At 41.8% G+C, this 72,089-nt stretch overlaps 1 protein-coding gene across 1 annotated transcript; it reads right to left on the minus strand.

Annotated features, from left to right (window-relative positions):
• Nucleotides 1–7,199: 7,199 nt before the first annotated feature.
• Nucleotides 7,200–51,531, minus strand: LOC130681807 (short transient receptor potential channel 5). Its single transcript, XM_057495381.1, has 7 exons — nt 51,403–51,531; nt 46,416–46,738; nt 35,822–36,017; nt 11,486–11,689; nt 11,216–11,257; nt 10,330–10,419; nt 7,200–8,585 (listed from the first exon to the last, which is right to left on the minus strand). The coding sequence occupies exons 1-7, from the start codon at nt 51,514–51,516 to the stop codon at nt 7,896–7,898; spliced, it is 1,659 nt and encodes a 552-aa protein (XP_057351364.1). The 5' UTR covers nt 51,517–51,531; the 3' UTR covers nt 7,200–7,895.
• Between the last annotated feature and the right edge of the window lie 20,558 nt (nt 51,532–72,089).

The raw sequence follows: 72,089 nt of genomic DNA on the forward strand, positions 1-72,089 counted from the left end.
TCCCAAATGAATAGTCTAAAGTCACAATTATTGAAACTGGAAAAAGAACAAATCAGGCCCAAAGTCAGCAGAAGGAGGGACAACAATAAAGATCAGAGAAGAAATAAATAAAACTGAGAAGAATAAAACAATAGGAAAAATCAATAAAACCAAGAGCTGGTTCTTTGAGGAAATAAACAAAATAGATAAACCCCTAGCCAGACTTATTAAGAGAAAAAGGGAATCTACACACATCAACAGAATGAGAAATGAGAAAGGAAAGATCATGACAGACCCCCACAGAAATAACAAAGAATTATTAGAGACTACTATGAAAGTCTATATGCTAACAAGCTGGAAAACCTAGAAGAAATGGACAACTTCCTAGAAAAATACAACCTGCCAAGACTGTCCAAGGAAGAAACAGAAAATCTAAACAGACTAATTACCAGCAATGAAATTGAAGCGGTAATCAAAAAACTACCCAAGAACAAAACCCCTGGTCCAGATGGATTCACCGCTGAATTTTATCAGACTTATAGAGAAGACATAATACCCATTCTCCTTAAAGTCTCCAAAAAATGGAAGGGGAGGGAATACTTCCAAACTCATTCTATGAAGCCAGCATCACTCTAATACCAAAACCAGGCAAAGACACCCCCAAAAAACAAAATTACAGACCAATATCCCTGATCAACATAGATGCAAAAATACTTAACAAAATATTAGCAAACCGAATTCAAAAATACATCAAGAGGATCATACACCATGATCAAGTGGGATTCATCTCAGGGATGCAAGGATGGTAGAACATTTGAAAATCCATCAACATCATCCACCACATCAACAAAAAGAAGGGCAAAAAACACATGATCATCCATGACCATCTCCATAGACGGTGAAAAGCATTCGACAAAGTTCAACATCCATTTGTAATAAAAACTCTCAACAAAATGGGTATAGAGGGCAAGAACCTCAACATAATAAAGGCCATATATGATAAACCCACAGCCATCATCATACTTAATGAGAAGCTGAAAGCTTTTCCTCTATGATTGGAAACAAGACAGGGATGCCCACTCTCCCCACTGTTGTTCAACATAGTACTGGAGGTCCTAGCCATGGCAATCAGACAAAACAAAGAAACACAAGGCAGCCAAATTGGTAAAGAAAACGTCAAACTGACATTATTTGCAGAAGACATGATATTTTACATAAAAAACCCTAAAGACTCCACTCCAAAACTACTAGAACTAATATCTGAATTCCGCAAAGTTGCAGGATACAAAATTAATACACAGAAATCTGTGGCATTCCTATACACTAACGATGAACTAGCAGAAAGAGAAACCAGGAAAACAATTCCATTCACAATTGCATCAAAAGGAATAAAATACCTAGGAATAAACCTAACCAAGGAAGTGAAAGACCTATACCCTGAAAACTACATAACATTCTTAAGATATATTAAAGAGGACACTAACAAAGGGAAACTCATCCCATGCTCTTGGCTAGGAAGAATTAATATTGTCAAAATGGCCATCCTGCCTAAGGCAATCTACAGATTCAATGCAATGCCTATCAGATACCAACAGCATTCTTCAATGAACTGCATTCTTCAATGAACTGGAACAAATAGTTTTAAAATTCATATGGAACCACAAAAGACCCCCAAATAGCCAAAGCCATCCTGAGAAGGAAGAATAAAGCAGGGGCGATCTCGCTTCCCAACTTCAAGCTCTACTATAAAGCCACAGTAATTAAGACAATTTGGTACTGGCACCAGAACAGACCCACAGATCAGTGGAACAGAATAGAAAGTACCAGTATTAACCCAAGCATATATGGTCAATTAATATACGATAAAGGACCCATGGACATACAATGGGGAAATGACAGTCTCTTCAACAGATGGTGTTGGCAAAACTGGACAGCTACATGTAAGAGAATGAAACTGGGTCATTGTCTAACTCCATACACAAAAGTAAATTCGAAATGGATTAAAGACCTGAATGTAAGTCATGAGACCATAAAACTCTTAGAAAAAAACATAGGCAAAAATCTCTTGGACATAAATATGAGCAACTTCTTCATGAACATACCTCGCCATGCAAGGAAAACAAAAGCATAAATGAACAAGTGAGACTATATCAAGCTGAAAAGCATCTGTACAGCAAAGGACACCACCAATAGAACAAAAAGGCACCTACAGTATGGAAGAATATATTCATAAATGATAGATCCAATAAAGGGTTGACATCCAAAATATATAAAGAGCTCACCCACGTCAACAAACAAAGCGCAAATAATCCAATTTAAAGATGGTCAAAGGATCTGAACAGACACTTCTCCAAAGAAGAAATTCAGATGGCCAACAGGCACATGAAAAGGTGCTCCACATTGCTAGTCATCAGAGAAATGCAAATTAAAACCACAATGAGATATCACCTCACACCAGTTAGGATGGCTGCCATCCAAAAGACAAACAGCAGCAAATGTTGGTGAGGATGTGGAGAAAGGGGCACTCTCCTACTCTGCTGGTGGTAATGTAAATTCAACCATTGTGGAAAGCAGTATGGAGGTTCCTCAAAAAACTCAAAATAGAAATACCATTTGACCCAGGAATTCCACTTCTAGGAATTTACCCTCAGAATGCAGCAGCCCAGTTTGAGAAAGAAATATGCACCCCTATGTTTATCGCAGCACTATTTACAATAGCCAAGAAATGGAAGCAACCTAAGTGTCCATCAGCATATAAATGGATAAAGAAGATGTGGTACATATTCACAATGGAATATTATTCAGCCATAAGAAGAAACAAATCCTACCATTTGCAACAACATGGATGGAGCTAGAGGGTAATATGTTCAGTGAAATAAGCCAGGCGGAGAAAGACAAGTATCAAACGATTTCACTCATCTGTGGAGTATAAGAACAAAGAAAAAAACTGAAGGAACAAAACGGCAGCAGACTCACAGATCCCAAGAATGGACTAACAGTTACCAAAGGGAAAGGGACTGGGGAGGATGGGTGGGAAGGGAGGGATAAGGGGGTGGGGAAGAAGGGGGGCACTATTATTAGCATGTGTAATGTGGCAGGGGAACACAGGGAGGACTGTACAATACAGAGAAGACAAGTAGTGATTCTACAGCATCTTACTACACTGATGGATGGTGACTGTAATGGGATATGTGGAGGGGACTTGGTAATGGGGGGAGCCTAGTAAGCAATGTTCCTCATGTAATTGTAGATTAATAATACAAAAAAAAGAAATCCTAGAGCATTCTGGTCTGCTGCTTGAATCATTCCAGCAATTAACTCCTTTACTTCTTGAACATTCCATTTTTAAAAATCATTCTAGCAATTAACTCCTTTTCTTCTTGAACATTCCATTTTCAAAATCTCCTACAAGCTCCTTTTTCTCTGGACCACCATGCAGCATACAGATAGAAATCCTAGGCCATATGTCAGCATACATACCGTAATATCTCAAGTATGCAGTAAGCCTAAAGTATGCAGACTTAATTCTCCAAAAATATTTTTATTTTTACAGGTAGGTTCTTCTGACCTAAATGGTCATTTTATCTTCAAACCAGGAACCCCAAGTCCTGTGAGCTCTCAATATTAGCAGTTGTACCACAGGGGATGCTGTAATGGCAATTCATTTTAGCAAATCCTCACATCTCGTGAGGTTTCTTTCCATTGAAGTTATTCCTGCTCCTGCTCCCTTCAAAATGATCTAGTAATTACCAAAAGTTATGAAGGGCTATGGCCAGAGCAACCAAATGCTATCAAGTTTCATTGAGTGAGTGTGTATATAAATGTGTATGTACACAGACAAGGTTCTCACTTTTACAAATATCCTCCAAAAATCAGTGCAAACAAAATCCCACAACTGTTGGAAAAGTTGATGGAAAAGATCACCAGAAATACCGTGAAGATAGCATTTATCTGTACTAAAGTATGTCCACATTGAATTGGGGTATTGGGTATTTGGTTCCCAATGGCTGGTTCTATACCAACAAAATGGATTTTTAGAACAATTTTTTAGATAAAGCAAGCCAAAGAAACCATCTAAAATACCCATAAATTTGAGGCCCAGCCACAGCGCATGGATTGGAGGGGCTGACAAGTAGGTATAATGAGTTTATTTAAATGATGTGAACAATCACATCAACTTATATTGGCTATGTCTATACAAGCAATGTTTATTAGCACTGTTTTGAAAACTTTGTCACCAAAATAATATCAATTTTTATGTCCTTTTTAACAGGAAAAATACATCTGCTCTTAAGTACTTTTTACCAGATGAGCTAACAATCTAAGGTCTGGGCCACTTAATACCATTTGAGTTAGTCAAACCATTTGAGTCTCACCCACAAGGTAATATGAACATCAAATGGTTATATTTTTCTTACTAATGTATCAACTCTTATTTTTCACTGAAATTCTCAGCTTTGCAGGAGAGGTTTTGCACTGTAATAAGAATTATAAAGTCCTTGTTGAAAAAGTATTTGATTATTATTTAAGTCATTCAAAAGGCAGAGGGTCTAGTTTTTTGTAAGTTGTTTTACTAAATTGTGGAGATACTTAGATGTTTAGGACTTCATTGAAATAGCATAAATTAGGTCAGAGTGGAATGAAAAATGAGTATGGGAGGCAGAAAATTTCCAAGATTCCCATATAAGCAGACAGAAGTATAACCTGGGGCGTTTATATCCCTGTAAAGTTTGGCATCTTCCAAAAATGATTTTGAGTTTGCAGTCTTTCCTTTGTGCTCCACAGGACTTAAAAGTAGAGGAGATATTTTAACAATGGCCATTTCTAATATAATTCAGACATTTTCTTTGTAGCATTTTTACCTTTACTAATTATCAGGGAGACTTTGATGAAGCAAATGAATACAGGTGTCTAGAAGTGATAAAGCCAACAGTAATGGAGGTGAACCATGTTATAGATATTTAGACAAGTAGTAAATAATTTTTGTGCCACTTACCATTATATTTGGTGGAGTACATTTTTAATTTTGCATTTAAATGCATATGTCAGTTTGAAATTTGTGCATTTAACAGCATTTTGGGCAAATGAACAAAAATATATGTGTTGGCCATCCCATTTCCACATCTACTATGTATAACATATATATGCTTACTAATGTATAAGTTTATGATATAGAAGATTTGGGTTTATTGGCTAGCTGTGTGACTTTTGAGCAAGTCATTATCCTTTTCTGGGTGTTTTTTTTTTCCTATTTGTAAAAGAAGAGGTTAAATAGAGTAGATCCTCTCTAAGGTTCTCTTTTAGCTCTAATTTTTTGTTTATAAATTTACTCTCAAGTTGGCTTATACTCTTTCTGGGGTCAGAGGACATACTTAAGCATTGGATTTGAAATACCTTTCTTGATAGTAGCTGATCCAGAGGGTGGAGAGTGGAACAGAAATCTCTTTCCCTTCCTACGTTTTACTGAGTTAGAGTTAATAAAAATGTTGGTGTCACCAACATAGAAGTTAGGACAATAGCTGTTCAGCTTTAACAACTAACTGGCCCCAGTCCCCAACATAGCTAGACCTCCACACAGCTAGTGAAGTTTTAAGCCCAAGTTACAAAGATAACCCTGAGAAGATCTGAAAAGGAGTGTACTGCCCATGAAATATGGCACTGATTTCTTTCAGTAGTAGAGACTGGCTGCTGTGATTTGTACATATTCTCTGTTTAGAACATAACTGGGAGACGACTATTTTGGAGCATGACTGTATGTCTAGCTACCCTTCTTTTCTGACAAGTTGATAAGCTGTCAGAACAATTATACCTAGGTTATCATAAGTATATTGCGTTTGGGAGAAAGACTCATCTTTCTCTTTTGATGAAATAGGGTCATGTATTAGGTTTTGGTGCCATCAATATTAGAAATGTAATCCAGATTCTATTTATTATTCAGAGTGAATTTGCCAATTGGAAAAGTTGGATCTGTTACTTTAGAAAACTTCCTTCTGGAAAGTAATCTGTTTTTTATGTCAGGGCAATTTATGATAGCCCCACTTAGCAAAACAAGAGAAAAGTTGTATTTTTTAGTAAATGATCACTTCAGATATGAGCAAGAAATTATTTTGTGACCATCTTTTGCCAAATGGGTCTTGATTCAGCTTGTTCTCTTAATCACTTTTTCCTGGATGGATCTGAGCTTTATTTTTCAACTCCCTCTCTTCCCCGACCCCTGCCCAATTTGTCTCTTCTTCATGTGGACTATTTTGACCATCAGTCATTGAAGCTTGGGCTGAAAATGAGAATCAATTCAAATAACAGAAACTACACTGTCAAAAGCTGTTTCGGAGGCATATTTACATTGTTTTAAAATGATTCATTTCACTCTCTTACTAGAAAGTAAACATGAATTTAGATGGATTTCTATAGCTATTGACATTTACAAGAACAGAGTGACATCTAGCTTTCCTACTCTTCTCAGCTTTACACTATTAATTTAATCTCCAGAACTCAGACCTAGGACTGTTTCAGGTCAAATGTTAGAGTGTAAGTTGGGGATACTTTTGTGCTAACGTTGGAAAAGCCACCCCTGTTCAGTAGGTTATCAAACAGTTGTTATTGGGTCTAATGTGATCACCATACACATTATGGACTTTATTTCTAACCTGCATTTTTATATACTGATGAGGTACTCTTAAGCTGTGGAAAATAATTTGTTTGGATGTATAAATGCAGAATCCTTTGAAGACTGAATTTGGATCATTTTTATAGTTCTATGAATTCAATAGGGTTCTTTGTTGTCATATATGTAACATAAGTTTACACACGCAATTCCACTGTCTCCAATGAATATTAAAAGTGCAACCTGAATCAGGTTATCTAGATGTAAAATTATTTTGTTGTTTTTATCAGAAAGCAATTAATTAAAATGAAGATGCTTGTTTTAGATTTCAATACCTCAACAGGATGTTATTTTTCTGATAAAAAAGTTTTCAAATCCAGGCTTTTATCTTAGAAATGCTTTTGATAGCAATAACGATTAAAACTATCAACAGTAGATAGGACCCTATAAATATACCAGCTAGTTATTTTTTCTTGCCAAAATATGAAATGTAGTGACTATTGGTTAGAGTGCAGAAGTTTTTAAAAACAGTACACATCCTAAATACTAATCCCAATTCTATCAAAATTTAAAATGTAAGTTAACTGAAATACAGAAACACAGGAGAGGAATTCACTAATTAGATATGACATATGCTATGGGTAAATATTCATTGGCACACATTTGGAAACTAACATATCTTTAAGAAACAAAAACTCAACAGCCACAGCCCCCACAATAAGGAGAAGTTGTATTGTTTAAGAACAAAAACTCAAGAAGGCCAGTTATACCTAGAAACCACAAGCTGACAATTCTTTGGAGTCTGTTGAGTGAACCAGAATGGGCAGCATGGAGCACTGGAGAGCAACAGAGATAGGCAGGTTAGTTTGCTTTATCTGATAGCTGGTGGGGACTGCCGACCACATCCCTCAGCCCTATGGGGAAATGGTGTGAGATCCTGAGGAAGATCAGGAATCTGTGTGGCAGCAACCATAGCAAAGTGGCACCTGGCGCTTCAAGGAAGCAAGGGTAAAAAGCAAAGCCAAAGGGTTAAGCACCCGACTGCACCTCTGCTGATTAGGGGCAAACACCCTTTCAGTTGGTTGTGAAATGGACTTAGTGTTTATAGGTATAAAAGGCAAATAATAGCAATAATAGTATAAGAACAAAAATTAAGAATGTAGCTATAAAAGACAGTGAAAATAACAGGAGTTTCACTCTCCTTTCTTGGTGGGGGGGCACAGTAAGGGAATCATATATTCTATGTCACCTCCAAGAGCAAGGCAATTACAAATTTCTTCTTGAGTTCCAGAACAGATGATAGGGGCTTGACTTAGAGCCGAGTTGTAACTTGTTCTTCCTGTACATCACCCCATTTATGCATGAGCAGGTCACAAGCCTCTCCCCAAGTTTCAAATACATCCTCTGAAGAGTCTAAAAGTTTAGAATTCGAGGAGCAGATGCTGGATACGCAGTGCAGAGAGCTGGAACAGGCTAGAGGGCATTCATTGCTCTGAGCAGTGCCCTGGGCTTCACCTAATTCTACCTCACTGAGGTTCATTTCACTTTGAGAACAGGCCTCTGCTTTCCCTGTCTCCATCTGAGAATATCTGATGTCCTGCCACATACAGTGCTGCTGAACAATTCCATCAGAAATTGTGTACATTGGTTCTGAACTGGGTTCAGACATATGACCATTAAACTTGGAGAACAGGAGACCCAGTTTCTTGAGAGGAGGACCCATGAAGGAGCGTTTGCTTGATGACTCAGCTTTTGACTTCCCTTGAGTACCACTGGCTCTTGGCATGGTTCTGATGAGAGGTGGCCCGTGGCAGGCCTTTTTCTTGCAGCCTAAGTTGAAAGAGACACTCTTGGATTTGGCCCGTGCCCCACCACTATCATTGGTATCATCCCTCTGAGAGAGTTCAGTGTTGCTAGTGGAAAAGCTTCTCCGTGAGTGTTTCCTATTTCCTAAGAGGTCAAGCACTTCATATCGAAAGCTGGAGATGTCCTGCTTTAATTCCTAGGGCAGGAGAGAAGACACATTATATTAAGAAACTTGGTCTTTTGTTCAAAATAGGCACATTGAGTATCCTTTGGAATGTTCCAGAGTTTGCCTAATACCAAACCATAAAGTACAGAAGTTACCAGAAAATCTCACATTATTCCAGCACACACAAAAATACCAATAACTGTAGGCAGGGCTGGCCATTGAAAGAATTGTGCAATTGGTAAAGTTGATTTCAGATGCTCCCCATCAGGAGCACTAGTCCCTGTTGAAGTACTAAGAATTAAGGTATTGAATTAGTGCACTGGCTCTGGTGGGCATCTGCGTATAAAGGAACTACTGAAGAGGAAAAAGCTTTTAGGACTTTAGAAACATAACTAGGGAATGGAATGCATCAGGTGATGAGACTTGTTTTGGGACAGGAGGCCCTGTTCATTCAACTCCCTATGAAATGTCTTCTATCTCTTAACTCGCTGCTTAGATAATTGCTCCTTTAAAAACCACCTTTTAAAAGTTGAAGTTGGATCACGTCCTTCCCTTGCTTAAAACTCTCTAGTAGCTTGCCACTGACCTTAGGTTAAAGTAGAAATGCCATTCCATGGACTACAAGGCTTTTCAAGGCCTGGTACTTGTCAGTCTCTCCTGTTTCATCTCTTCCTACTCTTTCCTCAGGCTCTCAACTGTCAACCTGTATGGGCATATTCTTTCTTGCCTCTGGGTCTTTGCCTATGTTGTTCTCTCTGTCTAGAACATTCTTCTCCCCAACGCTCCTTTATCTGGCTCCTCCTTTGAGCCGCAGCTTAAACATCACTTCTGGGAAGCCTGCCCTGACTCCCCAAGCCCCAGTGAGAGCCCCCCATATGTATGCTCTGTGTCTCCACAGCACCCTGTGTTTATCATGTTAGAATAGTCAGTCATTCGTCATCCTCTAGTATTATTGTTCATGTGTCAGTCCACCAGAGTAGGGGCTGTTTAGAGCCTGCTCACCAGTGTGCCCCAATACCCAGCAGAGTAGCTGGCATATAGCAGGCCCTCCATAGAAGAGTCATGTCTATGCATTAGGATAACAGCCTTCCTATGTTCCTTAGAATATGTGCATGTGTTCTAGGATAGCATTTCTCAATCTATTGACATGTCAAGCTGGATCATTCTCTGTTGTGGGGAGCTGTCCTGTACATTCCAGGATGGTTAGTAGCAATGCTGCTCTCTACCCATCAGAGCCCAATAGCACATACATTGCAGTGTGAAAACAAAAAATGTCTCCAGACATTGCCAAATGTGCCCTGGAGAAAAAATGCCCTGGTTGAGAACCACTGTTTTAGGCTAATGCTAGCATTAGGAGAATTTTAATGTTTAATGGTAGGGTTTCTTAAATCTTGGGTTTAATAATAGATTTTTTTGGTCTTTATCTTATACTTTTTAACTAAAAAGGGCTTTCAAATCTCCAAGCATCTTCCCTTTGCTATCTTGCCCCTTGCCACACCTTTTAAAGCACTCAATTCCCACACTGAGAAGCACCGAGAATATTAAAAGAATGCATAGGGCAGATTTCTTTTGCTCATAAAGCTGATTGTGGTGATAGACATTGGTAACATCACTCCATCTACTGGATGACAGACTACTCTGAGAGAGAGAACAGGAATTGAAGCTGGTTTTGCTGTTACAGGAAGCTGAAATTCCATCACCAGAAACCCCAAACACTGAAGATTAAATGATGCTTAAGAAATGTGAAATGAGAACCACTTCATGATTAAATTACCTTAAAATTTTCTTCTGTTAGCCCCTCATTTGTTTTGGAATTTCTTATCATAGCAGCCACATATCTTTTGACTAAATTCCTGATAACTTCCTGGAATTAAAAAAAACATGAAGAGGCATTCAATTTCCTTATCAAGCTCTCAATAAAATAAGGAACATACACAGGAAATAAAAAATGCCTAGACGGTCTTTGTAATAGAAAATCCTCCCAGGATCCAGCCATTTTCTGCACACCCAGTTAAGTCCATTGGTTAAATGAAGAATTATTATGTGTCCAAATTTGGTGGCACAGTGGGCCAGTAAAACCAAACTCACATGAATGGAAAAATTTCCAGCCAAGCATAAGGTAAATGCAGATTCACATTTGTGGAAAAATGAGAGCCAAATGATACTTGAATGGTCACAGTCAATATCCTTTCCTTTCAGGCTAGATTAAACTTTAACCATCTTAATAAGATGAGAGTTTTTATTCTTATAAAGTTGAGAAAGTCATTCTTCAATGTCACAAAGTCTGCTGATGTCAATGTCCACTAATTACATAATCAAGATATTTTTCTTAGAGTTAGTCTACACTGCTCCTTTACAGGGATGGCTTCATTTTACTTAGTCTCCTGGGAATTGCACACACATTGTCACTATGCTTGGTATTAGTAATGGTGATGATGATAGCTACCATTTAATGCACTTGTGCAAGGCACTGCATCAGGACACACAAGCACACCTACACTCATATATAGTTACCACTCAATTCTCACAACACTGAATTAAGTTTTATCACCCCCACTTTACAGATGAGGAACCTGAGATTCAGTGAGGTTAAGTAACTTAACCAAGGTCTCACAACTGACCAAGAACAATTGTGCTTAGTCCCTGTGAGGAAGCTTTACCTGATAATGCTGATTCTGTATCAAGCTGTCAGCATGGCGTTCCTGTCATTGAAAGCGGACACAGAGGTTACATTAGCCATCTCCCAGCAACCCATCCACCCGAAGATATGTCTAAACATTAGGACTGCAGAATGACACAGGAGTTGCTGCCTGATAAACCCCCAAACATCTGTAGGTTGGAGGGATTTTATGATGTATAAGATAGAGCATGTCTCAAAGAAAGGAAAGTAGAAAATAATTTTAAGAAGAAACCATTTTTAAAAGCCTTACAGTGAAGCTTCTCAAGTTGCGTCTTCTCCGTCTGCCATCAGGGTCTCTTTTGGGGCAGAAAGTGTTGTTGAACCAGTTACCCAGGTATAGAAATGACTTGGGACTGGGGATGATGTTGAAAGGGGGTGGCAAGGTGCCACCTTCATCAAAGTAACTCATCCAGAGTTTTGTCCTTGCAAACTTCCACTCAATATCAGCATGATCCTACAAAAGAAAAGTTCAAGGATTTGGAATAAGAAACTTCAAAATGCACACATGATTCATTCTAAAAGTTCTACTTGCTTCTTTCTAGAGGGCAATCTGTCAGCAGCTAAGCTATAAGCAGCTATACACATACCCTTTGAACCAGTCATTCGACTTTTAGAAATGTATCTATCAATATGATTGCAAAAAGATGTATGCACAGGGCTGTTTGCTGCAGCACTATAGCTTGTAATAGCAAAACAATTGGCAACAACCTAAATATCCAGCAGTGGGAGACTGGTTAAATAAATGGTGTTACATTCACAAAATAGCTTACAATATAGCTTAAAAATATAGTATATCTATCAACATTTTATATATATAGAGAGAGAACACGTATATGTATACATGGATTTGTCCATATATCTATAAGACCTCCAGGACTTTTAAGTAAAAACCACAACATAAAGCACAATAGATAGTGTGTACAATGATGCTATTTATGCGATTGAACAACCCTTTATAGGACATGCGCACATTCTAGACAGGTTACATACTCAAATGTCAACAGTAGTTATTTTTAAGGAGTGGGATTGACGTGGGCAAGGTTTCTTTTTAAAAAATTCAATATTATTGGGGTGTAATTGACACAGTGTACAATTCACCCATTTTAAGTGTCTGATGAGCTTTGACAAGTGTATATACCTGTGTAACCAACATCATGATCAAGACACACACACTGGTGTACATTTCTAGGAGTTTTAAAACCTAGAGGGGCTGATGTAACCACCGCCACCATCAGGACATGCAACAGTTGCATCAGCCCCCAAAACTCCCTAGTGTTGACCGTTTGTAATCAAACTCTCCCCCATCCCTAAATAAACACTGTTCCATTCTCTGTCCTTCTAGTTTACCTTTTCTAAAATGTCAGATAAATGGAATCCCAGTAGGTAAACTTTTGAGATTGGCTTGGTTCACTTAGCATTAACACCTTTGCAATTTATCTATGTTCCATTTTACTGCTGAGTAGTTCTCCATTATGAGTAGGATTTACCATGGTTTGTTTATTCATTCACCCACTGGAGAATATTTGGGTTGTTTCTAGTTTTTAGCAAATGTGAATGAAACCACTGTGAGCATTCATGTGGAGTTTTTGAGTAAACATCAGTTTAATTTCTCTGGCTTAAATATCTAGAAGTTGCACTGTTGGGTCATGTGGTAAGTATGATTTAACTTTTATAATAAACTGCCAAACCTTTTTCCAGAGTAGCTGTATGGGTGTTTGTTCCCACCACTCGATAAGAAAGTTGTGGGGTCTCATTATGATTTGAAGTTGCATTTCCCAAATGGCTAATGATATTGAGCATCCTCTCATATGTTTATTTGATATCTATATATATATCCTCTGTGGTGAAGTGTCTGTTCATATCCTTTGCTCACTTTTATCATGTTTATTTTCTTACAGGTAGATTTTGATAGTTTTTAAAATATATTCTGCATACAAGCTCTTCCAGAAATGTAACTTGCCAATGTTTTCTCCCAGTCTGCATCTTGTCTTTTCATTTACTTAATGGTGTCTTTCATGGAGAAAACTATTTTAATTTCACTGAAGTGAAATTTATCATTGTTGGAATAAGGAGCTGAGTCCCTTGTTGACTATTGGCTGGACACCTTCCTCAGTTCCGTGGGCATGGGCCTCTCCATAGGACAGCTCATGACATGGCAGCAGGCTGCCTCAGAGGCAGCAAGGGAGAAAAATCCATGGTCATTTGGTAACCTAATCTCTGAATGACATCGCTTTTGCCATATTCTAATATTTATTAGAAGTGAGTCCATACATCCAGTCCACATCAGAGGCAGGATATTGCCTAAAGGCTCATATACCAGAAAATGTGGGGCAGGGGACCATCTCAGAGGCTTCTTGGGCAATAAATCCATTTCTAAGTTGTGTGGTTCCTAATTCTTTGTCTTCAATAAAATTTAAGGAGAACCGAATTAAGTTGTCAGATGATAGATTGTTAAAAATGTTATTTTACCCAAAAAATCATCATATGACTTTTTGGCCAATACCTCAAAAAATTTAAGAAAACTGAGTGACAATGGAATAATAAAACTCTATCCATTCACAGATACTTATTGATATGAATAAGGTTTCTTAGCACTTGCTTTTATAAAAATGGAAGCTAAACATATAATTGATGCTGAATCCTGTTCCTTAGTACTCAATATTCTGTGGCTATAATAGCTAGTTAGATGAAAACCCTGACTTATATCTTTAAGAAATGTGTTTCCAATAAAAAAGTATTTTTATGTCTAATAGTTATTTACCAAAATTTGTATTATATTTCTGTTCTTTTGAGCATTTTTGTACTGGTAATAACTGAATAATAACTAATGTAGAAGAAACATTTTCACATGTATTACCTTCTGGCCATAGGAAAAAAATTTAAATTCAATTTATACTTTTGTTATGAAGAAATTTGATAGGGTGATCAATAATAATAAAAGACTAGAACACAAGCATTTTATAACATTATGATAAGATCCTGTGGGGATGTGGAATGGAAATAATAATTTAGGGAGAAAAAGGAATGATGTAAACTTTCTGTTCTTAAAGAAGACTTTAGTCATTTAATTTTTAAATACATGGTTATGAGTAACAAATCCTTATAGTATTCAGATTCCATTGGATACATTTATTGAGTAGTTTTATTTTAAATGTCAGTATTTACCATGTTCTTGAAGTTACATCCTTTGCAATTGTTTTTATTTATGATAAAATATCTAGATGTCAACCCCAAAATATATACAGAGATACATAGATTTTTTTTCCCTCCTCATTTGTTAGAGGGAATGCCGACAAGAGGTTTGAATGTCTTTGATGAGACCCAGAACTAAGACAGCTTCCATATGTAAATTGCACAGGCATGCCCCCCAGCCCCCTCCCCGCCACCGTTATGGTAATAGTAACTATCACTGCCCTGCAATCCTGCCATGGGAGCTAATGGTGCTGTAGGCAATTTGGGATGTAGAGGTGGGTATGCAGTAAAGGCAGTGTGAAATCGTGAGGTAGTTGCCATTGTGGAAAGAGCAGGGGTTTGGGAGTCAAACAAACCAGGGTTTGAAATACTGCTCTGCTACTTATTAGCTGCATGACTTCAGGCCAGTCAATCCAAATCTTTGAATCATGGTTTTGTCAACTGTTAAGACAGAGGAAAATGCCTACCAAACTGCATTGCTGTAGAAATCAATGTAAAATGCCTAGGTTACTGTCTGGTATACAGTAAGGCCTATATAATTGTTGGTTCCTTCCCCTACATTTATGAGCCTATAATATCAGGAACAAACTTTGAATCTTCATTTTATCCTATAATGGCAGAGAATATCCAGTTTTCCATTCAGGGAACAGTTCTCTAGCTCTCGAAGTAGGTATTCAATTTAAGTGTTTCTAAAAATGAACCAAGTCAAATTTTCAAACACAGAATTCTATCTCTAGACAAGTTTGAAAAGAGAGAATGATAATATAGCTCCTATGGGTATTCAGCTATTTTCTAATAAACCTGGCTAGATGTCCTGGTATCTGGAAATGCTCTGTTTTTTTTTTCAAATGCCTCTGTGAGTTTAGCATTTTTGTTTGTTTGTTTTTTAAACAATAAGCACTTATGTCCTTTTTAAAACATGTTTTTTTTAAAGATACGAGGAGAAGAAAGCATCTGGTTTTAACAAAGAATAGAATCATGCAGTGGGCCAAGTTATAAACTATAGGCACTTTATATGAACTGAGGAGGCTTTCTGGTGCCCCTCATTGTGCCTACTCCATTCAGGTGAGGACATGATTTTGGCCAAGCATTTTGAAAATGCCTCAAGGACCCCAAATGCTACCATTTCATTTCCCTAGTGCTCAGGTGAGCTCAAGTTGGGAATTACTGTGTAATAATGTAGCAGAGAAGTTATTTCAAACTATCGTCTCCATAGTTCTTTTCCACTTATTCATCATGTATCAATTCACCATCCATCTATCCACTACTTTGATTCCTATGTCAAGCAACTACCATATTACAGGCACTCTGCTAGGTGCTGGGTATAGAGAGATGACTGTCAGAAGTGGTGGTGGGAATACCACACAGAACACTATTAGAGTACAGATGCACACCAACATTTGAGAAATATGCCCTGAATTCTACCAGAAGAACAAAGATTAGGCAATAATAGACCACCTGGCAAGATTGGTTAAACAGTGTGGGCTGTTAAGAGATGGGTGATGCAATCATTGATTCATACATATGTTCATTCAACAAATATATATTGACTGTCTGCTAGATGCTAGGTGTTGGGATTGTAGCAGTGCACAATGTGGACAAGAAGATGATTTGGCATGTAGAAATTTGTTTTATTTTCAACGCTTGAGCTAATTTGAATTGCAAGATTGTGCACGTGGCTTTTGTAGTTGTATTTGTCTAAAACTTCCCTAAATGTATATTGCCCAAGAGGTGTTCATTCATCTGCATGGGGCTAGCCTTTTACCTTATGTGATAGTCAAGTTAGATATCACATAGTCAAGTCAGATAGACACTGGCTTTTTCTTTGCTTAATTTCACTGTTTGGTGGTGATATCCCCTCCTACTCTCTGTCCTACCTTCTCTACCCAACTATGACTTTTAAACATCCTCCAAGATCACTCCCCGGCTTTTGTGTAAGACATAACCTACAAAACCTTAGGCTGTGGTCCTTCCTCTTTCCAACCTTCCAAAAATGTCAGGACCTTTGTGCTGCCTAATGATACACAGCCTTACATATGTGTTCTTGTTCATGTGTGTGCCCTGCATTGCCTTTGAGATTGTCAGGTCCTGTAGAGCAGGCCAGGGCTTCTATTTATTTTATCCCCTTTCACAGTGCAAGTATAGGTACTGTGTCTGTAGAGCATCTCCCCAAATGTTGTTGACTAGCTCAGATTCTGAACACATGGCCACAACTATGGCAAATGAACATGTTTGTTCAATTTCACATTTCTCAACAAACCCAAGCTCAAGGTTATTTTCCTTGCAATCAAACTACAAGGCCAATTTCTCACCAGCTTTTCATAAATGCTTATGCAGTCTCTCAGATCTCCTGCCAGCAACCATCTTGCCTGAGCAAATTGGAAAGCTTTCTAACATAATGTAAAGGGAGAGTGGCAGGCACAGACAGAGCAGAGCTAATAATAAACTTTCAGGAGAAAAGCTACTCCCAGGGATCTTGGGCCCCAATGGCAGGCTGGTTGGAGGGATATTTTGGGGAGGGGGTATTTTGGCATCCTTCACATTAACTAGTAGCTGCTTACTTCATGGGCATAAGACCAACTCTGTATCCCTATGATGAGAAGCAATATGAATTGCTGTGAAACACACCCAAAACTGAGGCAGGGAAATTCATTTCCCTGGCATCTCAAGGGAAATCTACCTCATTTGGACTGCTTTCTCCTTCTGGTAGAATGCAGAGCATGCTTCTTAAATGTTGGTGTGCATCAGAATCACATGGGGCATTTGTTAAAAATGCAGATTTCTGTGCCCCACCAGAAGTTATACATTATATTATAGTTTTGCCTCAGGGCTAAAAATTCAATTTAAACAATGTAAGCATTTAAAATATATCATAGTTTTTGTAACTCCATTTTTATTGTAATTAATTTTAAAAATATTTGAAAAACACAGGAATCTTCAAAATATGAAATTAGTCCAGGCCACCCGCAACTTCTTGAAGGCCGTGAAGTAGAGACAGTCCCCTGAGTGAGTATACCGTACCCCTCCACACCCTCACCTCCAACTTGTCACATGGGTGCATCAGTCAAGAGGGGGGCTGTTTCCCTGTCACCAAATAGTCAGCAATCCTGTCTCCCTCACAGTTGCTAGGTGGTTAGAACTTCCTGTTGTAATCATTCTGGAGCCTTCTGGGAATGACTTTGATATTGGTTTATCTAGTTTAGAGCCCCTGTAGCAACTGCAATGCAAGTACACAAACTCAGCTGCAAAACATCAGGGCAAAGGAGTCCTCCCTCCAGCTCCAGCTCACTACCCATCCACTGTCCCCCAGATCACTTGCACCCTGTACTAATGCCCTCCAATAACTCAATTAACCCTTCCCAAACAGCCAGAGGCCCCTGAATGGGTGTTACAAACAGGTCCTTCTCCCTACTGAACATGCACAGTTGTTTAGTGGGCAGCCATTATGTCTGCACCTCTCCTCTCATCCCCAGGCATGAAATGGCTGCTGTGTTACTGGGTCATTGGAGTTACTGCTCTGACCATTTGAGGACTTGGTGTGTGTTACTTTTTTACTGGTTACCTAGCTTTAGCCCTGTAACAATGTCAGTGCTAGTGTACAAATTCAGGTGCTCAACTTTAGAACCCATGCTCTAGCTCTACTCTGCCTCCCCCATCTTCATACTTCCACTCCCCTCACATTCTATTATGGATACCAACCAATATCCTGTCTTATTGCTTTAAGAGCAATCCTAGCTGTTTGCAGATGGGGACCAGAAAGTAGGGAAGGCTCTGCAAAAGAGGTTCTATTTGAGCTGAGAGATCAGCAGGATTTCTACAGGCAGAGATGGAGGGAAAGAATTTTCCAGAAAGAGATAACAGTAGGAAAAAGTCAGGAAGAGTAGAGAGGTTGCGCATGGCCATTGAAGTCGAATGAACTACATCAGTGGTTCCCAAACTTCAGTGAATAGTAGACTCACCTGGATTGCTTGCTAAAATGCAGTTTCCCGGGTCCCACTTCAGACCTTCAAAAACTGATGCTTCTTTCACGTAACAAGAGCAGAATTGGATAGTTGTGAGAGATCTTACAGTCCATGAAGCCTAAAATATTAACTACCTACCCCTTTACAGAAGAAATTTGCCAACTGCTGAACTAGATGACAATAAGCTTAGGTTTGATCAGCTTTGTTAGTTGCTCTGTCTTAACACTTCAAAATATTTCATCATATGCATTAAAAATTAATTAATTTGTTCATCTATCAATAAATATTGAGAGCTTACTATGTGTCAGACAGTGTATCCTGGTTAAGGATGGAGGGACTTCAGCATAAAGTATCTTTGCATTGCTTAGTTTTCCTATGAAATGTATGTAATGAGGTATTAAGAGAAAAGCCCTGTGGCTTAACTGCCTAGAGGATCCATCGAATGATGGAAACTTCTCTGAATCTCCAAGAATCTTCAGGGCCCTGCCAATGAGAAGTTTGATGGAGTCAGTTGAGAGGATTCTAATTTCAGTAGTTCAAAGCTTTTTTCATAATTGGTGCTGATTTTCCAGTGACTGAGGAGGCCTGTGGTACTCTCTTTTCTTTCACTGTGGGAGAGTCCTAATATGCCACATTTATGAAGAACAGCTTTGAGATAAAAGTATTACTCAACAAGCCTTTGTGATTAGCTCACAGTTTTATAGGCCCAGGTACTTCTCTAAGTTCAAACACCCAGGGGAAATTGTGAAAGAGAACAGAGGAAAAAGCAAAATCCTGCAACAGAAAAAAGGAGAATAAGAAATAGAGAAATATAATGACCTTTCCACTCATTTTTACTCTAAGATCTCTTCTATTTTCCTCTTTTAAACAAAAGCAGATTTACCCTGACAGCTGAGATAGTATAATTTTGCTGTCAGATCTCAAGTAAAAGGTAGAGTAATGCAGTGGGTTGTAACCTCTGATGCTCCTTCTGGGTATTTTGATTTCTGTGTAATAGCTAAAGGACACCTCCTGGCCCCTGCTGTCTCTCACCTTGAGCCAGGCTACAATACAGGGCTCCAGTGACCATAGGAAGAGAGAGATCTTATTGATATTAATAACTGAGAGCTCATGTTTAGTTTCTAAACCTCATGCCTCTCAGAAATTAAAGAACATTTGTATCATTTAGCTTTCCAGTCAACTGATGCCTGGTGCCCAGAACAAGAATAATGAGAATAAGGCAGAAGCCAAGAAGAATCACACTCCCCAACAATGACCTTTGGGCCATGGCCATTTGACTTGTCTGCAAATGTAATTTGTAACCTATGAAGAGAACATTCAGAGACCATAGGAGAGTCTTGTGTCTTCCCCAAGGAACAATTCTGCCGGAGTCTCAGCTCTGAAATCTTTTGAAATACAAAAACAGTCATTTTTATCTCTAGATTGTCCATTGATAGGTGTCATTTTATGCAGTGGTTGAAGGCATCTTTGCTTTGGGGACTGTTACGTAGATCTAGTGCTTTATAAAACTGGGGTGATGGTGACATTTTCCTTGGGTGGCTCCAATTTCTTTTTCTTCTTGATGTCCCCTCCCAGTGTTCTTCGGGTACATTTCCCTCATGGTGTCTCTCACTTGCTTGGCCCCATATGAAAACCTGACCTCAGTAAGGGATTGGACTTTTTACACTGAGCCATAAGTGACCTACTAGCAGCTCAAAACATATTTGCATTCTAACTGGGGACAGGGTCTTCTGGTGAGGGATTTCTGGATGACAGTGGGAGGATGTCTATGAATCCTCTGATACTATATGCAAAATGTTATGCATGTTTGCTCATATGTGAACTTTTTATGTCCATATTATCAGATTATCAAAGCAATCCATGACCCAAAAAAGGTTAAGGGCAGTCTTAAGATAAAGAACTGAAAGACAAATAGTGAAATTTGAAACTTCACTTCTATGATTTCACACCCTGTGAGAACAGGGACTACACGTCTTGTTCACCAGTCACCTACTGTATCCCCAGTATATTTGTTAAATTCACTAATTTATCCAGCCAAGAGATAGTTATTGTGAAGTGAATGGATGAAAGAGTAAAGGACACCAGCAAGCAGATGGGCAGAGTTATCCTTTGGGCATTAGGCTCTTCCTGTCACTAGCATAGCTGATCCTGTTTCTGTTTGAGTCACCCAAGGTAGTCTCCATGACAATTCCTGATGAACATCCAGGACAGATGAATCTGGTATACAGAGGAGCTGCCCAGGCATCTTCCCTGTTTGGTGGCCCTTTAGCACAGGAAAGAAAAAACCCACTTCCCTACATTTGTCCTCTTCCCATCCCCACTTGTATCTTTGTCAGTCACCAAAATCATAACTAGGCAGCAGCAGGTGTCAAAGGCAGAGGCTGCTCAGCAGAGACCTGCTAATGTATACCCTCAGTACCCGAGGCAAATAGCTCCCATCCTCAGTAGTGCAGGCTCTCAGCTTGCTGACAAAACCATAAGTGCACCTTGATGCCCAATGACTGAGGAATTTATTTCTGTGTTGGACCAGGGGGAGGGCCAGGCCCAGGCAGGATGCACAAGTCTGAAAAGAGCATTTGGTGCCCCCAAGGCAGCGTTGGAGAGAGAATGCTCATCCTTCCTCCCCTGAGGCTGGAGAGTGGATATTCCACTTGCTGGTGTGGGTAAAATTGCAAGAGAGGCTTTGGGCATGCAAGAGCTCTCTGTGGAGGAACAGGGCTGAGAGGTCCCAAGGCAGAATGTGTAAGTTGAATGAGGAAGTTCTTGTCATGAAAATGAGCTTGATAGCACTGAACTTTTCACCCTGTGGATGTGATGATCTCAGGTGGGTTGACTGACTGTTTTATTTGGGGAGGCTAGGAGTATTAGGGAGGAGGAGCTAAGAAGAAACTGGAAGTTTGAAGTCTGGTGGACCCCCTGAAGATGAAAGGGGAGCTCGTGGCAGGGGGTGTTTTCAGGGGTAGGGGGCTGAGGAATCTCACCTCAGGAAAATGGAATAAGGCAATTTGTCTCCAGAACCAAGGGAAAGATTCCTTAGAGTGTAGTCCTCTGGTTAGAACCCAGGGGACAGTCAGCGAGTCAGTGAACCAAGTGGAAGGGTGAAGCTGGGGGTGTCAGAGGTGGTGGGGGTGGGGCATACCAGAGCCTGGGGGGTTGGGATCCAGACAGGAGAGGTGGAGGTAGTGTTATTTCTTCAGGTTAGGGTGTCCTTATTTACAGTGTGCCCATGGGTAAGTCACTTCGATCTCTGTGCCTCAGTTTCTTCACCCATGAAATTGAATTGATGATATTACCTACTTCATAAGGTTGTGGTAAGGATTTAATGAGAAAATATGCATGAAAAGTGCTTTGTGTAGTGTCTGGCACATAAATAAGTGCTCCATAAATGGTAGCTATTATTGATAGTAGTTATAATGGTAATAGAAAGCACTTAGTTAAGTACCTGGGATTTAATAAAAGCTTGTCTATATGCCAGATATTCATTATATTCTTTTTAAAAAATTTACCTTAATTTCACCGGCTGTTTTCTTTTAATTCACCGTATTCTTATTACTGATTTCTCTCAGCCTTAGAGAACTGAGAAAGAGCTCAGCTGGGGCTCACAGGAGGAGACAATGGATTTGTCCAAGTAAGGGTCAAGGTAGGTAAGGCAGTTAGCCCAGGGTGCTGTGGTAGGCCAGGTAGATGGAGGTATGAGAGCTCAGCATGGGATGTGGGAAACCACAAAAGTAGACCTCTCATCTTTTTAAACATTACTTTTCTAAAGGCAGGCTCTGAACTTTCTTCAGCTCCTAGAGATGCAACTCCTCTACATGCTTCTCCTCATTGTGGGGGCATATTCCCTGTTGGTGCAGGGAGGACTTCATTCCCATTTGAAGATATTTTTGTGGTGAATCAATGAATGAGAGGCTGGAAGGACTGAGGCTGGCTCCTACACTTTTACTGCATCTGATAAACACCAGGCTGCTCCTTGCTGGTGTGTAAGCTATTTCTCTGCCATAAATGAGATCTGAAAGTTAACCTCTACTTTTCTTTCCAAATATGACCCTGAAGGCTCAGCCAATTTGTATTTCCTAAATCAACCTTAAAACAACCCAGTCAGACACGTAGTGTTTGGAATGCAACCAGAAAACCAGAAATTAGGTCTTTCCAACATAGGAGATTTAATACACAGATTAGTACATGGATGATGGAGGAGGAAAGGAGCTGAACAGGGATAGTGAGGCAATTTAGACATTAGCAAAAACCGGAAGTTCCTCTTATCTCTAGAGCTGGAGGGACAATGGGAACAAGCAGTGAGTGGTGCTATCGGTGCACAGAGACTGTGGCTATCTTGCGGAAGCTAGAGTCAAGAGGAGCCAGCCCTGCAGCAGCTGGGGCCAAGGAAGGAGGAGATGCCTGGTGGCAATTGCAGATGAGCTCCATGGGAAATACAGCTGCTGTTGGAGGCCTCATAGAAACTGAGGTTGGGAATGGGGAAAAAATACACTAGCTTCTCACTTCTTCCTACCTTCTGGTTGATCAAACATACCCAGAAGCCAAAGGGCAAGGGACTGTCAGGAATGTAGTTCCCTTGATACAGAGCAGAGCAGGAAATGGATCTGAGAGTAAGCAGTGAATGAAAAGCCTAATTATCATCCTCATTTTACAGATAAATCAAATGAGGCAGAAAGAGGTCAAGTCGCCCAAAATCACACTAAAGTGACAGTCCAGGTTTCAAATCTACGCAGTCTGACTACTCCTGAGCCCATTCTATCTGTAATCACTGCTGTTATACGCTCATGGTACTAGTGCCACTGTTATTTTACTTGTGTCAGATTTTCCCCTCTAAAGTAGAACTATAAGTTCCCTAAAGGCATCAACTGTGTCTTTTCTTTCATATCATTTATAGCACCAAGCCCTGTGTATTTTTCAGAACCTACCAGAAAATGTACATTGTTGATTGAAATGGAATTACCAGCAGATTTTCATAGGTTCCACATTACCCAAGGTGGGGGTGGGGGGCACTATTAAAATATCCTCTGTGGTTGTGAATGTTTGCTTCCTTGTTAGTGAAATGTAGAAATACCCAATCAGATTCCAGACAATGGTTGGAGAAGGACAAGCTGCAATGAGAAAAAGCAATTATCTAAATTGCTTTGAGGGTTTCGCAAAAGAAAAAGACAGTTATTAAAATTTCAAATGGTTCTGCTCCAAAGTCATAAAATTTCTACAGCTTGAATTGGGCAGCTCCTTCACCTGGAAACAGGCGATACTATCCCTTATAGCTTCCAGGATTTGGACTGTTCTATGGGTCTGAAAGCCAGAAGGGTTTATATGTTGTTCCATTTTCTTAACAAACTGTTCTTGACAGCCAAGAGATGGACACAAGTATGTTGGATGAAGTGTCAGTGATTCCTACCCTTTAGTCACTGGAGCTTGTAGGACAAGGAGATTGTACAGTTCAGAGTTGTGATATAACAAGGGAAGGAAAGACAGTGTACCTGGGACCTTGTAGTGAAAGTGCATTTGTGGGGAAGTTGGGGCTCCTATGGCCAGGATCCTCACTGAACTTAAACCACCTGATGATGTGACTGGCCTGTTGCTGGGCTGCTGCTTCCACACCTTTAGGCAATAAGTATTATTGCGCTATATAGACAGCTCGGCCCAGTGCTCTGCATGGAGGTAGAGATGCTACTGCTTGACTACCACCAGGAGAACAAGCCGGGTAATAAACCCTTTCACCCCAAAGAACGTTTTACTGTCAATTTCTTTGGTCTCATTGAATCCATAGCGAACTTGCCCGGGGCTGAAACCCATTGGCAAGACAATTGGTGAAAGTCAGCAGGGTTCACTGTTGACCAAGGAAAAAGACAGACTGCCCTTTGGGAGGGGTGCTTCAGCGGGCTGCCCCTGTGAATGGGGAGACAGTGGATCGTCCCCCAATGGGTATGTGGTCTGAGGTGGCTTGCCTCCTAGAGGACTGGGCCTCACTCCAGGACTGGAGGCAAGTGGAGGTGATACCTGAGGCAGTAGGGGTGGCCCTTGGTATAGTAAGTAGGTCTTTTGAAAAACAGAGTGCCTGTGAGGCAGCGGGGACTGTGGTTTGGCTGCTTCTCACAGCACTAAAAAGGTTTACAGAAGAGACCCAAGAAATGGTGGCATGAGAACACGAGCCACAAACTTCGGTGGATTCCCTGAAGAAGGAAATGGCCTTGATGTGAAAGGAGGTGGCAAGAGAACGCCGGCAGCAAGGTGCCATTGGAGAGGTAAACAATTCCTTACCAGAGGAAATGGCAGCACTGCCAGGGGTTCTGAAGGAGGAAGAGGCCATCAAGGAAAAAGACGAACTCCTGAGGGAAGCACAGGCGGAGGTGGCATGAAAGCATCAGCTGCGAAGCATTGAGGTGAAGGTAAGAGAGCTGCTGAGTACTGAGCTAGCATTGCTGCGAGGCACAGTAGAAAAGGTAAAGGTTGTAGCAGAGGAGGCACTCAGGGGAAGGGAGAGAAAGGTGCCATCAGCCCCAGAAATGGAGGAGCTGGGGAAGGATGAAGGGGTGATGCCGGAGGCACTGGCGCCTCCTGTATTGAAAGCACGCCCAGTGGTTGTAAAGAAAATAAAGACCCAGCAGCTGAAAGTTCCCCAAAGAGAGGAGCAGCCCTGTCCACACATTGTGGGGCACTCTATGGTCCGCCCCTATATTCAGGCTGAGCTGGTGGGTTTGGGCTCCCGGTTTAGGCAGAAGCCTTCGGAGTCAATATCAGCTTGGCTCCTGCATCTGTGGAACTTAGGGGTGGATGGAATTGTTCTGTCTGGAACAGAGATGGGAAAGCTGTCTTCCCTTACAGTGCAGCCTGCTTTGAGGCAGCGATTACAAAATGTACATCAGATTGCAGGGAGTCACTCCCTCCTTGATTGGCTTATGGCTGCACTTCATGCTGTGTGGCCCAATCTGGGTGATCTGCCATCCTCTCCTGTTAGATGGCAGACATATGCTGAACTCCAACAGGTGTTAGGAGAGCTAGGCATAAGAAATGCCATCTATAGTCCAGAGAATTACAGCCCAGATGAAGAGATTTTCACTACTGGGATGAGAAATATTGTACTTCAAATGGCTCCTACATCCCTCTTTGGGTCTCTAGTGGCCATTCTTTCCCCTCACCTAGGGCATCCCTTAAGCGAGGTGACATGTATAATAGCAGACTTAGGAGAGGCTGAAGCAATGTGAATCTGGAAAGAAGTAATAAGACCTGTCACTCACAAGAAGAATTTACAGGGCCCCATGAAGGTTACAAGGACCCAGATGTGGGTTGATTTAATACAGGCAGGAGTAGAAGGAAGGAAATTAAATGGGAAGTCAAATAGGATCTTACTAGAGCTATGGAAACAGCTGAAACCAGAGCAGCAGTTCCAGCCATTAAGAACAGAGGCAGAGGTCAGAGACAGAGCCATGAGTCCGGCCTGTGTGTTTGCAAGACTTCCTGCTGGAGAACGAGCCAACCTCACTTGAGCCCACACAGGAAGGTGATTGGGGAACATGGTTTGACTGAGCGGAAGGTCAAGGTATCTGCCCTGAGGGACCAGAGGGGGACAGGAGACCCCATGTTGAAATAGCTCTCCATTGGTCTCCAGTGAACATACACTGTGTCCTGGCTCTGGTGGACACTGGGGCTGAATGTTCACTGATTCATGGTAACCCTGAGTGGTTCCCCTGGACCCCCACTGTCATAGATGGATACAGGGGTAAGGCTATCAGAGTGAAACAAGCCCAAATCCCTTTGGGAATAGGGAGTCTACCCCCAAAAGCATATACTGTGTATATATCTCCCATCCCTGAGTGTATTTTGGGGATTGATATCCTGCAGGGTCTATGGTTGCAGACCACTGCAGGTGAGTTCAGACTGAGAGTACATGTGGTGAAGGCAGTTCTGAGGGGACATGCTAGGCACCCGCCCATAGCTTTGCCTGTGCCTCGGCGGGTGACTAATACCAAACAGTACAAACTGCCCGGAGGGCATAAAGAGATTGGAGAAACTCTCCAGGAGCTGGAAAAGCTGGGTATTATAAAGCCCACCCATAGTCCTTTCAGTTCCCCAGTGTGGCCTGTAAAAAAGCCAGATGGCTCCTGGCATATGACTGTGGATTACAGAGAACTGAATAAAGTCATACCCCCTGTGCATGCTGCTGTCCCCTCTATTGCAGGCTTGATGGATACCCTCAGCCATGAACTAGAACATATCATGTGGTAGATCTTGCGAATGCCTTCTTTTCCATTGACATTGAGCAGGAAAGTCAGGAACAGTTTGTCTTCACATGAAAGATGGCAATAGACTTTCACCATCCTTCCACAGGGATACCTCCACAGCCCTACCATCTGTCACGGACTTGTAGCCCAGGACTTGGCTACATGGGAGAAACCTCCAATGGTGCGGCTGTACCATTATATTGATGATGTCATGCTCACGTCTGATTCTCTTTCACATGTAGAAGGTGCAGCACCTAGACTGCTGCAGCATCTACAGGAGAAAGGATGGGCTATGAACAGCACCAAGGTTCAGCAACCTGGTTTGTCTGTCAAATTCTTGGGGGTCATCTGGTCAGGTAAGTCCAAAGTTATACCAGAAGCAGTTATAGATAAAGTCCAGGCCTTTCCTACCTCTACAACTGTAGCATTGCTAAAGGAGTTTCTGGGTCTTCTAGGCTACTGGAGAGTGTTTATCCCACACTTGGCACAAATTTTGAAGCCCTTATACTGGTTGGTATGAAAGGGCGTCAGGTGGGACTGGGATGAGACATGTGCATCTGCCTTTACTACAGCAAAATGGGCAGTCAAGGCCATGCAGGCCTTGAGTGTGATAGACCCATCAAGGCCCTGTGAGCTGGATGTTCATGTCTCTGAAGATGGTTATGGCTGGGGTCTCTGGTAGCGGCTTGAACGAACTTGCCAACCTGTTGGATTCTGGTCACAACTCTGGAAAGGGGCAGAGGTACGATACACTTTGATAGAAAAACAACTGGCTGCCATGTATCACGCTTTGCTGGCTACAGAATCCAGCACTGGAATGGCCCCGATAAACGTAATAACCACCTATCCCATCTTGGGGTTGGTACGAGACTGGACCCGAAGCCAAGGAGTGGTGTGGCACAAATACCCACACTAGCCAAGTGGGGTGCTTACCTACAGCAGCGTAGTGCCCTCTCTAGTAGCCCCTTGAGTGAAGAACTCCAATGCTTATTGGGGCCGGTGACATATACTAGTGAAAAGCAGGAAGAACTTGCTTTTAAATCATTAGTAGCACAGAGTCCCTATCGGGAGGGAAGAGCCCCTATACCCAAAGATACATGGTACACAGATGGCTCCAGCTGTGGGCAGCCCCCAAAATGGAGGGCCATAGCTTTCCATCCTAAGACTGAGACAATATGGATGGAAGATGGTGAGGGGAAGAGCAGCTAATGGGCAGAGTTGCAGGCTGCATGCCTTGTGATCAGCCAGGAGCCCTCTCCTATAGTTGTCTGCACTGACATCTGGGCTGTCTATCAGGGCTTGACTCTGTGGTTACCAACCTAGTACCATGCCAACTGGCTGGTTGGTCACCAACCCCTTTGGGGGCAAGAATTATGGCAAGATTTATGGGCCTGTGGTCAGACTAAAATAATTACAGTACACCATGTGACATGTCATTTACCACTGGCATCCCCCAGGAAATGATGAAGCAGATAAATTGGCCCAGATACGTTGGTTAGAAGGAAAGCCTGCCTCTGATGTAGCCCAATGGTTACAACAGCGTTTGTTGCATGTGGGGTAAAAGACAATGTGGGCTGTAGCCCATCGGTGGGGCTTGCCTTTGACCTTTGAAGAAGTTAGTAGGGCCTAGCAGGAGTGCGTTGTGTGCTCCAAAAGGGACTTACACCGAGTTCCACAGCAACATGGGACAATAGCTAAGGGGCCTATACCCCTCGTCAGGTGGCAGATAGAGTATATTGGGTCTCTACCTGTGTCAGAAGGATATCGGTATGCGATGACTTGTGTGGGCACAGCTACCGGACTTCTGGTTGCTTTTCCTACCTGTTGTGCAGACCAGCAGATGATAAAAAGAGGCCTGGAGCATCTCTTTGCTGCCTATGGCTGACCACAGGTAATTGAGAGTGATCAGGGCACCCACTTTACTGGACATACACTGCAAGAATGGGTGCGACAGCTGGGAATCAAATGGAAGTATCATGTGCCATACATTCCTACCGCAGCAGGCATGATAGAGAAGCACAATGGCTTGTTAAAATCCGGATTAAAGTCAGATACCAACAGTCTGCAGGGATGGTCAGTCCGCTTATGGACCGTGCTACAGTGTTTGAACAAGAGACCCCGAAAGGGAGCCCTGTGCCCTGTAGACATGTTAACACATATGGCTGCCTGCCCTATACAACTGCAAGTAGAAACCAAGGAAGAATCACTGAAGCTGAGGTTCGGCCACCAGAATAACATCTTTCTGCCAGCACCAACTGCACTGAACCCCAGAGACTCCATTGAGTGGATGTGGCCTTGGAACTTTCGACACATGGACCAACGATGGCTGGCTCGCCTGGAAGCTGGCCTCCTGTGTACTCCTGGAATAACAGCAGAGTGTCCCCCAAAGTTCACAGTAGTATATCCTGAACAGCCAGAAGGTAGGAGCATCTTACCAAGGAGTTTTGATTTATCATTATGGCCAGTGCATGCACCTCCAGTAGCACTATATATAGACCCTTCAGTAACCCCCATGGGGAAAGGAGTAAAAGTCTGGTATACTAGACCTGGAAGGGCCCCCCTTCCTGCTACAGTCCTATCACAGGACCACTCTCTTGCATGCATCCTAACTGATGGACAAGATTTGCATATGTTGGTGTCATTAAAACATGTGTCTATTGCCCCTAAAGTCTTTGAGGATTGGGAAGTTCCTCTGGCTTGAGAATTATTGTAATTTTTGTTACCTATATTAAAATCTTGCTGTATCTTAATTTTTATTATCTCTAAGTTGTTGTTATCCTGTGTTGCTGTTGTGGAATCTGGTTACAGTGCTCCAGCTTTCTCACACAGGGACCATTGCGGAAGATTGAAAGCGTGTAGATTGTCAGGTGAGAATCCTGGAGGGCTGGAGTGTTGGGAAGTTGGGGTTCCTATGGCCAGGATCCTCACTAAACTTAAACCACCTGATGATGTAACTGGCCTGTTGCTAGGCTACTGCTTCCACACCTTTAGGCAATAAGCTATTATTGTGCTATACAGAGAGCTCGGCCCAGTGCTCTGCACAGAGGCAGAGACGCTAGTGCTCGACCTACTACCTGGAAAACAAGCTGGGTAATAAGCCCTTTCACCCCAAAGAATGTTTTGCTGTCAATTTCCTTGGTCACATTGAATCCATAGAAAACTTGCCAGGGGCTGAAACACATTGGCAAGACATATTTCAGGTGCTTCTTGGCCTACAGATAAGTGTCTATGTGATAAGGTTGTGGTTCTGTGCATCCATGTTGGTGTTACACTACCCAAGTTCAATCCGGACTCTTCCACTGTCTAACATATGACCTTATCATATACTGAGGAAAACACAGTATTATAATATAGTGGGTTATCCTGGTGTTTCTCTAGTCTCTCTGGTTGTTCTTCCTCACTATGTTTGGGTGATCTGTCCTGTCCTTCCAACCTCTACACATGGGAGTGCCCTGGGCCTCATTTTTGGACCTCTTCTCTTTTCTATCCCACTCATTCCCTCAGTGATCTCACCAGGTTCCATGGCTTTAAACACCACGCACATGCTACTGACTCCCAGATCTCCATCTGTAGCCTGGACTTCTCCTCTAGACCTATAGACCACTGCCTACTCAGCATCTCCACTCAAATGTCTAATAGGCATTTCCAATTCCACATGTCTAAAGCCCAGCTCTAGATCTCTGCCTCCTCGCAGGCCTGCTCCTTTCCCACTCTCCCCAAACTCAGTAAGAAATAACTCCACCCTTCAGTCACTCAGGCCCAAAATCTCAGTGACATCTTTGACTCCTTTCTTTTGTTCACACTTGACAGCTAATTCATTAGCAAACCGGATCTATCTTTGAAATACATCTAGAACCCAACTACTTCTCCTTGTATCCATCATGACCACCTTGGTCTAAGGCACCACCAGCTCTTGTTTCAGCTAATGCAATGGTCTCATAATTGGTTTGTCTTTGCTTTTGCATCACTTCTGTCTTTTTCAATCAGTCACAGCAGTGTTATCAAAATGCAAGTTAGACTGTATACTCCTCTGCTCAAAACCCTCCCATGGCTTCCCATTTTACTCAGAGTAGAAGCAAAAGTCTTTATAAAGATTTCTCAGGCTGTGCACGATCTGGTCTTCATTCCCCTTACCTCTCTGACCTCATCTCCTACTTCTCTCCACTTTGTGTACTCCACTCCAGTTGCATTGGCCTTCACAAGACTGAAATCAAGGTGTCAGTGCAGCTAAGCTTTTATCTAGAGGCTCTGGAGAAGAATCTGCTTCCAAGTTCATCTACACTGTTGGCAAAATTCATTTCCTTTCGGCTGTAGGACTGAGGTCCCCCTTCCTTGCAGGCTGTCAGCTGGGAGCCACTGTCATCTCCTAGAGGCTGCCTGCCTTTCTTAACACATCTTCCATCTAGCAATGGCATATCAAATCCTTCTTATGCTTCAAATCTCTGACATCCTCTTCTTCTGGAGAAAACTCTGCTTTTAAAGGACCCATGTGATTAGGTTAGGCCCACCTGGATAATCTCCATGATTAGAAACTTTAATTACATCTGCAAAACCCCTTTTGTTGTATAATGCAACATAATCATAAGCATGCTATCTCATCATATTTAGTGCCCTGATGATCAGGGCAGGAAATCTTGGGGGAGTATTTTAGTATTCTTCTTACCACAGTTATATTCTGCCTGTTTAAGTAACTGACCAATCAATGTATGCCAGCAATAGTACTGGAGCAGGGATGTGAAAAATACCTGCTGTTCCAGGTGTTACCCTTTACTTTCTGAATCATGTGGTGGTCTGGGGGCATCCCAGAAGGAACTATGGAGTGGCAGCTATTTACCAACTGGTATGGAAATACTTCAGTATTTTAATAATTGGATGCCATATCAGTGCATAGCAGTTGGTTGTCTGCCTGGTTAGATTGTTACAAATCACAGTGTAGTATTTGAAGTGCTGCCTTCCTCTTTGTGCTTTGAGAGTCTGAAGTTGGTGCCAGTTGATGGGGGAGACCACCTGCCCCCCTTGGCACTTCCACAGTGTGCAATGGCCCCTTCCAGGCTCACCTGCTGTCTTTGTGGTGCTGGGTTGGTTCTGATGAATGTCTTAATTTGCTTGGCTGTCTTCTGGAGTGAAAGAGTCCACCCACCAGTTCATGTGAGCCTCTAAATACTGCCACCTCGAGGGAGATAACCAATCCTGTGTGTTTGCACTCTCCCCAAGCCACCCAGCAGATGTGGCTCAGGGAGGCAAGTGCTGTTTACTTACTCGCAGAGTTAGAGTCAACACTTCACTGCAGCCAAAGAAACTGAGGGTTCTTATTAACTTGCTGAATGAGGCTATATCACAGATCATCATAAAGCTTCATGTTTTGTGAGGACCAATCGCAGGCAACAGAGATGCCTCTTGGGAGAGCTGGGGATAGGAATAGGGCCGAAGGTAAATGAGTTTTGTGGGACTCATCGGTCTCTCCCACCTACTAGTTTTATATGGGTGAATGTGATTAAAATGTCATCCAGGGCAGTTTGACTCAATTGAGCCTGGAGCATACACATCAGGAACCAGCAGCGTCAAGGTGGGTGTGTTGAAAGAAATGTCACAGAGGGATATAAGCAGTTTGACGGAGATGTAAGGATAAAGGGAAAAGAGTAATTCACTAATTGCAAAACAATAATAATATACAGTATGGTCAGCTTCACCTGCTGATGCTGGCTGGGACCACAGCTGATGCTGGCTGGGCCTGGGGTGACCCCTGCTTCCCCGTTTCTGGAGGCTGACTCCACTCATGACTGTGGTGGAGCCTCCTCTGGCCTGGAAATAAAAATTGCTATAGAGTCACATTCCACTCCACCAGCAGCTTTGCACACTTCCCAGAGCACTGAGAAGGAACTCAGCCCATGAAGGGATTGCTCTTACCTGCTGTTCTTGAGCTCTGTCCTAGAGGGTACATGGAACACATTCACAGTGAAGCACATTGACCACCGAGTCTCTACTTAGACTGAGTCAGCCTGTGATATCTTTTGAAGTAGAAGGGATTTGTCTTCAGTGGCTTTCCTTCCTGTAACGTTTCCCCCATACCAGGACCATTCTAAAAATTGCATTCACTCACTACTCAAGTGGAGATGTTGCAAGAGGCATCAAATCTACTTGCTGTTCTTTACCACTTAAACAGACCTAGGTATTTTTGGAATCAGGTCACCTCAATATCAGGATCCCACTAGATCCATTTCCAAATGGTAAAGAAAGGTACATTATCAGGGGACCCCAAAGCAGCAGGTAGTATCCAGAATGGTTGGCCATGACTCCAGATGTGTGAGATTGTATAGATCCTATTCAGGCTGTCTCCCTGCAACCCCTTACCCCCACCAGCTCTCTCCCAAGCCAAGGCGCAGCAGTAGGTGGTATGAAGACACAACTTACCACCAGCAGGTGGTGACAGAGAGCTGAAGTTGATGATTTTCACCCTTCCCAGTAAAATGTCACTGAGCTCAGTGGGAGACACAGCCCTGCATTAGGTGACAAGAAAATCTCTTCCTTTTTCACTGCCATTAGAAGCAATCAGCTGCAAGACACCCAGGGAGAAAATGACAAATACTTTGGCATGAATATTGCTATCTTTGACAGGGGTACAGGGTTAAGATGCTAGGTGTAGAGGTAGAAAAAGAAAACCCTGAGGTTCTATGCCCGCTCCCCTTATAGAGAGAGAAAAGGAGTGAGCATAGACTGTTTCAGAGTTCTTGGTCTAGTAGGGTTTGAAATATCGAGAGAGAGAGAGAATGAAATTGAACTATATTCCATTTCAAATGCAACAGATCTGGCAGGGATATTAAAGACCATACAAATAGCCAACAGGCACATGAGAAGGAGTTTAACATCACTAATCATCAGGGAAATGCAAGTCAAAACCACAACGAGATATCACCTCGCACCTGTTGGAATGGTTATTACCAAAAAGATAGATAAAAAGTGTTGGTGAAAATGTGAAGAAAAGGGAGCCCTGGTGCACTGTTGGTGGGAATGGAAATTGGCACAACCACTATGAAAAACATTATAAAGGGTCCTTAAAAAATAAAAAAAAAAAACTACCGTATGATTCAGCAATTCCACCTCTGGGTATATATTTGAAGGAAGTGAAATCACTGTCTTAAAGAGATATCTGCACCCCTTTGTTCATTGCAGTATTATTTACAATAGCCAAGATATGGAAACAACCTAAGTGTCTGTTGACAGATGAATGGATAAAGAAAATGTGGAACACACACACACACACACACACACACACACACAAACAACACAAACAGGGTATTATTAATCCATGAGAAAGAAGGAAGTCCTGCCATTTACAACAATATGAATGAAACTGGAGGGCACTGTGCTTAGAGAGCTAAGCCAAAAACAAATACTGTGTGATCTGTTATATGTAGAATGTAGAAAAAGCTAAACTCACAGAAACAGAAAGTAGAATGGTGGTTGCCAGGAGCTGGGGGTTGGAGGAAATGGGGAGATGTTGGTGAAAGGGTACAAATGTTCAGTTATAAGATGAACAAGTTCTGGGGCTCTAATATACAGCATGGTAACTATGGTTAACAATACTGTATTGTATACTTGAAAGTTACTGAGAGAATAGATCTTAATATTCTCACCACAAAAACAACTGTTAGGTGATGGATATGTTAACTAACCTTGTTATGATAATCATTTCACAATATGTATGTGTGTTATCAATCATCACATTGTACACTTTACACTTACACGATGTTATATGTCAACCTTATCTCAGCAAAACTGGGGGAAAAAGAACATCCATTCCAAACCCCTCACTTTTTGGATGAAGAAACGGAGGCCCCAAAAGGGGAAGTAAGTTACTCAAGGTCATACAGTTATAAGTGATAGAACCTGGAGCCCCTCGTCTTCTACCTCCTCATATATTTTTTCACTATACTCCCCTTCCTTCTTCCCTACCTAAGCACTAAAGATTTAAACCATCCTAGTAGATAATCTTAAATTTTTATTTTTAAAAAATTCTCCAAAGAAAGAAATTTGACAAATCCACCTAGGAGAATATATTTCATTGCCATTTAGGGTTAGGAATTCTTCCAAACAGATAACTGAAAAGTCTCCTGCTGCAGCATAAACACATTGCTCTTTGGTGTGTCCTTAGTGAAAATGGATCACAGATTTTTACTATCATCAAAAAGATTTATTAAATATGGACAGTGTGTATGTATACATATATGTAACATATGCAAGTATACATATGTATGTGTAACCAATAATTTAAGCTTCTTTTCTGCAGGCTCCTCAGTGGCACACCAGACCTGAAAAATAGTATCTATGAAGGATGACAGGACTCAGGTCTTTTCATTCTGTGCCTTCCGTGCTATAGCAAAAACAGATGGGCCTGTGGGGTTGATCTAGCATCTTAATATAAGTTAAACACCCAACTTTACTGATACCCAACTAAACAAGACCTCAGATAGCCAGAACTGCTCTGCTTATACTCCATTTCTAGAAACAATAGGCAGAGCACAAGAAATAAGCGAAGGTTCGATATTTACTTTGGCATCAAAAACCAGGGTGAGGCCTAGATTGGTGTTGTATCCTGTATCTTCACCATTTCTAGTTTAAAGTAATCAATATTACTGTTCCAAATGATAGCTTCATGGTCAAAAAAGATCAGTAATGGACTCTAGTCAGGAGTTTCTCACAATAGAGTGCAGTTACTCATATATCCTTGATCAAAAAATAGTCACTTTCTGACTGAGAAGGTAGTCTTTGGCAATGAAATGCTCTGTTTTTGGAGGGAGATGTTCGCAGTGAAGAGGAAGATCAGGCCCTCCTAACCAGAGAACTGGGTCAGCTCAATCAACCCTGGAGTTTAGTGGGGTGACGTGTTATAGCCAAACTGTGCTCATACCTCCTGAGCTCTCCTTACCAAGGCAAGAAAATGGATTTAGAGACTTAAAAATATTTTAAACGGGTAACCAGCCAGTATTATTAACTGGAACATCCTCTGCTAGATTACTGAGATTCAGTGGACTAAGAGTCCAAACTGAGTTGTCTTATAAAGAAAGAATTCAATCCAACTAATTCTGGGAAAGCTAATGCAACTTAATAGAGGCAGCAAGACTGTTTCATTGAGCTTCTAATGGGCTCCACGCCAAGGTGACCACCCTTGAAGCCAAGTAAACATCCTTGTAAAGCAGAACTACTTACGGCAATCAGTTGGTAGGAGTTGTTCATCATGGCGATCAGCATGTTCAGCAGCACCACCAGTGAGATGACGTTGTAGGTCCCAAACATGGTCGCTCCCACAAACTCCGTGAACTCGTGTCTGGCTTTCACATTGGTGACGTAGAGATTTAAAAGACCAAAAACAGACCAGAAGAGTGACTGAAGGGTTTCAAAGAGCCTAAAAAAGATCAAAGAGCAGGTTTATTAATTCTCTAGGAACAGCAAGAAAAAGAGAGAGAAAATCGAAAGTAATCTGCTTAACAGGAGGCTGCCAGATTTGCGCCCCAACAAGCAGACTGATAATCTCACGTATTTTGGTCTCTTCCCCCAAACATACCAGCCAGGTCCGTTCTTTCTGCCATTTGTTCCCACTTCTGTGCCTTGTGCTTTGTCCTTCCTCCTGGAATACCATCTCCCTCTTTTCAGTCTAGGCAGCACCTATAATTTTCCAAGACTTATTTCAAGGCTACTTCTTCCACCCATCTTTCTCTTTTATCTTGAGACCATGTGATTCACCACTTTTCTAATTACATAGAGGCAGTAAGTGCAGGGGGTTAAGAATATGGTGTTTGGGTTAAGTTGGCTGTGGGTTAAAATCTCAGCTCTGACATTTGCTAGCTAAGTGAATGTGAGCAAGTTACCATTTCTGATACTCCTTTTGTAGTTCCCACAGGGCCCAGAGTGGTGCTCAGTTCAGTGGAGGAACTTAAGGATTCTCAGATTAACTCTTTATGATATACTAACAGTCACTGAGAACTCACTAGTTATTATAAGCACGTTAGGTACTTTTACATACATTATCATTACGAGCCTTATAAAAACTTCCTTGTTACTGCTGAGGAAACAGAAGTTCAGGGGCACCCAGCTATGAGTGCTGAGCCAGAATTCAAACCCAGGTCTGTCTGACCTCTGCAAAGCATTGCATTATTCTATATTAGATGGCTTCACAAACTATTGGCTCCCCTCATAGTCTCCACATCCAAATATGTAGCTTGGCAATGACTCGTTTCTGGTGTCTAGGGTTTCTCTTGCCTCATAGTTAGTAATCTGGGTACACAGCAATAAAATGTAGCCGGCTCACAGGGGGCACAACTTGGCTTCTTCCCAAGCACACAGAAGAGGTGCAGAACCTGAGAAACGCTACTTTAAGAATAGATGTACTTTAAGAATTTTCAGTTGTTTTTAAAATGTATTGTTTTTAGAGCCTGAAATGTATTGTTTTCACTGAAGTCTCAGCTGAAATGTCACTTCCTCAGAGAGGCTTTCCTTGGTCACTCTACTAGTTATTCTCTATCCCATTGTCTTGTTTCATGTCTTTGTAGCACTTAGAACCCCCAAAATAATATTATTAAGTTATTCTTTGTTTAACTGTTTATTTATTTTTTTGTTGGTTCCCACTAGGATGTAAGATCTATGAGGGCAGAGACATTTAGCTACTATTACCTGACATATAATAGGCCTCTCAATAATATCTGTTGAGTAAATGAATGCATGCATGTTAGCTAGTACTATTATCAAAGGATTACAGTCTAGGAGATTCCTGTCCCATTGACGTTTCACGGTCAGTAGGCTGTACAATGGGGTTAGTTCATTTTGAAGAAGGCTGTGCTCTGTGCTGGTCTGACTCTCTTTCAGAGCTGCCTGGGTAACCTGTTAAATGGCTCTTCTCTTATAATCGTAGGTAACTCCATGATCTTTTTAGCATCACATTACTTGTGAGCTAGCCTACAAGGAAGGGATTTCCTTTTTGTTTGATGAAAGTAAGTGCCAGTTGGTGACGCATGTGAGAATCAACAGGAAGACAAGAACTTGGGATTCAGGGCAAGGGCACAAGAACCAGAATATGGTAAATCAGACCTATCACAGGATCTGAATTTCCAGGAGACTCTAAAAGTCAGGAGCAGGCAATATAATGCATCACAGAATCAGGAGGCAGAGGGTCAAAAAATGATAAAGATATGGGGTTTCAGGAGTCTAGTCCTACCAAGAGGGCACAGCCAGGACCATTTGAAGTCAGGGCAGGCGGGAGGCCAGGAATGGCATAGATAGCTAGCCTAGGACCTGGCTAACAGGAGCTGGGGCAGATATGGCTCTGAAAAACAGAAAGCAGCTGCAGAAAATGGGAGTAACACTCTGAAGAATCAGGGTTTCTGGAAGTTGAGTGACCTTGAATACAGAAAGCATTCAATAAGCATTTGTACATTGCATGACAGCAAAGCCACAAGCCGGGGCACATATGTCATCAGTATATATGTCATCAGTATGTTGGCAGGGTCTTCACTGGTTGCTTCTCCTGAATGGATTATGTCACCTTACACTTCTTCACCTCTACCCCTGTAATCATTAAAATTGCAATGGCTAATGCTTGAGTGTAAAGTTTACTACCAGCTGTTCAAATGATTGATACTAAGATTCTTTAAAAGTGAAAGTCCAGGTCTTTAAAATCTGCCCTCAATTTTGGGCGATAATCTAGCCATGGAGACCCTTTGGTATAATTGTACAAGAGAGAAAAAAAGGGGAGAAAAGGTCATTCCTCAGTAGTGAGAACACGCTCACATGGTGCATGCAAGATCCTAATGTGGTCCTGGCCACTAGAAGAAGCTGCTCGTTGAAAGACATGCCCAAGTAAAATGCGTGACCGACAGGTGGGGGTGGAGAGGAGCATTCTGGTGAGAAATTTGTAGGAGGCTCTGTGGCTTCTAGACTCAGTTGAATTCATAGGAAAAAGGCCATTGCCTGGGGGTGGGGAGGGCATCACTTGGTGGCCAGGTCCATAATAAAATCATCAAAGAGATGGAAAGACTTGTGGACCAAACCCTAGGATCCTAGTACCAAAGGAGTATCTTTTCTATTTTAAAACAGGGAGAGGACCTACCCCTCTGGACTTAATGCAGACAAAGGAAGAAGAACTGGAGGGTGAACTGGAAGAGAAAGTCTCCTTGGGAGAAAGCAGTGACATCATCCTGTATTTCACAAGTTGGGCTTTGATAACCCAAATGGAGCAAAAGCATTGGACATTTCTTTGGCCTCATCTGCACCCATTCTGCAGTTCCCTGCAGTTTTACCTTGCCTTTGACAAAGTACCTAATATTGCTTTGCCTGCTGAACGGAATGCTCCCACAATGCTCGCAACCTCTAGACTCCATTTCTATGTCGTCTCCTTCTCTGCTCAACTCCTGTTTGATCTGCCAGGCTCAGCTGAAACCGCACCTCCTCTTGAGCCTGCAAGGCTGGGTTAGGTGCTCCCCTTTGCTTCTCCCATAGGACCCTAACCTTAGTCCAGAAAGGCATATATTGCACTCTTGAGGCAGGAGAGGGGAGTGACTGAGAGCAAATTCTAGACTCCACCACTAATTAACTATTTGACTTTGGGAAAGTTACATAGCCTGTTTAAACTTCAAGTTTCCTCATCTCTAAAATGGTTATTGGTAGGATAAATACTAATTCCTAACATTTATTGTGCTCTTACTATGTGCCAGGCACTGTGCTAAGGTATTGGCACGACTAATATTTGATTCTCAGAATAACCCTATCAAGTAGCTACTCTTACCCTATTGCTATTAACCATGTTTTCTTTTCAGATGAGAAACTGAGGCTCAGAGTGGTCACACAGGCAGGAAGTGGCAGAGGTAGGACTTGCACCTGTCTGTTCGGTCTCAGAGCCCAGACACTTAGCCACCTCTTCTATCACACGAGATACTGTGTGAAATGCAGTGGGCATGGTGCTTGGTGTATAATTAGAAATGGAGTCTATTCTAATTGTTTACTTGTGTTCTCAATTGGACTATGAACTTTGTGAAGATAAGGATGCTGTGTTAGTGTCCTCATGGCCTGGCACACAGCAGTTGCTGGATAAATGTTTGTTGAATAAATTTGAAAAAGACAGAAGCACATAACTAAGGAAAGTAGAGAAGAAGAAAGAGAAGAGCCTTTGATGGGGACTGAGTTTGTATCCATGTAACTAAGATGGGACAGTAATGGGCTGCATGGATAGAGAAATGACCTCAGATTAAGGAGGAATAGCCACAAACGAGTGGTTATTCATTTAGACATGGACTATAAGGAGGTCCCAAGTTACCTGCTAGGTCTCAGGTCTCTTCTATTTACCTTTACATGTATTTATGATTATTGCAACTTTACACGACAAATTTTGCATAATTTTGCAAAACCAGTCTTATGTCTGCCCTGGATAAAAGTGCAAACTGGAGCTTGTATGCCTGGATTTAAATCCTGACTCTGCCAACCATCTGTGTGACTGGAGGCAGCCTGCTCAACTGCTTTGTACCCTAATTTCTGCATTTGTAAAAATGGTTACTAAAATAGTGCATACCTCCTAGCATGGCTGTAAGGACAAAGTGAGTTAACTCATATAAAGTTCATTTTGTAATAGCACCTGCCCCTCGCACTCACTACATATTTGTATGACTATTATTAACCTTCTACCTCAATACTACCCTGTTGTTTTACATTTCTTTTTTGTCTTTACAGATTGTCCTGCATTTGTATATCTAGTTGTATGTAGTTGCAATCTTGGTGTATACAATTTTTGTGTTTTAAAAAATTATACATTTTATAGCTCAGAGAAGACAAGTAGTGATTCTATAGCATCTTACTATGCTGATGGACAGTGACTGTAATGGGGTATGTGGTGGGGACTTGATAATGGGGGAAATCTAGTAACCACAGTGTCGTTCATGTAAGTGTATACTAATGATACCAAAATATGAATTATACATTTTAGGTGTGACACTTTTTGCTCTATGAGTGCTTTGGATGAGAAGAGATGGCAAGCTTCTTAGATCTTCAGATGACACAAGACTGGGAGGGATAGCTGATGAATTGTATGACAGGATCAAGATTTCAATAGCCTCAGGCAATGGGCTGGAACTAACAAGATGAAATTTAATAGAGATCAGTGTCAAGCTTTGCTCTTGGGCCAAATGCCCAAATTCAGAATGAGGGAGGTAGGAGAAAGGCCCAGGGTTTTTGTTGACAGCAAGCTCAAAGTAGATGAGCAGAGTGACAGCTGGCTAGATACTTCAGCCATACAAGGGCAGCAGAAGCAGAGATAAATCTAGAATTAAAGATAGGATGGGCATGTGTTGAGCACCTTTATGTCTTAGGTTCCTCTGTGGTAGGTGCAAGGCTTACTAAGGTGGCGGTCTCCGTCTGGTGGGTGAGAGAGAATAAGTAACTGAGAAATAACAGGTTATCCATTGTAATAGAGTGCCATGGGAAGCACAGAAGGGGCCTATAACTGAGAGTGGGGTCGAAGTGGGTAAGAAAAGGCTTAGAAGAGTGGGTAATGCTTTGGCAGATGCTTAAAGGATGAGTGAGAATTTTCCAGGCTGGCCAGGTGGGGATGAGCATTCCAGGCAGAGGGAATGGCACATGGTGCTCAAAGGCCTGTTAAGACCCAGCAGTTCTCCGGTAGTTGGGAAGAGCAAGATATTGGCTATGGAGGCGGTAGAGAAGAGCAAGAGGCTGGAGAGGTAGGGTCCAGATTACTGTGGCCCAGGTGTGCTATAGTAAGGAGTGGATTCTACAGGAGAAGATTCAGATTCCTGGTGTGTATGAAGTCAGGAGGTGACAAGATGAGGCTGGTATTTAAAAACTTCCACATGGCAGGTGGGAAATTGTTTGGAGGGAAGACAAGACTGGATGGAGGCAGAGAAACCATTTAAATAGGCAGCAGTTCTTGGAAGAGATGGTTTAGGCCTGAACCAAGACAGTGGTGTGTGTGTGTGTGTGTGTAGAGGATGGATTCAAGAGATATTTAGGAAGTAGAGCTGACAGAGCTGAGCAAGAGACTGGTTATGTTGTGTGAGGGAGAGGGTGTGAGTTAATAAGAAAAGGAATTAAAGGGGAAATAGGTTGCAGTGGGGATATGAAGGCAAGGAATTTAGCTGTGGGCATTTTGTTTTTGAGAGGCCTGTGGAACAGCCCAGTGTGTTCAGGAGGTATCCAGAGTTGAGTGCCAGGACCTTGGGAGGAGATGCACAACCAGCATGTTAGCTTCTTGCTACTTCCACCATTTACCTCCCACAAGTCCTGTGTCCTCTGACTGATGATACCTTCCCATTTGCTTTTCTCCGCAGTAGACAAAGGCCAGGTACTCCCGGTATGGAATACCACACTCAAACCACTGTTAGTGCTAAGGCTGCCAGCAAGGACAGTGAGGTCCCTTGAATTGTGTGACCAGGAAATTTTCTTTTCTTTTTTAAGCTGAAGAATAGCAGTGCATCTCTGGAGAATCAGAAGGAAAAGGCTACAATAAGCAGATGCCATAGTTAATGTCAGTTATATAAATGAGCTCACTTTCCCCTTCTCTAAAAGCTGAGTCTTTTTGACTAAGTAGTGTGCATTTTCAAAGGTATTAAATGAGTTGAGACGTTTAGAATCAGATCTCTATGGAGGAAAAACATCAACACCTACAGGGAAAGTTGAGGTAATATTACTGCTGATTTGGCCCCAGCACAAAGATGCTTCTTCATACCCGATGCCCCAAGATATAATTTCATGTATGACAGGTGCCCATGCTTGTCAGTTGTTCCTGCTGAGCAAATGATGGGAGCAAAATGTCAGCTGGCAACAGGGGTGTTAGTAATCACTACAAACTTGCAAGGAGGCATTTCATAAACTTCTTCAGCGGAGTTTACATGAAAGGGTAATTGGCAGGAGCCTGGCCTCCTGGAAGGTACTTTGGGTTCAGGTATTCAATTCTGTCAGACACTTTGATGGGAACAAATGCGGTCTCCTGGTGCTCAAGCCGCTAGAAAATTGCTCCTCATATTGGAAACAGGTTGATGTGAATTCTGTGTCTAGAGTAATGCAGGAGAGGAAGCAGTTCCTAGGAGAGAGGCACCAGCAAGGCGGCCAGTTGCTATTATACATGCCTGGTCGGCTTAACCAAAATAGTACTGTCTTTTTATCAACCCATTTCCGCCTCTATTTTCTTTCACATGAGTCTGGTTTCCCTACCCCACATTTTTCCCTGAGTTCTGGGAAGAGGGACAGGAAGCAGGTGCTACAGAATGGGCAGTGGAATGAGCCATCACTTTTGAAACTCTGTTCATTGGAATATCATCCTGGGCAATACATTTGGGAAAACCTCTCCCTACACTGTAGATTCATAATGAAAGTCTCTGAGAAGTCCTGTAGTGAAGAAACCATTTTAAGTTTGTCCTAGCATTTCCAAAACCCCTTTGATCATAGATCCTGTTTTCATATCTAATTAATATCTCCATGAACTGTGGTTATTAGCAATAATGATGCTAGAAGCAAATAATAGGGGTAGGCTACATAGTGTTGTTTTTTTCCCCAAAACTCTCTGTTGGTGCAATTTGGGGTGAGGCAGAAATCCTTTTTTTTTTTTCCTGGCCTTTGTTACTGAACAGATTTCTAGAATGTCTGAGTCCACTGAACTGCCTTAGTTTATGGAGTTAAGGGGGAAAACTGTATCTTAGCTTAATGACTGAGAATTTCTCAGGACTTTGCGGTCACTTCTGTGAATGCCAGTGATGAGTGGCACTCTCCTAAACTGGGGGTAGAGACAGACAAGGTATAGGACAGAGTCCATGGTAAGTCTAGGACCACTCCTGAAAGCTAACGAATTTCCTGATGTGTGCTTCTTTACTTTCTCTTGCCTATTTCTCCTACCAGTGATTTGTCAGAAAATAAAAGTACCTAAGTGATGAGATGAAGTGAGGTGAATGACTTAGGCACTGTGACATAGCGTGAGGCTACCATTAACCTTCTGACAATAATTCAGAAGGATGATCATCTGCTTTCAGACCGTGGTGGCTGTGGGTAACTGAAACCACGGATAAAGGGAAGACTACTCTAAATGTTTCAACATTTCCTCCTTGTAGGGAAGAGTCTCTTGGCTCTCCCTATTTCCTTGTTAGTTAGCCTAATATTTTTATTGACATCTGTAAGACCCATGAGGATAAGCTGAAGCAGCAAATTCACTAAGGCTCTCTGGACTGTTTTTTTGGTTTTGCAACCAGCTTATATGGGGTTCCCACAAGAAAGGGGCCCCCTTAACCACAGCATTCATGGTGAGCTGGGTAATGGGCATATTCAGCAGGTGAATAGCCCCGTCATCTTAAAGCCAGCCCCCCGTGGCTCGCATACAAAGCATATTGGCCTCCTCATCTGGGGTGTTCTGCTTGGCATTCACGGGGGAGACAGACAGTCTCCCTTCTCAGGGTAAACAGACCTGACAGTGGCTTTCATCCAGTGCACCAGGCTGGCTGTTCCCTTGGGAATAACCCGCTTTGCGTCTGGGTCACACAGTCACCTGTGATTGTTCCACAGAGAGCTGTGGGTCCTGCAGCACCCCAGACGTGCCCTTCCACTCTGCAGCATTCAAAGCCAAAGACACAGCCCGCAGCTAGTTCCTCTTTCATTCCTTCTTAGGAAAGTTTCTTCAGGAAGCTGATACCGATCCACACAATGAAACAACTCCTTCACACTGGACTCCAGAGGCCTTAGAGGTACTTTCTGTTGTCCTGGTATAACTGTTCCCTTGGGGGCGGCTTTAAGGCTAGTGCCCCAAGCTCAAACACCCCAAATCTAGGCTCCGCCTAGCATTTCCTCTTACTTTTATGTTTCTATTATGGATAATAACCAAGGGATTGTATGATTCGCATGCTTCTTACTACTTTGCATTTCCTTGCATATCCTATGAGGCAGCTCCTCAGAAGTCTCCCCAAAGTGTGCCACTTTGGCATGTGGACTACTTTGAGCTGAAGGAAATCAAGACCCAGCAGGCTCAAGAGAAACTCTTGTGCCTCCCTTAACTACCTAGAAGAATTCAAATTGGTATCTTTCCCAGAATGAGCGTTTTTAGTAGAGATAAATTTTATCTGAGTGGCTTATCTATATGGCAGGGAACACCAGCTCTCTTTGGCCTTTGTATTGCCCTCTCCCCAATTTGAAGCCCCAGGCCCTTGTCCTATTCCTTAGCTCTGGGTGGCATATGTACCTCAGTTTACCTTTCTGTCTTTGAACCTCATATGTATGAAAGGTTCCCATATGTATGAAGTTAAATTTGACTTTCTCCTGTTAATCTGTCTCATGTCAGTTGAATTCTTAGGCCATCCAGAAGAACGTTTGAAGGGTAGAGGAACATTTTTCTTCCCCAACACTACCATCGGTAAACTCCATTTTAACTTTTACCTTTGCCAACCAACAGTGCAGCTGCAGTTTCACATCATGGGTGACTAGGTAGCCATCCAGGGATCAAAGGTTCCTCATCCCTCTCCCTTTTTATCATTTCTCTTCCCAAAGTGCAAAGTCTCTGTGAGCCAGGGCTATTCTAGCAAATCACATTGTCTAACACCAGCTAAGAGGTTCTGAATTTAATTCAAATGTGTGGGTATGGGGAGGTATACCCCCCACACCACCAATTCTCCTATACCTTCTGGATGTCTCAGAATTCAGTTCAGTGCTGGCCCTATCTATCCAGAGAGAGCATCAGGTTCCACAGGTTAAGGGCTCAGTCTCACAAGACTGCCTCCTCCCTACCACAGCCCCACTTCAGATGCCAATCACAAGTCCAGGGTGTCTACCTGTGCTTCTCACTGACCTGCTGTAGATCAGGGACTGCCACAACCGTCTCTGTGGGTTTGATTAACTTGCTAGAGCAGCTTACAGAACTTAGAGAAACATTTTACCTATTAGATTACCAATTTATTATAAAAGGACGTAACTCAGGAACAGCCATGATGGAAGAGATGCCTAGAGCAAAATACGGTGAAAGGGCATAAAGCTCCCACGCTGTCTCCAAGCACCCACTCTCCCCAGTTCTCCATGTGTTCATTAACCCGGAAGCTCTCCAAAACCTGTCCTTTTGGGTTTTTAATAGAAGCTAGATTGATTAAATATTTGGTCACTGGTGACTGCATTCAATCTCTGGCCCCTCCTAACTCTTCAGAGGTAGAGGGGTGGGACTAAAAGTTCCAACCCACTAGTCACATGGCTGGCCCACTGGCAACCAGGACACATCCTTAGGTGCTTTCCTAAAGTCACCTTACTAACACAATAAAAGGCACCATTACTGCTCTCATCACTTGGGAAGTCCGAGGGCTTTAGGAGCTCTGGGCTAGAAATGGGGACAAAGACCAGATGCATATTTCTTGTTATAAATCACAATATCACGGGGTGCATTAAGGTGTTTTTGCCTTCTTCTGTTTTCCTTTGTTCTTGATTCAGAATAGTTTGCTTTGTAATCACTTGTTCAGAGGAATGGCCTTGCTGTTTCATTTCCTGGGTTAGTGGTGCTTTTTTGAGTGAGCAATTATTTACTTACCCTTTTCCCATTAATTCCTTTAAAAATAAGGAATGCTACCAAAATAGTTCATAACTAACTCTTTAGGTGAGCTTCCGGGAGCCCATGTGTGTGTCTGTGTCTGTCTCTTTCCTCATTTCCTTTTCTCCACTTGAGAGCCTTCAGGCTAATCCATAAGTGCTTTCCATGCACTGTTAAGAGGCAGTGATGAAGTTGGGGACTGGAAATAGGACAAAGAAGGAGAAGGCAGCAAAAGGCAAAAAAGGAGGCAGGGAGTCTTACGTGGAGAATGCATTGTTCTGTTTCTCACATCGAATCCCCTTGCAGTTGTTCGGCTCATCAATTGCTCTAGTTTCATAATAAAAGTAAAGCTGGTTCAATCCATTAGCAAAGGCCAGCAGGACCAGGCAGTAGATAAAGAGGAATTTGAGGATATCAAGTAGCATGCGCCCCAAAGAGATCTGCAGGGGCCCTAAGTGGGAGTTGGCTGTGAACAGGGATATGAGACGCAGTGAACTTAAAATGTTGGATATTGCAAAGAGTGCTTCTGCAATCAGCGTTGGGTGCCACATTTCCCATTCTTCCCTTGGACGAGAACCATTATACTGAAAGAAACAACAGGTGCACAAGATGAGAGGTACACTGAACATTTATAAGACTTTCCCTCTCTTTCCTCCCTCTGTACCCCCTCAAAAAAGCACGAAAGTAAGCATCAAGCATTCATCTATACAACAGGCCCCATGCATGGCACTATTAGTCTTATTTTCCTACCTAATCGATACATGATGCTAATAACCCTCTTCCTCCCACTCCCATCCAAATATATGCCCAGCATATACACACAGAAAAATTGGAGCAACCACCTGTGGTTTACCAACAGACGACATTTTCTAACTGTGAGTTTACCAGATTGTTGGGAAGTGTTACTGGAACAAAGCCACTCGTATGCCCAAGCTGGTGGGGACAAATAACTCTGCTTCCTGATGAGATTTCACATTTGCTGAATTTTTAGCAGTCTGTAATGTATTCCATAAATGGCATGACAACCTTCTAGGTAACAGATTTAATATTGCCCCACACAGTGGTGTCTGGATTTATTTTATTGATCCTCTGACAGCTCTTCAAGTTTGAATGTCCCTCCAGCACAAATGAAGAACCAGGGCATTGAAGGAGGGGAAGAGCCAGTATTTCAGGGATTTATTGCCCATTTTTAGCTTTATCCTGGACTTCAAGCTCCTAGAACATTAGGGGTTATCATGTAGAAATATGGCTTCATTGTGAGACCTGAGGTCTAATTTGTTTTTTTTTACTTCAAATTGCCTCCATCTCCCAATTTCACTATAGAATGAGGACAATATCTACTGCTGCCCGCTGCACACATTTGTGATTATGTATCCATATGTGAAAGTCTGTGTACTCCAAAAGGGAAAATGCATGGAAATGTAAGAAATTGCTGATTACCTTCCCCAAGACAGAAGTAGATAGTGCCTGGAATTCAGTCTGAAGCATATTGCCTTGAGCTCTTATCTAAATATCACAATTTCTCAGTATTAAATGTAAACAAGTTTCCTGAGAAAACATTGCACTGGGGGCCCAATTATATTGTTAGAATTTCTAAAATGTGCTTCATATCCAACAACTGAGGAAACATGTTATTAAAATCATTTGTGTGTATCCACTGTTCTTCACAGTCAGAGGAGTTTGGAGAAACTTTGCCACACTCATACTTCTGTTTCCGATAGATTTTAGGTGGTCAATCAGCTTTATACACTCTTGGCCAAATCTTGTATCTCTACATTTTTTCTTCCAAAGAAATATTTGCTGCATCGCTATGATGGGTGGGCATTGTTATTCCTGTTTTACATGCAGAGGAACTGAAATTCAGAGAGGCAAAGTGACTTGCTTAAGATCACACAGTATGTTGTTAGCAGAGCTAGGACTGAAATTCAGGTGTCTAAACACTCAATCTAAAACTATTTTTATTAAATGTTACTGATATGATCATTGGTATTACAGCACAAACGTTAGATAGGCCTTTAAAGGTTTTGAAGTATATGTGAGAGATGGAGACTCTTGCTGATAACAAAACAGACTAATAATTAAAAACCAGAAATTATCAGCTGGAACATGTATAGCTCATAATTTAGGGTTTTCTCTCTCCACAGCCACAGCTATAACCAAAGGAAAGTCTGCTGCCCAGGGGATTGTGAGCCTGGATTTGCAGAACACTCAGAAGTATGAACGATGATTCTGGTGGCTAATCTATGCTTTGCATACATACCTATGGAAAAAAATATTATGGAATATGAGAGCAGGGAATAAACTTAGAGCTCATTTAGCATAGAGGTCAGCAAAGTTTTCCTGTCAAGGACCAGAGTGCATATTTTTGGGTTTGTGGACTCTATGGTCCCTGTTGGAACTACTCAACTCTTTCTTTGTAGAACTAATAGGCAATACATAAACAAATGGATGTGGCAGCAGACCCAGTCTGGCCTGCAGACCATAGTTTGCTGACCCCTGATCTAACACAAGTGGTTTTCAAACTGTGTTCCTTGAAGCATGAAGGCTCAATGGAAGTATCTGGTGGCTTCTGTACGAGCCAAAGAGGAGGCCTAGAAGCTCATTCCTCAGTTCAAGCTCAGTCTGTGAGCTCTTTAACATATTAAAGCTCTGCATAAGTTTCAACTTCAAAATGTGTGTCCATGGAAAAAATTAAAAGGTTGAAAGCCACTGATCTAGTTCAATCGTCTTATTTTTAAGAGGTAGAACCTAAGGCTCAGGGAGGTAGAAGGATGACCTATGGTAATCTAGCTCATGAGTATCAGAGCCGGGATTAAATTCAGGTTTCGCTGATTAAAATCAGCACATATCGCTGATTCTTGAGTTAGTGATACTGGGAGGCAAGTGATTTTTTTTACATTCTTTGAGATGGAAGCAGCTGGCAAATTGGCCTCCATGCCTTTCAAAGGGGTATAAATTTTATTGTCAACTCAAAAGCAAAATACGAAGGCCAGCATAGTGTGGGGACTCAATTGTAACAAGGACGGTGAGGGGATTATGTCTTCAGCCAAGTAATGATTGAAGAAACGACACAAATCAATAAGTATCCAAGTGCTGAGTCAGTCTGTATATATGCAAGTCAAGGGGTGATGGGATAAATCTAGATGATCCTAGAAGTCAAAAGGACAATCATTCTCCATTTCTAGGATTATCTAGGGGCACTGAGGGCCAATCTTATGTGTATTTTTTCCTTTCAAGTGTTCTGGTGTGTGCCTTTTGGTTCCTGTTGTTGCAGACCATGTGAAATGGAGCACGTATCGCTGACTACTTCTTTGCTCTAACAGAGGATCTTCTTTAAGGCTATCTTATCCCATGGCATTTCTGTACTGATTCAGTACAATGGTAATCTGAAATATTTCTAGGGTCCTGGGGATCAGCTCTTCTGGCTTTATCTCATAGATGTTGGCTATGTCTACTTGGAGAAACTCATCTCAGACTGGTGTGCCTCTGTGGATGAGTGGACCAATCTACTCTTTTATAATTTCTCATTGCAAACCCAAAGTATGCATGTAGCATCTCTGGCTTTGTAAATTCTCCTTTTTTGAGAAGGACCCCAACCTCTTGGCAAATGTCTCCTTTGAGTTAAGTGTTTGTCAATTGAGGGACATTTATTCAGCTTAGTGTTGCTGATTTATCCTTACACGCTATAGTGGGGAAGTATCTAGCTCCTTGGAAGCCTTATCAGTGAAGTTGGGCAGGTTATGTGATTAGCTAATTTGGGACATCTACAGACACATTTTCACATCCCCAAGAGTTAATCCTTTTCTTGATCACTTGTTCTAAACTTTTCTGTTTAAGCAAAACCTACCAATTAAAAATTGATAATTTATTGTCCCTCCAGTGTATAAATACCACTTCCAAAGGAAGAAATGTGCTTTTCTTTAGGCTAACAGTATTACTTAGCATTGTGCCAAAATGACATGGATTTTATCCAGGCGCATTAATCAGAGAGTCAAACATTTTCCTCACCAGCTTTTTCTTGTAAGGTAGTTGTAAGTATGTGTTAACTGACCAACACAAGTATAAGGCATATTCCTAGGCTTCTTTCAAAAATGATTCATGACTGCATTCAACATTCATATTCCATATAACTAACTCCAAAGGTCTTAAAATGTATTCAATATGCATATTAGGGATATAAAAATAAACTAAGTAGTTGGAGCTTTGGGGGACAGCCATATTCCCATTCTAAAACTCCTTAATGTGGAATTCAGTGCCAGAAAGCATGACTGACTAGACAGTCCTGGAGGCTTAATTGCCAGCCTTTCCTCATGAAGGAGGCATTCAACCCAGGGTAAAAGGAGTACATGCATTCCATTAGCTAATGAGCACCAAACATGAACTCAGAGCCTGTCGCTACCCAGTGTGAGGTGTTGGACATAAAGCTATTTCTTTGGGATAATTCAGGTAGTACATTGTTCAGGCAAAGATCAAGGTTGTGTGTGTGTGTGTGTGTGTATACATTATCTGAATTGGAAGAAAGACGTAGGTTGGGTGATATTCAAAAAGCTGAGCTTATAACAGCTTGAATGATCATCCTGGTGGTCCAAGTGATGATAGTCAGAGACAACTGAAGGTCTGTGTCTCCCTAGTGAAGTTTCTAGGGTTCTGGTACCTCCCATAGGAAGAACACTTAAGGGAAGTGTGAATATTTAGCTTTGAGAAGAGACAACTCAACGGGTTACGGAGAGGTGACTTCGTATCAGAAGTGCTGTAATGGAGAAGGAACAGCCTTGTTCTGTTTGACCCCACAGGAAAGAAGGATTGCAATGATGTGTCACAGGGAGAATAATATTAGAAATATATAAAGTAGTGCTTTTCTAATGAAGTGACAAGGGTTGAGAGAGGCTTTTGATGATTGTGAATTCAGTGAATTTTCTGTCCTTGCCCTATGCAAGCATTGGTGGATCATCTTGGTAAGGATGTTGTAGACAGGAGTTAAACACTGACTAGATGGATGGGTGGCTGAAGACCCTTTTATTCTCAGAGTTTAATAAGCTAAGGATTCATTTGCAAATTGCTCCATTCTCTTCTTTGCCTAGGTGGACACTGCTGACAAACCATCAAAAGAATGTCTGTTTATATGGTATTTTCCCTCATGGATTGGACTGTCATCAGCACTTTTCCTCTAAACTCTTTATGCTCCCAGTGTAAAGCTTAACATAACTGAAATCATTGCTTAAGAAAAATGGCAGACATTCCAAGTTACCTTGACATAGGCCACAATCTTCAAGGAAATAGTTGCCAAATAGAGTGAGTTCATTGCAAAATCCATCAGGTTCCACCAGTCATGGATGTATTCAGTAAATCCGCCATCCCACATTTCCTTAATCTCCCCCCAGATGAAACCTGAAGAATGGAGGCAAAGGGTTTATTCCTACCCAGGGTCAGAATAGGCATCACAGTTACCATAGTAGGATTCCCCCAAGTAAAAAAAAGGTGAAATCAGTGAATGAATTGAGGTCAGTGGAGTGAAGCCCCTCAAGATAGTAATCGCTTACCTCTTTTTTCTTTCCTACCTCACTTCCCAGTCTTGAACTTGCCACACCTGATAAGCTTTCCCTGAAGATGCCCATATGTTATACTTTTGTAGATACTATTCACTTTTAACATCATTACTATGGTTACTGGAATGCTGTTACAATTTTGGGTGACTGATTCTATCCTCTTCCCACTTTGGAGTGGAATTAATTTCATTAATAAATGAATTAGATTGATATTATCCCATAGTCTTTAGTTTCCATGATCATGATGTGCTACAGGGAAACATTCTCAATGAGCTTTGAGGTGAGAGAGATGACCATAAAATTCCTGGGTTTGGGGGCTGAAGCTAGGCAGTGGGGCCCAGAGTAATTTAGAATCCTCTTTTCTCCTTGCTTCTTTCATTGTGGGGCAATTTCATGGAATTCTGTCTGATGACATAGATGTTTCTTCAGTCTTGGAATGTGGAAAGCAGTAAAAGGTGTGGCTGTGGTCTAAGGCAGTGCTTCTCAGACTTTAAAATGCATGTGAATCACCTGGGATCATGGTAAAATGCAGATTCTTATTCCAGAGATGTAGGGTGGGACTTGAGATTCTGTATTTCTAGCAAGCTCCCAGGTCATGCTGACATTGCTGGTTTGAGGACCGCACTTTGAGTAGGAAGGACTTGGAGGATGGCAATGTACTGGAGGGTCCAGGTCAATCTAAGTAAGCCTGGAGATTACTGGTGAAGCTGCTTTTACCATGAAGTATGTGAATTTACCAGATTCCCCTCCTGATTCTGAAATTAGTATCCACATAAGATGTGGACCCTGAATAAGTACTGGGATTGTGGGGAGTAGCCCTGAGAAAGTAGCAGATCCAAGTGTCCCCCAGTTATAGGAAAGAAAGCATTGAATATACCGATCAGCACTTGCCCTGCCTAGCTTACCCAAGGCCTGTCCTGACTGATTATTGGCTTTCCTTCTAAACCAACTCTAGGAGAACTTTCTGTCCCTGAAGATGTTAGGTTGGCAGAAGCAAGCCCTGGAGGCACTGCCAATCTCACTGTAGACCATGCAGTACTGAGTGACCAGGGTCTGGGTAAGAAGAAACCACATTTCCAAGACTCCCAACAAAGCACCTCCCTACTGCACAGAGAGAATGTGCCCTAGTTCAGGGCCAGTCCAACTGCCTATTCCAGTAGTTTCTTTAGACAAGACCAGCAGTCAGTCTGGCCATAGCTCCTGGTTCCTTTGACTCACCAAGAACCCAAGGCAATATCATCCATTCCACGACAGTTGGGGGAGGCCCCTGTACATGGAGGTCTGTCCTGACGATGTGCTGAGAAGCCAGGAGAAGCATGAAGAGGAAGGTCAGATATGAAGCCGTGTGGCAGATAAATTTGATGAAGGGTTTCTTGATGAACAGCCCAAGGTTGCTCCTGGGTGATATTAGATAAGCTATAGACAGCATGGGAAACAGGAACCCAATGGTCATGCAGGTAAGAAGCTTGACTACCCAGTGTTTCCGCCGCCATCCAGGGAAGCCATCATACCACAGAGTGGCAAGCAACTGTTGGCAATTAGGCTGAGCAACAAACTGGGAAAAGAAGAGAACAAGTTAGGCACCTGGGATGTTCAGGGGGAAGTCTAAATTCATAATACTTCTTCTAGTTTATATACAGCTGCATGGCCAGTCCCCAGAAGAGGCCTGTTTTCCAGGTGTCCGTGAATGGGTCTAACCCCAGAGACGGCTCTACATGTCAAGCTATGAGACTAGATTTTCCTTAGGGTTATTTGTTTCATATGCTAAACAAAATCACTCTGTTCTGTTTGTGCTTTGGCATGCCTCTCTATTCCCTTACCCATCATGTTAGAGAAATGGTTCCCAAAACCTAGATCAGACTCATCTAGGGAACATAAAATACTCAATTTCCAGGTCAGAGCACACACTAAAGAAATGAGCTTCTGGGGTGTGGGGAGTGAGGGCTAGGGCCCAGGAAGCTGTTTTACAAAGTTCTCCTGGGAATTTACATGCTTATTAGCAGAGAATCATGGGAATATTTCATTTCAAATTGATTCACTTTTACGCCTTCCCCGAGCTTACATGAGGTCATCCACAAATGTGCACTCTGGGCAAATGCAAACTGACAGGGAATAAGCTTGTTACTGTGGCTATGGTTTGGAATGGAAATGAGTTCCGTTTTTAATTTTGTCTTTTTTCTCCTTTGGTTTTGAACACCTCTTGGTTGGCTAGGAATGAATCTGGTTGCTATTTTGCCATCTGTTTAATACCCTCTCTAGTCTAGACATGCAAAGGAGGAAATATATTTGGGAGCCAATATTATAATATTGTATACTAACCTGCCTGAGATTTTAGTTAAAGGCAGCCTACAAAGTGTCAGTCATTAATAGTTAAGGAATCATCAACATTGCAAATCACCCTCAAGTTGCTCCTTCTGGGTAAGGAACTCAATAGGAAGCTCAACTGTCAGCCTTGATTCTGAACACAGTCTATATTTGACTGTTCTAGCTTTCCATGGGAAAGGTTAAACAGAGATGCACCATATAGCTTACTAATAAAAAGGAAATAAAATTCTCCCATCACTTACCCAACAAGGTAAACTAGCCCAACTTTACTGTTAGTGTGTCTGAGAAGGTCACTAGCTTCCCACCAAAACCATTCTCTTCCTTGAGCACACAGCTGGACTACATTTCCCAGGCTCCACTGCAGTAAGGTGTAGCCACACTAAGTTCCTAAGAATGAAATATTCAGAGAAATGAAGAGTGGCACTTCCAGGCCTGGCCTATGAAAGTCTTCCATGTGTGCTCCTCCATGTTATTTCCCCTTCTGGCTGACTGGGATGTGGTAACCCAGGATGACCCAGGGGCTTCTGTCAACTTGTGTCCCTCTGTGACCGCATGGAGAACCATCTTGCTGACCAAGAATACCTGTATCACACTGTCACATGACTGAGAAAATTCTATTGTGTTTGAGCCATTATATATTTGGGGGTCTAGCAGTTTAATATTATAAAACAATGAAATATTATAAAACAATGAAAAGTAAGCTCTAAATTCTTTTTATCATGCAATCTTATTTTCTCCGAAGATTTCATGATCCCCTTTATGTCCTCACATCTCCTTTTCACACATTCACTCACAAAAAGACAAAACCATTAGTTCCTTTCTACCCTTCTTGGCATTATAGCCTATGCCAGAGTCTGGGATGAAAAGTCCTAGAAAAAAAGTACAGAAAAGTAGAAGGATAAAGCAAGATATTTGGATACACTGGGAAAAGCCCTAGGAGGGCACAGTCTAGTGAGGGAGACTGATGTATAAGAAGAAAGTTATAAAACAGTGTAGAAAGGGAACTAAAATGGGCATCAACAAACCATAATGGGAGCACATAGGAGGGCAAGTCTGGATTGCTCGGCCAGGGCTTCCAGACAAGGCAGTGCCTGAGTGGGGAATTAAAGGGTGTATAGAAGTTGGCTAGGTATAGGGGAGGAAAGAGACAGGAAGTAAATAGTCGAAGCAGAAGGGGTAACATGACTAAAAGCACAGAGGTGAAAAAGAGCATGCCTTGTATGGAAACTAGAGAAGCCTGCGGTGACTGCAGCTTAAACTGCAAGGCTGTAAATGGCAAGAGATGAGGGGCAGAGGGGTGTTACAGAAGATCCAAGTGACAGAACTTGGCCATCATAAATAGTATGACTTGTTTTAAGAGCAATGGGCAGCCATAGCAGTGTGTGTGTGTGTGTTTAGAGAAGTACAATAGATCAAGCAGCATAGTAGATTATAGTCGTTAAGACTGTAGCCTCTGGAGCTAGATTGCATTGGTTTTCTCTACTCTTCAGTGTCTTAGCTTAATGGAGATAACAGTATCTACCAGATAGAGTTGGTGTGGGGAGTAAGATCAATTACTACAGACGAAGCACTTGGGACTATTCCTAGCATATGGTAAGAGCCTATTAAATGCTAGATGCATATATTATTATGCATGTGACAGTATCATATTTCAACATTAGAGAGATCCTCTGGTTATTGAATGGAAGACATTTTGGGGGCCGAAGGTAGGCAAAAGTAGAGGCAGGAAGACCAGTTAGAAAACTGCTGTCAATCTTGCACAAATGAGAGTCACTTGGACTAAGATAATGGCAGTGGAAATGGCGTGATGTGCTTGGACTTGAAATACAGTGAGGAGGTGATGAATGGGGAGTGAAGCAATAGACAGGGTGTGGGGGTAAAGGAGAGGGAGGCTTCTCTTTTGGGTGAATTGGTGGATATTAGCGTCTCTAATTAAGATTTAATTCTGTTTCTAAAAAGCTGTACCTTTTTAGACTATACTTGAAAGTTACATTATAGTTTTTACTGAGAGTGGGAACATTGAAGCTGAAACAGGATTATGGAGATGCATGCATTTCCAGATGTGCTGAGTTAGATTAGTCTGTGGGACATCTAAATGGAGAGATCTGGATTGATGTACTGAAGTTATTCAGCAGGAATTGACAAACTTTTTCTGTAAAGGGTCAGATAGTAAATATTTGGGGTTTTGCAGGCCATATAGTCCCTGTCAAAACGACTCAGCTCAGCTGTTTTAGTGCGAATTCAGCTATAGACGCTATGTAAATATGTAAATAGATGAGCATGGCTGGGTGCCAATAAAACTTTATTCACAAAGTTAAGGTTTGCCAATCCCCATTCTACACTCTTGCTCTCAGCTACTGGCAGAGTCAAATATTCGGATTACTTCAGCAATGGTCTTTATGACCTCTGGGACTTCCCCTTATCGATTCTCAAGAACTCTGACCCTGGAAATCACTTTTCCCTAAGGAGAAATGCAGAGTTGAAGCTTCCTTTAATCGTGGATATTACCATCCAGTCTTTATCTTCAATGCCTCTGCTCTCATTTTCAATTTGGCTGAAGATGGCAACTTGAAAGTTGGACAGGATTTTATTTTCTGTTTTTATATCTGACAAGAGTACTGTAGGGTAGTGTGGATTCTGGCAGAACAAACTGCAGTTAGAATATTATACAGGAAATTTTTATTAAGCCCCCATGTAGGATCTAATCCAAAAACATCTGTGAGCTTTGAAAACACAATCCTAACTCCTGCTTGCATGTTGAAGTTCAGATTTCACAGGGTATTTAATCAATCTCTAGTTGGTTTCAAGAGTGCCCTGGAAAGACGGATTGCAGGAAAAATTGCAGAGTGTGTATGCATTGCATGCTTGACTGCACTAAAAGCCAAACTGTACAGAGCTTAGAGCAATAGTTTCTCATTTTGGTGAAGTCCGATTTATGTTTCATTTTGTTGTTTGTACTGTTGCTGCCATAAAAGACTATCACTCGATCCAAGGTCACAAAGATTCACACCTGTGCTTTCTTCTCCAGGTTTGATAGCTCTAGCTCATATTTAAGTCTTCAATCCATTTTGAATTAACTTTTTGCATATTGCGTGAGGAAGGGGTCCAAATTCATTAATTTGCATGTGGATTTCCACTTGTCCCAGCATGATTTTTTGAAAAGACTACTATTTCCCCATTAAGTTGATTTGGCACCCTTGTCAAAAGTCAACTGAACATAAACGTGATGGTTTATTTTTTGACATAATTCTATTCCAGTTATTAATAAGTATCTTTATGCCAGTACCACACTGTGTCGACTACAGTAGCTTTGTAGTAAGTTTTGAAATTGGGAAGCACGAGTCTTCAAAATCAAAATCTGTTCTTTTTCAAAACTGTTTTGCCTATTCTGCTTCCATTGTAGTTCCATATGGACTTTATGATTGATAGAATCTGGACCTGAGTACCACCTTTCGAATAAGCCCACCCACCATCTCAGAGGGACACAGGTGTCATATCACCTAGGCTACAAACATTCTCCAGAGGACACATCAGCAAACCACAAGCCCACCTTTCCCCTGACCCCTCCCCTCAAAGAGCCCACCAAAAAACCCTGGCCATAAAAAGCCGCTTAGCCTGTAAAAGACTCTTCCCTTTGCTCTGCTGGCCAGGACAGAGGGGTCCCTCTCAGGTTCAGCAATAAACTTGCTTGGACTGTTGAGTTCGCATCCTGTCTCTTCTTTCAATGATCATCTTGACAATTATGAAAAAAAAAAGAACGAAAGAAAACTGGGGTTTTGATAGGGATTGCATTGAACCTGTAGAACAATTTGGGGTATATTGCTATCTTAATATTAAGTCTTCTAGTTCATAAGTGTGGGACGTATTTCCATTTGTTTAGGTCCTCTTTAGTTTCTGTCAACAATGTTTTGTAGTTTTCCACATGCAAGTCTTACACTTTTGTTAAATTTATTCCTTAGTGTTTTCTTATTTTTGATGCTGTTGTAAGTGGAATTGTTTTCTTAATTTTATTTTTATATTGCTCATTGCTAGTGTTTAGAAACACAATTGATTTTGTATATTGTTCTTATATTCTGCAACCTTGCTGAACTCATTTATTATCCTCAATAGCTTCTTGGTGATTCCTTAGGATTTCCTATACACAAGATCATGTCATTATCAAACACAGAGAATTTTATTTCTTCCTTTCCAAGCTGGTGCTTTTTATTTCTTTTTCTCACCTAACTGGCCTGGCTAGAATCTCCAGTACAATGATGAATAGAAGTGGTGAAATTGGATATTCTTATCTTATTCCTGATTTTAGGGGAAAAGCTTCCAGTTGTTCTCCATTAAGCATGATATTAGCTATGGGTTTTTCATAGATGACTTTCATCAGGTTGAAGAAGTTTTAGTCCCAGTCTTCTGAGTGTTTTTATCATGGAAGGGTGTTGGATTTTGTCCAGTACCCTTTCTGCATCACCTGAGATGATCATGTGTGCTTTTCTCCCTACTATTAATGTACTGTATTACATTGATTGATTTTGTTATGTTGAACTACTCTTATATTCCTAGGATAAATTTCATTCTATCATGGTATATAATCCTTTTTATATATTGCTGGATTCAGATTGCTTTTTGTTAAAACTATTGTTAGACTCAACTGCTCTCCATGCCTCAGGCAGCCTTGCTGTTAAACAATTACTGCTGAGTGCTTTCAAAAAATGCTTCTAGGGAAAGGGCTATTGGTCCTGAACGGGCCACATAAAGACAAGCCCAGGGAATGCGGTTTTTAAGGGAGTTGCCAGACAGGGCATATGATGACAGTTCTCCAGGAATGGGTCTTCTGGGGGGCTTCAAACCCAGTGTTCTAATTCTTCAGTGATGCCAAGCTGTTGCTTTCTGCAGTCACTATGGTTCCAAAGTTGTTGGTTTTCAGGATTACTGCGGGGCGGTTAAAGGGAGCTAGCAGTAGGCAAAGCTGAAATACCAAAAAAACTTGCTGTTCTTACCAAGATTCAGCTTTTTTTCTTAAATAATGTTCCTCTGGCTGTTGATTCCAAGCCTTGGTTATTTCCAGAGTTGTAAAAAGGTTTATTGTGAAAATGTTTCCAATGCCTTGCTATTTTTTTGAAGGAGTGCATTTTCAGAAGCCCTTACTCCACCATTCTGTGCTTTCTCTTGTGACTTTTTAACTTTTCGTGGGAAGTGATGTTGTACTTGTGTGTGGGTTACTGCAAATGATAAGAGCCCATTTCTGATTTGCTCCCCCAGATGGCTTCAAAAAAACAAAGTTTGAGCAGTTTGGGAGCTTTTTAAATGCCAAAAGAAGTCTGGATGTTGTCCAAGGACTGGGAGCATGTCTTAGTCTCCATTTTATTTCCCCTATTTTGCTAAATGCCTGACACAAGGTAAACACTGAATAAATATTTGATGAATGAGTGATTGAATAAATAAATAGGCCTGTGCTGGATGAACCTGGTGGAGTACTCTTTTCAAAGCCTTCTTTCCTCAGTGTATGTAGCGGGTGAAGCCTGGTAGCCCAGACCAGTCTCCTGGGAGTTGCAACTAGGAACTACTCTTAACACAGATGAACTACCATATATTGAGCTCTTACAATGATGTACTAGACACTGTACCAGCTTTTCCTTACATCATCTACAGCAACCCTAGAGGCAGATATTAGTATTATACCTATTTCACAGATAATGCAACTGAGCTCATGGTCAGATTTTTGTTAAGTAGTGAGGCCAGGACTGGAGCCCTCACTTGGCTGACTCCGTAGACCAAGTTCTTAGATACTGCACTCCGGCAATCAATGGATGGCATGTTCTGAGGCCTGCAGAAGCTGAACTTCCCAGTTTCTTCCCTATTTGCCTTGCCACAGTGTTTGAAATGTCCACATTGCTTATTGCTTTGGGTTAGGCATTGAAGTTATATTCTCGTCTGTTGGAAGTGGTAATGTATGAAACTATAACTATCCTTAACAGTTTAAAGTGAGTGTAACATATTACCCAGTTAACTAGCTATAAGGTACCTGTCTGACAGCAAGTTCAGAAGCAGTGGTCAGAAGCCCAGGTCTGGGCTCCTGAGTGGTAACTAGGAAAGGTGGGAGGAGCAACACACAGTGAAGGACTTGGGGGAGACACTGAAGATCTTAGCTTCCTGGTTTAGCCCCAGGCCAGACTCTGTATGGAACTCACCCTTTCAACCTGTCCAAATCTTTTCTTTATAAACCTGCTAGGGCCCTCACTGCAGTTTTTTTTTCTTTGCAGTGCTTCATCTCCAGTGCTAACAGGCAAGGCTGAAAATTAATTTTTTTCATTACCGCATAGGACTTTTGGAAAAGCAGTGACTTTTTTCCCCTTTGACATAAAAGCTGTATTTCAAACGGAGGGGCTCAACAGCTCTTTGCCTCTCCAAAGAGTAATTTTTAATAGGAACAATGTCAGGTTCTACTGGAAAGAAGCCATTCCTCCCCCAAACAATTAGAAAATTTCACCTCAGCAAAGCTCAATCCCTCACCAGTCTATCGCATGTGACTTTTGTTCCTACATCTGTCGAAACAATCATGTGGCTTTAGGACTTGATTCACATGCTGACCCTCAAGGCAGAACAGAATTGATTTGCTCATTGCCAAGGGAATGCAAGATTAACGTGATTCAGTTTAGGGGTTTCAGCAAGTATTTCTGTAGACCTTTCTGTGCCCTGTTGTGGATAAAATGAAAGTTCCTGTGGCCAGGATTCTCACCTGGCCCTGGTTGGCTAGTTCACTACACACATGTGGGCAATACGTTGCTACTGACTCTATATAAAGAGCTCTGCCCAGTGCTCTGGGCTACACAGTGGCATGGCTGCAAGGCTGCAGGAGAGCAGAGCAGAGGCTGGAGTGGTGACAGCGCCAAGGACAGAGGCCCAGAGGACTGCTGTGTGGGCAGAGGGGCCCAGAGGCAGAAACCGGCTTGCTGCATGCAGGCTCCCTCTGAGTGAACGGGATTCTAGTGATTGACCTGCCACCATGGGAATAAAGTTGGATATAACCCTTTCACCCGAAGAATGTTCTACTGTCATTTCTTTGGTCACATTGAATCCATAGTGAACTTGCCTGGGGCTGAAACCCACTGGCAAGACACCCGTCCTGTGTGGGGCCTGGTGGGAGGGTCACAGCAGGAGAGACCCACAGTGATTCTCACCTGCACAATCCCATTGAGAGACCAGCAAAACTTATACTAGCAACCCATGCCATAGGGCCATTACAAAGATTAAAGAGTTAATTTGTTGAAGAGGGGCGGAAGATGGCGGCGTGAGTAGAGCAGCGGAAATCTCCTCCCAAAACAACATATATCTATGAAAATATAACAAAGACAACCTTTCCTAGAATAAAGACCAGACGACACAGGACAATATCCAGACCACATCCGCACCTGAGAGAACCCAGCGCCTCGCGAAGGGGGTAAGATACAAGCCCTGGCCCCGCGGGAGCCGAGCGCCCCTCCCCCCAGCTCCCGGCGGGAGAAGAGCAGGCAGAGCAGGAGGGAGACGGAGCCCAGGACTGCCGAACACCCAGCCCCAGCCATCCGGGCCAGAGTGCAGGGCCCTCGATACTGGGAAAACAGGGCAGCAAGAACAGTGAGCAGGCACTGGAGGCTGGGCGACAGAGGACATAAGAAAAGCGCGCGACCATTTTTTTTTTTTTTTGCTTTTTTGCTGCTTTGTTTTGGCGAGCGCTTTTTGGAAGTCTTAAAGGGATAGGGACCCCAATACTAGGGAAACAGGGCAGAAAGACCGACCGGTGAGCAGAGGCCTGAGGCTGGCACCGGAGAATAAAGAAAAACGAACAACCACCTTTTTTTTTTAATTAAAAACTTTTTTTTTTTTTAATTAAAAAAATTTTTTTTTTCTTTTTTTTTTGGTGGGCGTTGTTTTGTTTTGGCGGGTGCTTTTTGGAAGTCTTAAAGGGGCAGGGCGGGTCACTTAATCCAGAGGTAGGGAATCCGGGATCTCTGGGCACCCTAACCCCTGGGCTGCAGGGAGCAGGGAGGCCCCTTACGGAGATAAATAGCCTCCCAGCAGCTCCTGCTACAACGCGACTCCACCATTTTGGAGCAGCTGCCCGAGCCAGGCCACGCCCACAGCAACAGCGGAGATTAACTCCATAGCAGCCGGGCAGGAAGCAGAAACCCTGTCTGCGCGCAGCTGCGCAGCACAAGCCACTAGAGGCCGCTGTTCTCCCAGGAGAGGAGGGCCACAAACCAACAAGAAGGGAAGTCCTTCCAGCCGTCACTCGTCCCAGCTCTGCAGACTATTCCTATCACCATGAAAAGGCAAAGCTACAGGCAGACAAAGATCACAGAGACAACACCAGAGAAGGAGACAGACCTAACCAGTCTCCCTGACAAAGAATTCAAAATAAGAATCATAAACATGCTGACAGAGATGCAGAGAAATACGCAAGAGAAATGGGATGAAGTCCGGAAGGAGATCACAGATGCCAGAAAGGAGATCGCAGAAATGAAACAAACTCTGGAAGGGTTTATAAGCAGAATGGATAGAATGCAAGAGGCCATTGATGGAATTGAAATCAGAGAACAGGAACGCATAGAAGCTGACATAGAGAGAGACAAAAGGATCTCCAGGAATGAAACAATATTAAGAGAACTGTGTGACCAATCCAAAAGGAACAATATCCGTATTATAGGGGTCCCAGAAGAAGAAGAGAGAGGAAAAGAGATGGAAAGTATCTTAGAAGAAATAATTGCTGAAAACTTCCCCACACTGGGGGAAGAAGTAATCGAACAGACCACGGAAATACACAGAACCCCCAACAGAAAGGATCCAAGAAGGGCAACACCAAGACACATAATAATTAAAATGGCAAAGATCAAGGACAAGGAAAGAGTGTTAAAGGCAGCTAGAGAGAAAAAGGTCACCTATAAAGGGAAACCCATCAGGCTAACGTCAGATTTCTCAACAGAAACCCTACAGGCCAGAAGAGAATGGCATGATATATTTAATACAATGAAACAGAAGGGCCTTGAACCAAGGATACTGTATCCAGCACGACTATCATTCAAATATGACAGTGGGATTAAACAATTCCCAGACAAACAAAAGCTGAGGGAATTTGTTTTCCACAAACCACCTCTACAGAACATCTTACAGGGACTGCTCTAGATGGGAGCACTCCTAGAAAGAGCACAGCACAAAACACCCAACATATGAAGAATCGAGGAGGAGGAACAAGAAGGGAGAGAAGAAAAGAATCTCCAGATAGTGTATATAACAGCTCAATAAGCGAGCTAAGTTAGGCAGTAAGATACTAAAGAGGCTAACCTTGAACCTTTGGTAACCACGAATTTAAAGCCTGCAATGGCAATAAGTACATATCTTTCAATAGTCACCCTAAATGTAAATGGACTGAATGCACCAATCAAAAGACACAGAGTAATAGAATGGATAAAAAAGCAAGACCCATCTACATGCTGCTTACAAGAAACTCACCTCAAACCCAAAGACATGTACAGACTAAAAGTCAAGGGATGGAAAAACATATTTCAAGCAAACAACAGTGAGAAGAAAGCAGGGGTTGCAGTACTAATATCAGACAAAATAGACTTCAAAACAAAGAAAGTAACAAGAGATAAAGAAGGACACTACATAATGATAAAGGGCTCAGTCAAACAAGAGGATATAACCATTCTAAATATATATGCACCCAACACAGGAGCACCAGCATATGTGAAACAAATACTAACAGAACTAAAGGGGTATATAGACTGCAATGCATTCATTCTAGGAGACTTCAACACACCACTCACCCCAAAGGATAGATCCACTGGGCAGAAAATAAGTAAGGACACGGAAGCACTGAACAACACAGTAGAGCAGATGGACCTAATAGACATCTATAGAACTCTACATCCAAAAGCAGCGGGATATACATTCTTCTCAAGTGCACGTGGAACATTCTCCAGAATAGACCACATACTAGGCCACAAAAAGAGCCTCAGAAAATTCCAAAAGACTGAAATCCTACCAACCAACTTTTCAGACCACAAAGGCATAAAACTAGAAATAAACTGTACAAAGAAAGCAAAGAGGCTCACAAACACATGGAGGCTTAACAACACGCTCCTAAATAATCAATGGATCAATGACCAAATCAAAATGGAGATCCAGCAATATATGGAAACAAATGACAACAACAACACTAAGCCCCAACTTCTGTGGGACACAGCAAAAGCAGTCTTAAGAGGAAAGTATATAGCAATCCAAGCATATTTAAAAAAGGAAGAGCAATCCCAAATGAATGGTCTAATGTCACAATTATCGAAATTGGAAAAAGAAGAACAGATGAGGCCTAAGGTCAGCAGAAGGAGGGACATAATAAAGATCAGAGAAGAAATAAATAAAATTGAGAAGAATAAAACAATAGCAAAAATCAATGAAACCAAGAGCTGGTTCTTCGAGAAAATAAACAAAATAGATAAGCCTCTAGCCAGACTTATTAAGAAGAAAAGAGAGTCAACACAAATCAACAGTATCAGAAACGAGAAAGGAAAAATCACGACGGACCCCACGGAAATGCAAAGAATTATTGGAGAATACTATGAAAACCTATATGCTAACAAGCTGGGAAACCTAGGAGAAATGGACAACTTCCTAGAAAAATATAACCTTCCAAGATTGACCCAGGAAGAAACAGAAAATCTAAACAGACCAATTACCAGCAACGAAATTGAAGCGGTAATCCAAAAACTACCAAAGAACAAAACCCCCGGGCCAGATGGATTTACCTCGGAATTTTATCAGACATACAGGGAAGACATAATACCCATTCTCCTTAAAGTTTTCCAAAAAATAGAGGAGGAGGGGATACTCCCAAACTCATTCTATGAAGCTAACATCACCCTAATACCAAAACCAGGCAAAGACCCCACCAAAAAAGAAAACTACAGACCAATATCCCTGATGAACGTAGATGCAAAAATACTCAACAAAATATTAGCAAACCGAATTCAAAAATACATCAAAAGGATCATACACCATGACCAAGTGGGATTCATCCCAGGGATGCAAGGATGGTACAACATTCGAAAGTCCATCAACATCATCCACCACATCAACAAAAAGAAAGACAAAAACCACATGATCATCTCCATAGATGCTGAAAAAGCATTTGACAAAGTTCAACATCCATTCATGTTAAAAACTCTCAGCAAAATGGGAATAGAGGGCAAGTACCTCAACATAATAAAGGCTATCTATGATAAACCCACAGCCAACATTATATTGAACAGCGAGAAGCTGAAAGCATTTCCGCTGAGATCGGGAACTAGACAGGGATGCCCACTCTCTCCACTGTTATTTAACATAGTACTGGAGGTCCTAGCTACGGCAATCAGACAAAATAAAGAAATACAAGGAATTCAGATTGGTAAAGAAGAAGTTAAACTGTCACTATTTGCAGATGACATGATACTGTACATAAAAAACCCTAAAGACTCAACCCCAAAACTACTAGAACTGATATCGGAATACAGCAAAGTTGCAGGATACAAAATCAACACACAGAAATCTGTGGCTTTCCTATATACTAACAATGAACCAACAGAAAGAGAAATCAGGAAAACAACTCCATTCACAATTGCATCCAAAAAAATAAAATACCTAGGAATAAACCTAACCAAAGAAGTGAAAGACTTATACTCTGAAAACTACAAGTCACTCTTAAGAGAAATTAAAGGGGACACTAACAGATGGAAACTCATCCCATGCTCGTGGCTAGGAAGAATTAATATCGTTAAAATGGCCATCCTGCCCAAAGCAATATACAGATTTGATGCAATCCCTATGAAACTACCAGCAACATTCTTCAATGAACTGGAACAAATAATTCAAAAATTCATATGGAAACACCAAAGACCCCGAATAGCCAAAGCAATCCTGAGAAAGAAGAATAAAGTAGGGGGGGTCTCACTCCCCAACTTCAAGCTCTACTATAAAGCCATAGTAATCAAGACAATTTGGTACTGGCACAAGAGCAGAGCCACAGACCAATGGAACAGACTAGAGAATCCAGACATTAACCCAGACATATATGGTCAATTAATATTTGATAAAGGAGCCATGGACATACAATGGCGAAATGACAGTCTCTTCAACAGGTGGTGCTGGCAAAACTGGACAGCTACATATAGGAGAATGAAACTGGACCATTGTCTAACCCCATATACAAAAGTAAACTCAAAATGGATCAAAGACCTGAATGTAAGCCATGAAACCATTAAACTCTTGGAAGAAAACATAGGCGAAAACCTCTTAGACATAAACATGAGTGACCTCTTCTTGAACATATCTCCCCAGGCAAGGAAAACAACAGCAAAAATGAGTAAGTGGGACTATATTAAGCTGAAAATCTTCTGTACAGCAAAAGACACCATCAATAGAACAAGAAGGATCCCTACAGTATGGGAGAGTATATTTGAAAATGACACATCCGATAAAGGCTTGACGTCCAGAATATATAAGGAGCTCACACACCTCAACAAACAAAAAACAAATAACCCAATTAAAAAATGGGCAGAGGAACTGAAGAGAGAGTTCTCCAAAAAAGAAATACAGATGGCCAACAGACACATGAAAAGATGCTCCACATCGCTAATTATCAGAGAAATGCAAATTAAAACTACAATGAGGTATCACCTCACACCAGTAAGGATGGCTGCCATCCAAAAGACAAACAACAACAAATGTTGGCGAGGCTGTGGAGAAAGGGGAACCCTCCTACACTGCTGGTGGGAATGTAAGTTAGTTCACCCATTGTGGAAAGCAGTATGGAGGTATATCAAAATGCTCAAAACAGACTTACCATTTGACCCAGGAATTCCACTCCTAGGAATTTACCCTAAGAACGAAGCAATCAAGTTTGAGAAAGACAGATGCACCCCTATGTTTATTGCAGCACTATTTACAATAGCCAAGAATTGGAAGCAACCTAAATGTCCATCAATAGATGAATGGATAAAGAAGATGTGGTACATATACACAATGGAATACTACTCAGCCATAAGAAAAGGGCAAATCCAATCATTTGCAGCAACATGGATGGAGCTGGAGGGTATTATGCTCAGTGAAACAAACCAAGCGGAGAAAGAGAAATACCAAATGATTTCACTTATCTGTGGAATATAAGAACAAAGGAAAAACTGAAGGAACAAAACAGCACCAGAATCACAGAACTCAACAATGGACTAACAGGTACCAAAGGGAAAGGGACTGGGGAGGATGGGTGGGTAGGGAGGGATAAGGGGGGGAGAAGTAGGGGGTTATTAAGATTAACATGCATGGGGGGGTAGGAGAAAAGGGAGGGCTGTACAACACAGAGAAGGCAAGTAGTGATTCTACATTTTGCTATGCTGATGGACAGTGACTGTAAAGGGGTTTATAGGGGAGACCTGGTATAGGGGAGAGCCTAGTAAACATAATATTCGTCATGTAAGTGTAGATTAGTGGTACCAAAAACAAAGCAAAAAAAAAAAAGGGGGGGGTGCAGTTCCTGTGTGGTAACCTCCAACGAGTTCTACACAAGGGTATAAAGGGCATATAAAAGTGTAGGCAAAGGGTCTGTTTGTGTTTATACAGAGGATCAAAGCCTAATTGGGCTACCCCGAAAATGAACTAAGATACGATATGAAAAAGAACTTCCAACATCTGCACTCTCTGGAAGACTCATGCCAGAAGATGATCATCAAAAAACCCCAACAAAGATCCACGCACTGCTACAGCTGTAGATGCACTTATCCCACCAGCTCCTGGACTTGCCATGGGAATGAAGGAGATATCTAAGCTGGCCTGTGCATACAGTAAAACAACAAATTTGACTGGATCTATACTGTTGGAATTCAACCAAGAATTTGGAGAAGTGCAAATTGTAGCGCTCCAAACTCTTACAACTACAGACTATTTACTGTTAAAAGAACATATGGCATGTGAACAGTCCCCAGGAATGGGTTGTTTTAATTTGTCTGATTTCTCTCAGACTGTTCAAGTTCAGTTGGACAATATCCACCATATCATACATAAGTTTTCACAAATGCCTAAGGTGCCTTAATGGTTTTCTTGGTTTCACTGGAGATGGCTGGTAATTACAGATATGCTTTGGTTATGTAACTATACTCCTATTATGTTAATGTGTGTGCGCAATTTAAGTAGTAGCTTAAAATCTATATATGCTGAAGTTACTCTACAAGAAGATTTGTCAAAGAAATAATCAATCTTCCCATGTTTTCTTCCGCCTGCTACTTCTATAGCTTTTCTTCTTCCTTCCTAATTACAACCCTTAAATAGAATTCGTGCCTCATATCAAATTTACTGAGTATCATAACTCCTCCAAGTGGTAAAGATACCTCAAGACAAATGCTGGGCATAGAAGCCACAGGGCATAAAAATGCGAAGAAGTAAAAAGCTAACCTTTTCAAACAATAAGGCTTCCCTCTCACTTACCAACTTCACATTTCCCTGTATGGCCCCGGAAGATGACTGGTTAGCCAGAGACGGGTAAGATTCCTCAAGGGAGGAACAACCTAAGACAGGCACAGTCGCAGAGGGGCCATCAGGTGAGAAATTGGGGATCAACAGAGGTGAGGCTTAGAACCTCACCCCCCCTGTTCTGAGAGAAATCTTCTGCATATGTGGATGTTTTATTGCCCTGGTCTAGCTTGGATTAACACATAGTCTACAGGCACACACCTGATCATCTACATTTGCTCTCTTACAACACTAAACTATGTTTTCTACCTTTATCTTGTATCTACCTACCACTTCAGCATTTCATTAAAAATAATAATAATAAAGAGAGAAATGTGGTATCCACATATAAATCAAGTATAAAAACCAAGTGAGTATTCATATTTGAACTGACTGTTTAGAGTTCATAATGCATGAGCAAAACCGAAAGTTTCTGTGATGACTGCCCTTGTACTGTTCACCATGTAACTTATTCATTATGTAAGAATTTGTTCTACATGTAAGAACTTGTTTGTTATGCCTCAGAAGATTGGAGACTGACGAAAATTAGGCTTGGGGTGGATTAATGATTGTGCATTGAGCACTGACTCCCCTATACAGAATTTTATTGTCGTTAACAACCATTTGATCAATAAATATGAGAGATGCCCTCACAAAAAAAAAAAAAAAAAAGGACAGACTTCCAATGGTAAAATAAATAAGTAACCGGGATGTAATGTATAGCATAAGGAATATAGTCAAGATATTGTAACAGCTTGGTAGGGTGATAGCTGGAACCTCGAATTATGTATATAATTGTTCTACCACTGTGTTGTACACTTGAAACTAATGTAATGTAATACTGTGCGTCAACTACCCTTCAATAAAAAAAAATAATTATTATTTAAAAAAAAAAAAGAGTTAATTTGTTGCTGGGCAATGAGGAAAGAAATGTTGTTATTATCATTTTTCATCATGGATTATTGTGAGGATAAGACAAAGACATTCAATAAGTGCTGGCTATTTTCATCATGAGACGGAGAATCATTGCTTCTTGGATAGTCTTGAAGTGCCTACACATGTGACTTGACACAGACCTAGCCTGGGCAGTTTGCTCACGTCCACACTGCTGCCGCTATCAGTTCCTCTGTTCTGAGGGAGTGTTCTGTCATCCCAGTTACTGGCGTGGAATTCTGGAAAGGAGACTGGTGGTGCTGGAGGGTTCAGGATAATGAGGAGGGGAGGAATAGTGTATTTAGGAAGTACATCCAGTTGGAGTCAGTACGATCCTCATTGTATCATCAGATCCTATAAATAACTCATGGATTCCCAAATGAAAACTGGATTGTGACGTAAGACACGTTGATAGATAAAGGAGAGACATTTGCTTTGAGAAAGATTGGTAAGTCAGGACTGCAGGAAGGATGGCTTTCTAGGGGCTCGCTGACAAGCTGAGGTATCTCAGGGGGTTCTTTAAGGCCAAGATGGAAGATTTCATGAGTATGGTTTTGGCTCAAAGCAAAAATCTTGAGCAATGCTCTGAGTGGCTTTCACTGGGTGATTATTCAGGAGGATGGCCCAAAGAGCATGGCCTCTGAGTGTGTAACGTCATGTGGGAACAAGATGCTCCGTTCTTCCCTGCCCTTCCAACCACCCTGCACACTCCTACACCGCCTCACACATATTTTCTCTCTTTTGTGGGGAAAACAGAGATCCTCAATGCTTGAACAGCTTTTAAGAAGTTACTTTCCTTCTGCTTCCAGACACTACCACTCTGAAGCCAGTTCAATTAAGCCAGCGACATTTACTGCACACATGCTTGTGCCAGGTACTTGGGACATAGGCATGACTCTAGTGGCCAGAATCTCATTCCTGAAGGAAACACCTAACAAATAACAGCACAATCCTATTCCTGCCCTCACATGGTGGGGGGGTTACCAGGGTCTGATAGAGCGGCGGTGTAACCAGGAGACTTTCTCACTAATGACCGTAACAGGAATGTAAGCTCATAAAAGGACAAGGTTTGTGCAGCTGAAGGGAGAATAAAATTAGCAGGAATCCTGAGGAAGGAGTCATTGCCCTTGAGTATCGAGGCCATGGGAGCCCTGGTGGCTTGCTTTTAAAGAGAAACGTTCCTATCCTAACCCCTGTCCTCTCTCCCCTTCTTCTAGGGACCAGCCTTGTGGTGGGCTTTTATTAATGACTTACCGAGAACTTTACTGTGTCCCAGGGCCTTTGTTTTGATGTATTCTTTAACCATTGATCTTCATGATGAGGGAGGTATTATTACTATTCTATCAATGGAGAAACTGAGACTAAGAAATGGAGACTAAAGAATTTCCCAATAAGTGGTGAGAGCCAGGTCTTGAAGCCAGGTCTGACTGAGTACACCATGGATGCTCAGGTACAGGTGTCATCAGACTACAGTCTGGGGGCCAAATCCAGTTTGTGACCCATTTGTGTAAATGAAGTTTTGTTGGAATACAGCCAAGCTCATTGGTTCACCTACTATGTACGGCGGCTTTTGTGCTACAGTGGCAGAGTGAAGTAATTACAACAGAGTCCACGTGGCCTACTATGACTAAAACATTTGCTATCTGGCCCTTTGCAGAAAAATTTTGCTGACCCCTGGCTCTAACCACCACACCACAAAATCTCTGGTACACACATTGGAGTCAGAGCTGAGGTCAAACTGGCTCTGCCATTTATTAACAGTGTGCCCTTGGACATGTCTTTTTATTTCTCTGTGCCTCCGTTTCCTTATCTGTAAAATGGAAATAATAATATTGCCTCTCTACTGGGGTTGCTGTGAGCATTAAAGGAGAGAGTATGCATGAAAATTCCTAGCACAGCGTCTGTATGTCTGGCATGTAGTACTCTTAAAAAATGGTAATTATATTTTTGGGGCAGTAATGATAACACATAGCCAATGCTGACTTACAAACCAAATTTTTGCACTTGTTAATTGGGATTCTTGCTGACTTTTATAGAGCCTTAGGTTGCTGAAGAAAAGACCAAAATTTAGGACTGAAGTTAGAGGCATGGGCATCAACAGGACAGGGCAGTGAACACAATGGTTTTAGCCTAGAGAGGGCTTGACAACAGAGGATTTACTCTGAACAAGCTGTTTGCTGCTTTAAGCCTGAATAAGCCTGAGATATATGACCAAAATGAGGTAGGGGTGTGTGTGCATGTGTGGGTGTGTGAAAGAGAGAGCAGGAGAAAGCATACCCCCAATTCTGTGGCATATTTTTCCTGTATCTTCAAAATCCCTTCCCCTCTGTTGCACTCGAATGGACTGATAACATTCTTTGAAAATTTTCAAGTTTTCTTAAAGATTCCAGTGTGTGCTGACCTCCCTGTTCTCCAAGTTACTGAAGCAACTATAGAAAAAAAGAAGACTATGTGATATGCTTGGTTCTTAGTTGTGCTCAGTTGGTCTCTGATTAGACTCTAACTCATGTAGGGCAGAGACCATGGCTTACAGCTCTCAGGTTTAGGGAGAAGGAGGTTATTGCTACTAAAAAGCAATAAAGGAGGGTATGTTGTTTGTGTTGTGCATGTGTTCCTTACTGGGTGT

The sequence above is a fragment of the Manis pentadactyla genome, chromosome X, assembly GCF_030020395.1.
Source record: "Manis pentadactyla isolate mManPen7 chromosome X, mManPen7.hap1, whole genome shotgun sequence".
Lineage (NCBI taxonomy): Eukaryota > Metazoa > Chordata > Mammalia > Pholidota > Manidae > Manis > Manis pentadactyla.

Excerpts from the sequence above, each read along its gene's own strand:
- LOC130681807 (XM_057495381.1), bottom strand. The coding sequence starts at position 51,516 with ATGTGGGATGGCGGATTTACTGAATACATCCATGACTGGTGGAACCTG. Across the intron at positions 10,420-11,215 it reads TACAGAATCAGCATTATCAG|GAAGTTATCAGGAATTTAGT; the intron begins GTAAAGCTTCCT and ends TTTTAATTCCAG. Across the intron at positions 8,586-10,329 it reads TAACAGAAGAAAATTTTAAG|GAATTAAAGCAGGACATCTC; the intron begins GTAATTTAATCA and ends CTCCTGCCCTAG.